Source organism: Triticum urartu, chromosome 5A (assembly GCF_056163025.1).
Source record: "Triticum urartu cultivar PI428250 chromosome 5A, HENAU_Tu73, whole genome shotgun sequence".
Taxonomy (NCBI): Eukaryota; Viridiplantae; Streptophyta; class Magnoliopsida; order Poales; family Poaceae; genus Triticum; species Triticum urartu.
Window position 1 is genome coordinate 127,634,170 of NC_141877.1, and position 72,089 is coordinate 127,706,258.

At 43.2% G+C, this 72,089-nt stretch overlaps 2 protein-coding genes, 1 non-coding gene and 1 pseudogene across 3 annotated transcripts; 1 reads left to right on the plus strand and 3 right to left on the minus strand.

The window, feature by feature from the left end:
* Positions 1–19,137: 19,137 nt before the first annotated feature.
* On the minus strand, positions 19,138–19,781 carry LOC147970552 (F-box protein SKIP19-like). The gene is made up of 2 exons (XM_087522668.1): positions 19,477–19,781; positions 19,138–19,351 (listed from the first exon to the last, which is right to left on the minus strand). Exons 1-2 carry the CDS (start codon positions 19,779–19,781, stop codon positions 19,138–19,140), a joined length of 519 nt encoding a protein of 172 aa, XP_087378794.1.
* A 1,099-nt stretch (positions 19,782–20,880) lies between these two features.
* TRNAS-AGA (transfer RNA serine (anticodon AGA)) lies at positions 20,881–20,964 on the minus strand. The gene has a single exon. It is a non-coding gene; the product is annotated as a tRNA-Ser (tRNA).
* A 12,784-nt stretch (positions 20,965–33,748) lies between these two features.
* LOC125506838 (U-box domain-containing protein 21-like) lies at positions 33,749–37,720 on the minus strand (annotated as a pseudogene).
* A 2,981-nt stretch (positions 37,721–40,701) lies between these two features.
* On the plus strand, positions 40,702–42,957 carry LOC147970553 (uncharacterized; the record flags this gene model as incomplete). Its single annotated transcript, XM_087523485.1, has 4 exons — positions 40,702–41,265; positions 41,376–41,415; positions 41,577–41,634; positions 41,904–42,957. Coding segments are annotated over 4 exons (939 nt in total), but the record flags the coding sequence as incomplete, so codon positions are not given.
* Between the last annotated feature and the right edge of the window lie 29,132 nt (positions 42,958–72,089).

Below are 72,089 nucleotides of genomic sequence, written 5' to 3' on the forward strand. Positions count from 1 at the left end.
AGCCTTTACATCACATGTTCCAAAGTTAAAATAGTTCCATTGACCAAAAGAGGTGGTGGGCCAAACAAATCTAACATAGAATTATAAGAATCAAAAGTATGGCTACCCAAGAAATTCCCTCCGGCAATGGTATCAAGAATATATCTGTTCCAAGGAGTGATGCCTACATAAAAATTGCGAAGAAGAACAGAAGTAGATTGCTTCCTAGTAGATCTATTCTGAGCATTGCAAATTCTACGCCACGTATCTTTTAATTTTCTCCCTCCCTTTGTTTAAAATTAAGAAATTCATGATCGGGATTACTAACAATGATAGAAGGACTAGCCATAACGGCAAAACAAACGATATAACACATGGACAAACAAGAAGCAAGCGAAAAGAGGCGAATGGAAAAATGGCGAATAAAACGACAAAGGTGAAGTGGGAGAGAGGAAAACGAGAGGCAAATGGCAAATAATGTAATGCGAGGGATAAGAGTTTTGATGGGTACTTCGTGTGTCTTGACTTGGCATAGATCTCCCCGGCAACGGCGCCAGAAATCCTTCTTGCTACCTCTTGAGCATGTGTTGGTTTTCCCTTGAAGAGGAAAGGGTGATGCAGCAAAGTAGCATAAGTATTTCCCTCAGTTTTTGAGAACCAAGGTATCAATCCAGTAGGAGACTACACGCAAGTCGCCTAGTACCTGCACAAACAATCAAGAACCTTGCAACCAATGCAATAAAGGGGTTGTAAATCCCTTCACGACCACTTGCAAAAGTGAGATTTGATAAAAATATTAAGATAAATATTTTTGGTATTTTTGTGGTATAGATTGGAAAATAAACATTGCAAAATAAATAGTAAACTAGAATTGTAGATTGGAAACTTATATGATGTAAAGTAGACCCGGGGGCCATAGGTTTCACTAGTGGCTTCTCTTAAGATAACATGTATTACGATGGGTGAACAAATTACTGTCGAGCAATTGATAGAAAAGTGCATAATTATGATGATATCTAAGGCAATGATCATGAATATAGGCATCACGTTCGTGACAAGTAGACCGAAATGATTCTGCATCTACTACTATTACTCCACACATCAACCGCTATCCAGCATGCATCTAGAGTATTAAGTTCATAAGAACGGAGTAACGCATTAGGCAAGATGACATGATGTAGAGGGATAAAATCAAGCAATATGACATAAAACCCATCTTTTTATCCTTGATGGCAACAATACAATACTTGTCATTTCCCTTTCTGTCACCGGGATCGAGCACCGCAAGATTGAACCCAAAGCTAAGCACCTCTCCCATTGCAAGAAAGATCAATCTAGTAGGCCAAACTAAACCGATAATTTGAAGAGACTTGCAAAGATATCAAATCATGCATATAAGAATTCAGAGAAGAATCAAATAATATTCATAGATAATCAAGTTCATAAACCCACAATTCAATGGATCTCGGCAAACACACCGCAAAAGAGTTACATCGAATAGATCTCCAAGAGAATTGAGGAGAACCTTGTATTGAGAACCAAAGAGGGAGAAGAGGCCATCTAGCTAATAACTATGGACCCGAAGGTCTGTGGTAAACTACTCACACATCATCGGAGAGGCTATGGTGTTGATGTAGAAGCCCTCCGTGATCGAATCCCCCTCCGGCGGAGTGCCGGAAAAGGCCCCAAGATGGGATCTAACGGGTACAAAAGGTTGCGGCGGTGGAAAAGGTGTTTCGTGGCTCTCCCCGATGGTTTCAGGGTATAAGAGTATATATAGGCGATAGAAGTAGGTCGGTGGTGCTGCGAGGGGCCCACGAGGGTAGGGGGCGCGCCCTCCTGCCTCGTGGCTTCCTCACTGCTTCCTTGACGTCCACTCCAAGTCTCCTGGATTGCGTTTGTTCCGAAAACGATCCTCGCAAAGGTTTTTTTCCGTTTGGATTCCGTTTGATATTCCTTTTCTACGAAACACTGAAATAGGCAAAAAAACAGCAATTTGCACCGGGCCTTCGGTTAATACGTTAGTCCCAAAAATAATATAAAATGCATAGTAAAGCCCATTAAACATCCAAAACAGATAATATAATAGCATGGAACAATCAAAAATTATAGATACGTTGGAGACATATCAGAGGACCCCAAGTAGGATTCCTCCTACTTGGGGCACCCCCTTGGCTGCCTCTCCTCCCCTCCAACCTATATATATGAGGGGGGCACCGCTAGAACAGACACCAACAATTGTTAGTCGAGTGCGGTGCCCCCTCCATCATACGTCTCCAACGTATCTATAATTTTTGATTGCTCCATGCTATATTATCTACTGTTTTCGACATTATTGGGCTTTATTATCCACTTTTATATTATTTTTGGGACTAACCTATTAACCGGAGGCCCAGCCCAAAATTGTTGTTTTCTTGCCTATTTTAGGGTTTCGAAGAAAAGGAATATCAAACAGAGTCCAAACGGAATGAAACCTTCGGGAACGTGATTTTCTCGTCGAACAAGATCCAGGAGACTTGGACCCTACGTCAAGCAACCAACAGGGAGGCCACGAGGTAGGGGGCGCGCCTACCCTCCCCCCCCCAGGCGCGCCCTCCACCCTCGTGGGCCCCCTGTTGCTCCACTGACATACTTCTTCCTCCTATATATACCTACGTACCCCCAAACGATCAGATACGGAGCCAAAAACCTAATTCCACCGCCGCAACCTTCTGTATCCACGAGATCCCATCTTGGGGCCTGTTCCGGAGCTCCGCCGGAGGGGGCATCCATCACGAAGGGCTTCTACATCAACACCATAGCCTCTCCGATGAAGTGTGAGTAGTTTACCTCAGACCTTCGGGTCCATAGTTATTAGCTAGATGGCTTCTTCTCTCTTTTTGGATCTCAATACAATGTTCTCCCCCTCTCTTGTGGAGATCTATTCGATGTAATCTTCTTTTTGCGGTGTGTTTGTTGAGACCGATGAATTGTGGGTTTATGATCAAGATTATCTATGAACAATATTTGAATCTTCTCTGAATTCTTTTATGTATGATTGGTTATCTTTGCAAGTCTCTTCGAATTATCAGTTTGGTTTGGCCTACTAGATTGATCTTTCTTGCAATGGGAGAAGTGCTTAGCTTTGGGTTCAATCTTGCGGTGTCCTTTCCCAGTGACAGTAGGGGCAGCAAGGCACGTATTGTATTGTTGCCATCGAAGATAACAAGATGTGGTTTTTATCATATTCCATGAATTTATCCCTCTACATCATGTCATCTTGCTTAAGGCGTTACTCTATTTTCATGAACTTAATACTCTAGATGCAAGCTGGATAGCGGTCGATGAGTGGAGTAATAGTAGTAGATGCAGGCAGGAGTTGGTCTACTTGTCTCGGACATGATGCCTATATACATGATCATACCTAGGCATTCTCATAACTATGCTCAATTCTGTCAATTGCTCAACAGTAATTCGTTCACCCACCGTAAAATACTTATGCTCTTGAGAGAAGCCACTAGAGAAACCTATGGCCCCAGGGTCTATCTTCATCATATTAATCTTCCAATACTTAGTTATTTCCTTTGCTTTTTACTTTGCTTTTATTTTACTTTGCATCTTTGTCACAAAAATACCAAAAATATTATCCTATCATATCTATCAGATCTCACTCTCGTAAGTGACCGTGAAGGGATTGACAACCCCTTATCGCGTTGGTTGCGAGGAGTTATTTGTTTTGTGCAGGTACAAGGGACTCGCGCGCAGCCTCCTACTGGATTGATACCTTGGTTCTCAAAAACTGAGGGAAATACTTACGCTACTTTGCTTCATCATCCTTTCCTCTTCAAGGAAATCCAACATGGTGCTCAAGACGTAGCAAGAAGATTTCTGGCGCCGTTGCCGGGGAGGTTCGCACAAGTCGAGATTTGACTCCCGACAACGAGCCATTTCTGGCGCCGTTGCCGGGGAGTCTACGCAAAAGTCAACATACCAAGTACCCATCACAACCCTTATCTCCTGCATTACATTATTTGCCATCTGCCTCTCGTTTTCCTCTCCCCCACTTCACCTTTGCCGTTTTATTCGCCCTCTCTCTCTATCCTCCCTCTCTTTCTCTATTTGCCTCTGTTTGCCCGCTTGCATTTTGTTTGCTTGTGTGTTGGATTGCTTGCTTGTCACGATGGCTCAAGATAACACTAAATTGTGTGACTTTACCAATACCAACAACAATGATTTTATTAGCACTCCGATTGCTCCTCTTACCGATGCTGAATCTTGTGAAATTAATGCCGCTTTGCTGAATCTTGTCATGAAAGATCCGTTTTCCGTCCTTCCTAGTGAAGATGCCGCTACCCATCTAAATAGCTTCATTGATTTGTGTGATATGCAAAATAAGAAAGATGTGGACAAGGATATTGTTAAGTTGAAGCTATTTCCTTCTTCGCTTAGAGATAGTGCTAAAGCTTGGTTTTCGTCTTTTCCTAAAAATAGTATTGATTCTTGGAACAAGCGCAAAGATGCTTTTATCTCTAAGTATTTTCCTCCCACTAAGATCATCTCCTTTGGAAACGATATTATGAATTTTAAGCAACTTGATCAGGAACATGTTGCACAAGCTTGGGAGAGGATGAAATTAATGATACGTAATTGTCCTACTCATGGTTTGAATTTGTGGATGATTATACAAATTTTTTATGCCGGATTGAATTTTTCTTCTAGAAATCTTTTAGATTCGGTCGCGGGAGGCACTTTTATGGAAATCACTTTAGGAGAAGCTACTAAAATCCTAGATAATATTATGGTTAATTATTCTCAATGGCATACTGAAAGATCTAATAAAAAGGTGGATGCGATAGAAGAAATTAATGTTTTGAGTGGAAAGATGGATGAACTTATGAAATTATTTGCTAGTAAGAGTGTTTCTTCTGATCCTAATGATATGCCCTTTTCTACTTTGATTGAGAACAATAATGAATCTATGGATGTGAATTTTGTTGGTAGGAACAATTTTGGGAACAACACGTATAGAGGAAATTTTAATCCTAGGCCTTATCCTAGTAATCCCTCTAATAATTATGGTAATTCCTACAATAATTCTTATGGAAATTATAATAAGATGCCCTCTGATTTTGAATCTAATATTAAAGAATTTATTACTTCGCAAAAGAATTTCAATGCTTTGATTGAAGAAAAATTGCTTAAGATTGATGAGTTGGCTAGGAACGTTGATAGAATTTCTCTTGATGTTGATTCTTTGAAACTTAGATCTATTCCTCCTAAGCATGATATCAATGAGTCTCTCAAAGCCATGAGAATTTCCATTGATGAGTGCAAAGAAAGAACCGCTAGGATGCATGCTAAGAAAGATGCCTTTATAAGAGCGTGTTCTTCTAGTTCCTATGAAAATAAAGATGAAGATCTAAACGTTATTGATGTGTACCCTATTAAATCTTTGTTTTGCAATATGAATCTTGATAATGGTGAGACTGAATATGATCCACCTTTACCTAGAAGGCGTTCCAAAAATTTGGAGTTTTTAGATCTTGATGCTAAATTTGATGAAAGTGGGATCGAAGAAATTAAAACCCTAGATGTTGCTAAACCCACTATTTTGGATTTCAAGGAATTTAATTATGAAAATTGCTCTTTGATTGATTGTATTTCCTTGTTGCAATCCGTGCTAGATTCTCCTCATGCTTATAGTCAAAATAAAGCGTTTACTAAACATATCGTTGATGCCTTGATGCAATCTTATGAAGAAAAACTTGAGTTGGAAGTTTCTATCCCTAGAAAATTTTATGATGAGCGGGAACCAACTATTAAAATTAAGATTAAATATCATGAGTTCTATGCTTTATGTGATTTGGGTGCTAGTGTTTCCACTATTCCAAAGACTTTGTGTGATTTGTTAGGTTTCCGTGATTTTGATGATTGCTCTTTAAACTTGCACCTTGCGGATTCCACTATTAAGAAACCAATGGGAAGAATCAATGATGTTCTTATTGTCGCAAATAGGAATTATGTGCCCGTAGATTTTATTGTTCTTGACATAGATTGCAATCCTTCATGTCCTATTATTCTTGGTAGACCTTTCCTTAGAACGATTGGTGCAATTATTGATATGAAGGAAGGAAATATTAGATTCCAATTTCCGTTAAGGAAAGGCATGGAAAACTTTCCTAGAAATAAAATTAAATTACCTTATGAATCTATTATGAGAGCCACTTATGGATTGCCTACCAAAGATGGCAATACCTAGATCTATCCTTGCTTTTTATGCCTAGCTAGGGGCGTTAAACGATAGCGCTTGTTGGCAGGCAACCCAATTTTATTTTTATTCCTTGATTTTTGCTCCTGTTTAGTAATAAATAATTTACCTAGCCTATGTTTTGGTTGTGTTTTTTGTGTTTAATTAGTGTTTGTGCCAAGTAGAACCGTTGGGAAGACTTGGGGAAAGTCTTGTTATCTTGCTGTAAAAAACAGAAACTTTAGCGCTCACGAGAACTGCTGCCATTTTTATTCGGAAAGTGCTATTTAGTTAATTATTTTTGCAGATGATTAAGAGATAACTTCCTAACTTCAAGCAATTTATTTTAGAATTTTTGGGGTTCCAGATATTGCGCTAGCTACAGATTACTACAGACTGTTCTGTTTTTGACAGATTCTGTTTTTCGTGTTTTTTTGCTTATTTTGATGAATCTATGGCTAGTAAAATAGTTTATAAACCATAGAGAAGTTGGAATACATTAGGTTTAACACCAATATAAATAAATAATGAGTTCATTACAGTACCTTGAAGTGGTCTTTTGTTTTCTTTCGCTAACGGAGCTCACGAGATTTTCTACTTTAAGTTTTGTGTTGTGAAGTTTTCAAGTTTTGGGTAAAGATTTGATGAATTATGAAACAAGGAGTGGAAAGAGTCTAAGCTCGGGGATGCCCATGGAACCCCCAAGATAATCTAAGGACACCTAAAAGCCAAAGCTTGGGGATGCCCCGGAAGGCATCCCCTCTTTCGTCTACTTCTATCGGTAACTTTACTTGGAGCTATATTTTTATTCACCACATGATATGTGTTTTGCTTGGAGAGTCTTGTATGATTTGAGTCTTTGCTTTTTAGTTTACCACAATAATCCTTGTTGTACACACCTTTTGAGAGAGCCATACATGATTTGGAATTTGTTAGAATACTCTATGTGCTTCACTTATATCATTTGAGTTATATAGTTTTGCTCTAGTACTTCACTTATATTTTTTTTAGCACGGTGGTGGAATTTTTTTATAGAAACTATTGATCTCTCATGCTTCACTTAGATTATTTTGAGAGTCGTAAATAGCATGGTAATTTGCTTAAATAATCCTAATATGCTTGGTATTCAAGAATAGTAAAAAACTTTCTTATGAGTGTGTTGAATGCCATGAGAAGTTTGATGCTTGATAATTGTTTTGAGATATGAAGATGGTGTTATTAAAGTTGTGCTAGTTGAGTAGTTGTGAATTTGAGAAATAATTGTGTTAAAGTTTGTGATTCCCATAGCATGCACGTATGGTGAACCGTTATGTGATGAAGTCGGAGCATGATTTATTTTTTGATTGTCTTCCTTATGAGTGGCGGTCGGGGATGAGCGATGGTCTTTTCCTACCAATCTATCCCCCTAGGAGCATGCGCGTAATACTTTGCTTTGATAACTTGTAGATTTTTGCAATAAGTATATGAGTTCTGTATGACTAATGTTGAGTCCATGGATTATACGCACTTTTCTTCCTTCCACCATTGCCAGCCTCTCTAATACCGCCACCCATCATATACCTTCCTCAAAACAGCCACCGTACCTACCTATTATGGCATTTCCATAGCCATTCTGAGATATATTGCCATGCAACTTTCCACCGTTCCATTTATTATGACACACTCCATCATTGTCATATTGCTTAGCATGATCATGTAGTTGACATCGTATATGTGGCAAAGCCACCATTCATAATTCTTTCATACATGTCACTCTTGATTCATTGCATATCCCGGTACACCGCCGGAGGCATTCATATAGAGTCATATTTTGTTCTAAGTATCGAGGTGTAATTGTTGAGTTGTAAGAAAATAAAATTATGATGATCATCATTATTAGAGCATTGTCCCAGTGAGGAAAGGATGATGGAGACTATGATTCCCCCACAAGTCGGGATGAGACTCCGGATGAAAAATAAAAAAAGGAAAGAAAAGAGGCCATAAAAAAAGAGAGAAAAGGCCCAAATAAAAAAAGAGAAAAAGAGAGAAGGGACAATGTTACTATCCTTTACGACACTTGTGCTTCAAAGTAGCATCATGATATTCATGATAGAGAGTCTCTCATTTCGTCACTTTCATATACTAGTGGGAATTTTTCATTATAGAACTTGGCTTGTATATTCCAATGATGGGCTTCCTCAAAATGCCCTAGGTCTTCATGAGCAAGCAAGTTGGATGCACACCCACTTAGTTTCTTTTGTTGAGCTTTCATATACTTATAGCTCTAGTGCATCCATTGCATGGCAATCCCTACTCACTCACATTGATATCTATTGATGGGCATCTCCATAGCCCGTTGATACGCCTAGTTGATGTGAGACTATCTTCTCCCTTTTTGTCTTCTCCACAACCACCATTCTATTCCACATATAGTGCTATATCCATGGCTCACGCTCATGTATTGCGTGAAGATTGAAAAAGTTTGAGAATGTCAAAAGTATGAAACAATTGCTTGGCTTGTCATCGGGAGTGTGCATGATTTAAATACTTTGTGTGGTGAATATAGAGCATAGCCAGACTATATGATTTTGTAGGGATAACTTTCTTTGGCCATGTTATTTTGAGAAGACATGATTGCTTTGTTAGTATGCTTGAAGTATTATTATTTTTATGTCAATATTAAACTTTTATCTCGAATCTTTCGGATCTGAATATTCATACCACAATTAAGAAGAATTACATTAAAATTATGCCAAGTAGCATTCCACATCAAAAATTCTGTTTTTATCATTTACCTACTCGAGGACGAGCAGGAATTAAGCTTGGGGATGCTTGATACGTCTCCAACGTATCTATAATTTTTGATTGCTCCATGCTATATTATCTACTGTATTGGACATTATTTGGCTTTATTATCCACTTTTATATTATTTTTGGGACTAACCTATTAACCGGAGGCCCAGCCCAGAATTGCTGTTTTTTTTGCCTATTTTAGGGTTTCGAAGAAAAGGAATATCAAACGAAGTCCAAACGGAATGAAACCTTCGGGAACGTGATTTTCTCGCCGAACAAGATCCAGGAGACTTGGACCCTACGTCAAGCAACCAACAGGGAGGCCACGAGGTAGGGGGCGCGCCTACCCCCCCCCCTAGGCGCACCCTCCACCCTCGTGGGCCCCATGTTGCTCCACCGACGTACTTCTTCCTCCTATATATACCTACGTACCCCCAAACGATCAGATACGGAGCCAAAAACCTAATTCCACCGCCGCAACCTTCTGTATCCACGAGATCCCATCTTGGGGCCTATTCCGGAGCTCCGCCGGAGGGGGCATCCATCACGGAGGGCTTCTACATCAACACCATAGCCTCTCCGATGAAGTGTGAGTAGTTTACCTCAGACCTTCGGGTCCATAGTTATTAGCTAGATGGCTTCTTCTCTCTTTTTGGATCTCAATACAATCTTCTCCCCCTCTCTTGTGGAGATCTATTCGATGTAGTATTCTTTTTGCGGTGTGTTTGTTGAGACCGATGAATTGTGGGTTTATGATCAAGATTATCTATGAACAATATTTGAATCTTCTCTGAATGCTTTTATGTATGATTGTTTATCTTTGCAAGTCTCTTTGAATTATCAGTTTGGTTTGGCCTACTAGATTGATCTTTCTTGCAATGGGAGAAGTGCTTAGCTTTGGGTTTAATCTTGCGGTGTCCTTTCCCGGTGACAGTAGGGGCAGCAAGGCACGTATTGTATTGTTGCCATCGAGGATAACAAGATGGGTTTTTTATCATATTGCATGAATTTATCCCTCTACATCATGTCATCTTGTTTAAGGCGTTACTCTGTTTTCATGAACTTAATACTCTAGATGCATGCTGGATAGCGGTCGATGAGTGGAGTAATAGTAGTAGATGCAGGAAGGAGTCGGTCTACTTGTCTCGGACGTGATGCCTATATACATGATCATACCTAGATATTCTCATAACTATGCTCAATTCTGTCAATTGCTCAACAGTAATTCGTTCACCCATCATAAAATACTTATGCTCTTGAGAGAAGCCACTAGTGAAACCTATGGCCCCCGGGTCTATCTTCATCATATTAATCTTCCAATACTTAGTTATTTCCTTTGCTTTTTTACTTTGCTTTTATTTTACTTTGCATCTTTATCACAAAAATACCAAAAATATTATCCTATCATATCTATCAGATCTCACTCTCGTAAGTGACCATGAAGGGATTGACAACCCCTTATCGCGTTGGTTGCGAGGAGTTATTTGTTTTGTGCAGGTACAAGGGACTCGCGCGCAGCCTCCTACTGGATTGATACCTTGGTTCTCAAAAACCGAGGGAAATACTTACGCGACTTTGCTGCATCATCCTTTACTCTTCACGGAAATCCAACGCAGTGCTCAAGAGGTAGCACTCCACAGTTTACGCCTCCGGTCATATCTTCGTAGTGCTTAGGGGAAGCCCTACGCGGATCACTTCACCATCACCGTCACCACGTCGTCGCGCTGACGGAACTCTCCCTCGACACTTTGCTGGATCAAGAGTTCGAGGGACGTCATCGAGCTGAACGTGTGCAGAACTCGAAGGTGCCGTACGTTCGGTGCTTGATCAGTCAGAACGAGAAGAAATTCAACTACGTCAACCGCGTTGTCAAACGCTTCCGCTTTCGGTCTACGAGGGTACGTGGACACACTCTCCCCCTCTTGTTGCTATGCATCTCCTAAATAGATCTTGCGTGACCGTAGGATTTTTTTTTGAAATTGCATGCTATGTTTCCCAACAACTAGATCACAAAGGATTTGATTGGATGGTTTGAGTGGAAAGCCCTTTGAAATCAGCACAAGGAGGATGAGTTTTGCCTCGGAAACTATGATGCGAGTGGAGTTTGCTTCAAAAGATACGGGTGAGATAGGTGGGGGAATAGGCTAGACCATTAATCTGACCATTACCAACTTTATTGCACATCTGGGAGGCTCCGACTGGTTTTCTCGGTGCCTCTGATGTGAACAAAGGTAGCAACTTTCAAAAGCATTGGTCAGTTCAACTGCAATCAATCGGTCGGTCCGAGATGAACACTTCGTAGTGGCACACTCTCTATTATCACTTCAGAAGTTCCGACTGGTTTTGCTTGGAATTTTCGACATGGTTGATATCTACTACGCAACTTTATTCTCGTAGACACGTGTTGGGCCTCCAAGCGTAGAGTTTTGTAGGACAGTAGGAATTTTCCCTCAAGTGGATGACCTAAGGTTTATCAATCCATGGGAGGTGTAGGATGAAGATGGTCTCTCTCAAACGACCCTGCAATCAAATATAAGAAATCTCTTGTGTCCCCAACACACCCAATACAATGGCAATTTGTATAGGTGCACTAGTTCGGCGAAGAGATGGTGATACAAGTGTAATATGGATGGTAGAAATATATTTTTATCATCTGAATAAATAAAAAAAGCAATGTAGCAATAGTAAACGGGCACAAAAACAATATTGCAATGCTTAAAAACAAGGCATAGGGTCCTTACTTTCACTAGTGCAATCTCTCAACAGTGCTAATATAATTGGATCGTATAACCGTCCCTCAATGTGCAACGAAGAATCACTCCAAAGTTCCTATCTAACGGATAACATAAGATGGAATTGTTTGTAGGGTACGAAACCACCTCAAAGCTATTCTTTCCGATCATTCTATCCTAGAGTTCGTACTAAAATAACACGAAGCTATTCTTTCTGATTGATCTAACCAAGAGTTCGTACTAAAATAACACCAAAGAAAATTCAGATTCATAATATTCAATCCAACACAAATAACTTCAAAGAGTGCCCCAAGATTTCTACCGGAGAAACAAAGACAAGAACGTGCATCAACCCCTATGCATAGATTACCCCAATGTCACCTCGGGAATCCGCGAGTTGAGTGCCAAAACATATATCAAGTGAATCAATACGATACCCCATTGTCACCATGAGTATTCAATTGCAAGACATATATCAAGTGTTCTCAAATCCATAAAAGTGTTCAATCCGATAACAACGAAATCTCAAAGGGAAAAACTCAATTCATCACAACAAGATAGAGACGGGAAAACACCATATGATATGACTATATTAACAAAGCACGCGATACATCAAGATCGTGACATCTCAAGAACACAAGAGAGAGAGAGAGGGATTAAACACATAGCTACTGGTACAAACCCTCAGCCCCGAGGGTGGACTACTCCCTCGTCATTGTGGTGGCTGCTGGGATGATGAAGATGGCCACCGGAGATGATTCCCCCCTCCGACAGGGTACCAGAATGGGGTCGAGATTAGTTTTCAGTGGCAACAAAGGCCTACGGCAGTGGAACTTATGATCTAGGTTAACCCCGAGGGTTTTTGGAATATTTTTGAATTTATAGGGTAAAGAGGGGTGAGGGAGGCCACCGAGGTGGTCACAACTCACCTGGGCGCGCCTGGGGGCCCAGGCGCGCCCTGGTGGGTTGTGCCCCCCTTGGGGCACCCCCCAGGTGCCGCTCTGGCCCATTGGTGGTCTTCTGGTCCATAAAAAATCCACAAAAAAGTTTTGTGATGTTTGGACTCCTTTTGATATTGATTTCCTGTGATGTAGAAAACATGCAAAAAACAACAAATGGCCCTTGGCACTATGTCGATAGGTTAGTCCCAAAAAATGATATAAAATGACTATAAAATGATTATAAAACATCCAAGAATGATAATATAATAGCATGGAACAATAAAAAATTATAGATACGTTAGAGACGTATCAATGGTTACAGAAGGTTTACCAAGTGATTCAGTGGTTCCAAATGGAATAGTTGGAGTCTCTGACGGGACTAGCGTTTGTAGAATGGCTATATATGGTATGACTCGATGGGTCCGACTGAAGAGCTTCAGCAGGTCCGAGGTGAATGAAACTAGGTAGATATAGTTGAATCTTTGAAGGAATTTGAGGAGTTTTGGACATAGATATTTGAGCACATGGAGCACGAGGCTCATTATCACATCCTCGTCCCCTTTAGATAGTATCGACATGCCTATGGACCTCCCTCCAGTGAATGTGTTTTTCTTGGCTACATGTTGCCTCATCAAGGCCATCGTTGCATGGGCCTCTCTACCTGCCCCATCATTATCTCCTGACACATTGTTTTTTACGAGTGTAGGTTTCCTTTGCTGAGAACAACCCTACTCCCACCAATGGCTCACTTGATTCCTATTTGATCCGGCTATACTACAACCCGTCTTGCATCTAACGCATCCAGCCCAGCCCAACATGCATGTGCCTGTAGCCACATGAGTTAAACCAGCCTCATCTAAACAAGCAACAATCGATCCATGCTCTTCCCCACATGTGCACACACCTACTACACCCTCCATCGAGCACTCCACGCCCGGCTCCTCCAATGTATCATCTCCACCAGTCAACTCACCCAGACCGTCCCTAACTCCGCCTTTGCCTATGCCACGACCACTGCATACTCTTGTGCTTCTCCTCGTGCCACTCCAACCGTTAACACACACACACACACACACACACACACAACCTCTCACTCGTTCAAAGAGGGGCATTATCAAACCCGTCGGCCGTCTTAATCTCCTTGCTATTCATTCATCTATTTCCCCTATCCCTAAAATGTACTGGGCTGCCCCCATGATCTAATTTGACGCGCTGCTATGCCTGATGAGTACAATGCTCTAATCCAGAACCACACATGGACTCTTGTTCCTTATCTGATCGGCTAATATTTTCCAGGTAAATGTATATTCAAGCACAAGTTTGTGGTGGATGGCAGCCTTGATCGCTACAAGGCACGATGGGTTGTATGCGGCTTTCTCACTAATCGAGCATTGAATTTGACGAGACCCTTAACCCGGTTTTCAAGACGTCCACCATTCATGTGGTTCTCAACATCGCCATCTTGCATGCTTGGCCGGTCCACCAACTTGACCTCAAGAATGCCTTCCTCCATGGAATGCTTGACGAGGAGGTGTACTTCAAGCAACCCCCAGGCTTCATCGACCCATCTCGCCCTCGCCATATTTTCCTCCTTTAGAAGTCCTTGTACAGCCTCAAGCAGGCTCCTCGGGCGTGGTGCTAGTGTTTCACCCACTATGCTCATTGGCTTGGCTTCGTCTCATCTCTCTCGGGGGCCTCCTTGTTTTTTACGTAGGAATCAGCTTGTACGTTGACGAGATCATCCTCACCCCCTTTTCATCACGGCTACTCCAACACATCAGTGACCTCCTCCATGACGAGTACTGATGACCCACAAGTATAGGGGATCTATCGTAGTCATTTCGATAAGTGAGAGTGTCGAATCCAATGAGGAGCAGAAGGAAATGACAAGCGATTTTCAGCAAGGTATTCCTTGCAAGCACTGAAATTATCAGTAACAGATGGTTGTGTGATAAGATAATTCGTAATGGGTAACAAGTGACAAGTGTAACTAAGGTGCAGCAAGGTGGCTCAATCTTTTTTGTAGCAAAGAACAAGCCTGGACAAACTCTTATATAAAGCAAAGCGCTCCCGAGGACACATGGGAATTATTGTCAAGTTAGTTTTCATCATGCTCATATGATTCGCGTTCGTTACTTTGATAATTTGATATGTGGGTGGACCGGTGCTTGGTTGCTGTCCTTACTTGGACAAACCTCCCGCTTATGATTAACCCCTCTCGCAAGCATCCGCAACTATGAAAGAAGAATTAAGATAAATCTAACCATAGCATGAAACATGTGGATCTAAATCAGCCCCTTATGAAGCAACGCATAAACTAGGGTTTAAGCTTCTGTCACTTTAGCAACCCATCATCTACTTATTACTTCTCAATGCCTTCCCCTAGGGCCAAATCATGGTGAAGTGTCATGTAGTCGACATTCACATAACACCACTAGAGGAGACACAACATACATCTCAACAAAATATCGAACAAATACCAAATTCACATGATTACTTATAACAAGACTTCTCCCATGTCCTCAGGAACAAACGTAACTACTCACAAAGCATATTCATGTTCATAATCAGAGGGGTAGTAAATAGCATTAAGGATCTGAACATATGATCTTCCACTGAATAAATCAACTAGCATCCACTACAAGGAGTAATCAACACTACTAGCAACCCACAGGTACCAATATGAGGTTTTGAGACAAAGATCGGATACAAGAGATGAACTAGGGTTTGAGAGGAGATGGTGCTGGTGAAGATGTTGATGGAGATTGACCCCATCTTAATGAGAGGATCGTTGGTGATGACGATGGCTTCGATTTCCCCCTCAGGGAGGGAAGTTTCCCCGGCAGAACAGCTCCGCCGCAGCCCTAGATTGCTTCTGCCCAGGTTCCATCTCGAGACGGCGGCGCTTCGTCCCGAAAGCTTCCTTCTGATTTTTTCCAGGTCAAAAGACATCATATAGCAGAAGATGGGCATCGGAGGCCTGCCAGGGGGGCCACAAGCCCTGGGGGCGCGCCCAGGGGGTAGGGTGCGCCCCCAGGCTTGTGGCCTCCTGGTGGGTCCCCTTTGGTATTTTCTTCGCCCAATATTTTTTATATTTCAAAATAATTCTCCGTCAATTTTCAGGACTTTTGGAGTTGTGCAGAATAGGTCTCTCAGATTTGCACCCTTTCCAGACCAGAATTCTAGCTGCCGGCATTCTCCCTCTTTATGTAAACCTTGTAAAATAAGAGAGAAAGGCATAAATATTGTAGCATAATGTGTAATAACATCCCATACTGCAATAAATATCAATATAAAAGCATGATGCAAAATGAACGTATCAGTACTCCATGACAGATGTCGGGAATTTGTCTTACTTCCTCTGGATATTCGTCACTCAGCCGGCCTCTGGGATGTTCCTCTTGAAGTGCCAATATGCATTCGATATTCACCAGTGTGCCGGTATGCTTGACTGCAACCCATGTGCAACACCCATCGACTTACGCTGTAAGCTCTCTACCAAGGAGGGTTCCCTCCTCTCCGACCCCACAAAGTATTGTTGTTTCACCGGTGCAGTACAATACCTTACACAGATGCACCCCGACATTGTCCGTGTCATTCAGCAGGCGGGCCTCTACATGCATGATCCGCGTGAGCCTCAACCTAACCTTGTGAAAAGGATCCTTCGGTATATCAAAGGGGGCCTTGATCTTGGTCTTCAACTTCATGCAACCTCCGCTCTCTCAATCATGGCATACTTAGATGTTGACTGGGCTGGCTGACCGGACACTCGGCACTCCACATCTGGGTATTGCATGTACCTCGGTGACAACCTCGTCTCATGGTATTCTAAGCGCTAAGCTATTGTATCTTGCTCCGGTGCGGAAGTTGAGTATCATGTTATTGTCTATGTCATCGATGAGTGTTGTTGGCTACGCCAACTACTTCACCAGCTCCATCGCCCCTTCACTCTGCAACCATCGTCTTCCGCAATAATGGTAATGTTGTGTACATGGCCTCAAATCCGGTGCAACATCATCGCACCAATCATATCTAGAACAACATCCAGTTTGTGTATGAGAAGGCATCCCTCGGTCAGGTACGAGTTCTTCATGTGTCGTCTGCAATACAGTTCACCGACATCATGACCAAGAGATTATCATCACGATTGTTCCTGGACTTTCAATACAATCCATGTGTTCATCCTCCAAACGTTGTACAGACTGAGGAAGGATGTTAAAGTATATACCACGTATAGTTTCTTAGTCAGTCTTTCAGCCGATCCTATCCATATTTGGTTGGTATGATTGAATATATTCTTGCCTTGCAAGACACCCCGTACATGTGCTATAAATATACATAAGCCGAACGCCCCAATTACTGTGGTGATTCCATGATACCTCTTCCCGTTTATAGAAGCCATCGGTCCCTGGGCTCGCGGAGGGGTTCATGAGCAGAAAGGCGTCTTTGATCTTGGAATTAGAAGGGTTCGTCGAGAAGGAGGGATTTCGTCTGGATAGAAGATGAAAAGGTCAAATCACCAAACATTACGTTTTGCAGATTCGAGGAGATAGTGGTAGAAGTCTCTGAGGATCAAATCTTTTTGGTCGTGGGAGAAGAAGTCTACACCATTGTGCTTCAGATTTGATTTCGATGTTTTATCTATAAAAAGAAGCGAAAGCCTATTTTGTGAGAGATTTAATTTCCGGTAACATCGAGACGCACAAATGTGAAAATATTATGAAAAAAACTTTGGCCCCGCTTTATATATAAAGCACCGTTCAACATCACTTAATACAAACTCACATCCACGTGATACACGCGCACACACACACCCAAAACAAGATACATAGGCGCTGAGCGCGGTAACATCATCCCTAGCACTATGTGAAGAGGTGAAACCACATATGACGAACCGTGAGCTTCAAGGCGGCGCTTTCATGAAGGAGACGACACCAGAGAGCCGCCGCCGCCCGATCCAAGGATCAAAGTTTCCCCCGGAGCAACACGAAGGGCAATGAGAGCCACGATGACGCCTTCAAGAAGGGAACGAGTCCGCCGCCGCCCATCCATCAAAAGAAAAGGCAGGTTTTCACCCCGGCCACCATTCACCGCCGCCGAACGCCACACCCCGGCTACCACGCCGCCCACACGGCCATGGCAACTGGGCAGCACCAAGCCACGGGCTCTGTCCAAGAGCCCTGCGGAGCCACCATCAAGGCCGCCACCCCGACATCCAAGACCTTGACACCTCCTCACACGAGATTAGCCGCTACCCGACCAAAGACACGAGCGGAAAGGACCTGCCTTTCGCACCCGCGGGCTGCCCCAGTGCCGAGACCCAATAGGCTGGCCTCCATCACCCCGTCCTCGGCACCGGGCGCGAGACGAGCTCGGTCCTGCTGCCTGGCACGAGACGAGCATGGTCCTGCTACCGGACGCGAGACGAACTCGGTCCTGCTGCCGGGCGCGAGACAAGGTCGGTCCTGCTGCCGAGCACGAGACAAGCTCAGTCCTGCTACCGGGTGCGAGATGAGTGATGGACCGTCCCTGGGGAAGGGCCAGCCGTCGATGAAGATAGCGGACAGACGCCGAAGAGAAGGGTTGAAGGTCCACACAGGCCGCACACCGACGGGCCGACGCCGGATAAGTCCAGCCGCCGCCGTGAACGACCCGCACCACCGCCATGAGCCACCACCTCGAGGAGGAGACGATCATGGCAGACCACCACCGCGCCGCCGCCACCACCTACCAATGCAGGGCGGCCGCCCGCGGCCCAAGCCGCCCACGGCCCGCGCCGTCACATGGCGGAGCAAGCAGGACAGCCGACCCCTGCCTGCCTGGATGCGCACCAACCGCCGCCACGCCTCCATGGCCCTGCTGGCCACAGCCCTCGCCGCCGGACGAGCCGCCAGCGTCAGATCCGACCGGATCAGACCACGAACCGCCCGAAGGACGAAACTCCGCCTCCACCGCACAGCCGCCGCGGCACCGACGAGCGCCCACGCCACCAGCGTCGCGACCCGCAGCCCCGCTGCCATGCCCTGCACACAGCATCGCGCCCCGCTGGATCCGCAGCACCCCGCGCCGCCGGAGACAGATGGGGAGGAGAGAGCCCCCGCCGCCACCCAGGCCAACCAGGCTTCGCCCGGCGGCCCGCGCGGGTGGCGGCGAGGAGGGCGGAGTCAAGGGGGGCCGGGGAAGACGAGGCCCGCCCGGCCGCCGCGGGGTGGCGGCGCGGACGAGCGGGAGGGCGGAGTCGCGAGACCTGCTCCTTCTCTAATTACAGTGTTGGTCCGAGTGTGAGAGACATGCAATCTCTAATGTGAAAATATTTCATGTTCTTCTCCCCCTCTAAGGCAACTCTGAAGAGAATATTCAGCCACGTCTAGTTTTTTTCTTTTTTTTTGACAAGTATCAGCCACCTCTAGTTAACTTGCTAACATTGACATCTTTAACAAGTAAACAGATAGCGTACGGTGACGGATCTAACCGAACAAATACAATGTCACCATGCTAATCGACAACACTCATAATAAAAGGGGATGAGCGTCAATGCGCTGATCCGGCCACACTTGGCTAGCAGGGCGCCATCTATGATGATATTGCAGCAGTCGCTGACGTAAAGAACTTCCAGATAGGGGCAGCAGTCGAGGAGATCCATCAATACACCATTGGTGATGCTGCAGTCGACCAGCTTGAGCCTCCTCAGAGAGGGCGACCTACATGCATCCAAGCTTAGACCAACCTAATAAAACTCGCTCTGTAAGCAGGAAGAAACCTAGTGGGATGGATCTGATTAGAGAACATTTGGTTAACACATGTCAAGAGGATAAGAGTGGAGCACCTCGACGCGATGTAGCCGAGCAGCTCGTCATTGACGAACCATTCAGCCGTGAATGCCTCGAGCCGCCCGCTGGCGCGGTCCACAGCCTCCTTCACCATCGCGCGCAGGGCTGGTTTGTTCTTCAGGGGCAACTTGTTGTGGAGGCGTTCCATGTCTAGAGATTGCCAGAGGGGATCAGGCAGCTTGGCCGCCTGGAGCCACGAGTGGCACACCAGGCCGGCACCCGTGAGGACCTCCACGGCGCCGAGCTTGACGAAGACCAGACAGAGCGCGTCATGGGCCAGCTTCGACCAGTCTGTCTCCATTTCCGCGTCCATGCACGGGAGATACTGTGTTCTTATGCAGGTGAGCCGTATAATTTCTTCGTAGGCTCTTCTTCTGCTTGGATGTAATTTATACTAGACTAGAAGGGTTAGCTAACTGATCCCCGCAAAAAAAATGTTAACCAGGTTTACACGTTAATATTGTGTTCCATGTCACATTGCATGGAATTAATGTGGCGGGAGATTTTGAAGATAAAATTAGGCAGACACATAAAATTTACAAGATCCAATAGAATATTTAGGATTATTATTCAAAATTTTGATGCGGTGTGTGAGTGACATAATGTATGATCATGCAATTACGACGAGAGCCGAGTTTGGTCCTAGCCATGTTTTGGCAAGCCAGCTCGGCTCGGCTCATTCGTGCTAAATACCCAGGGTGCAATGGGACAATTTTGTTCTGGTGGTTTGACATGGAATTTTTTTAATTATGTTGAGATTGAGATATGTCATAAGGACGGAATCCATAGAAAAATGCAAGAAAAAGTATAATGGGATTGAGATTGTGTATGTGCAACTACATGAGTTGATTTTTGTTGTTTACTTGTACATGAGTTAATTTTTTGTTGTTTACTTGTAAGGGATCTCTTGTTATTGATGATTTATTTGATAGTGAAGCCAACAGAGTAGAGATAATAAGATAGTGTGCTCGTGAAATTCGTTGGAGGAAGATTCGAAATTTTAACAACAAAAGTAAGATTCAAAATTACAACAAGTAGAAATTTTTTTGTGTGTGAATACAACAAATAGAAACTTGGTAATGTTGCTAGTGAAACCAACAAACTAGTGATAATAAGATAGTGTTGCTAATGAAATTCGTTGGAGCAAGATCCAAAATTTTACAGTAAAACAAAAGGTATAACGTGAAGCCAACAGACTAGAGATAATAAGATAGTGTGCTAGTGAAATTCGTTGTATGAAGATTCAAAATTTTAACAACAAAAGTAAGATTCAAGATTACAAAATAGAAACTTGGTAATGTTGCTAGTGAAACCAACAAACTAGTGATAATAAGATAGTGTTGCTAATGAAATTCGTTGCAGCAAGATCCAAAACTTTACAATAAAAACAAAAGGTACAACGTAGTCGGCAGGATTCAAACCTGCGCGGGCGCAAAGCCCACATGATTTCTAGTCATGCCCGGTAACCACTCCGGCACGACCACTTTGTTTAACGAAGTGGACTCTTCGACTATAGATTGCGGCCAATTACTAGTGGTCACAATTTAATGCCAGAAGATTTTTTTTTCTTTGAAAGCGAATGTGAGCAGACTTCGCCACAGCCTTCTCTTCCGATAACTAATATATGCATGGCACTTGATACGCACAAATTTGTTTGACAAAATGAGGCATGGCATCTCATATATGGAGTTCCCTTTGTACTTTTATTTACCAAACACCGCCAAAATCATTCTGGTTTGTGCAGTTGTGCTTGCTCCGTCGATGTGCCTGCCCTGCTTTGCTTGCTCCATCCCTAGTGGCGATTTGAGCCATGGCGTGGTGCCGAGCTGCATGTACGTACTTTGTTATACAGGAGCAATGTCTATTAAGAAGATAATCACGGTAACATAAATAAAACTATAAGCATCTGAGTTTGCTTCATTTTTCAATCTCAGGTTCTATGACTGTACGTACTTGTGTGTTTTTTTCTGTTGTTGAGGGAAACGTACTTGTGTTGATGCCAATAACATCTGCTGCTTAATGGAGTTTTCAAATTGATGCCATCGGGAGTTGTAGGTTGGAATCCCGAGCAATTGTGCTTGATATCCAAGCAACTTGCATCGCATAATACACTTGGAGGTTCACCGTCACGATCAAAACCACTGGCCGCAAAAGCTAAAAAAGCAACTGGACTGAGATTATCAAGACCGCTGGTACTGCATCGGTGAGAGAGAAAATACAGGTGATGTTCGAGGATGGGGAGGTGACAGATTTTGACTTGACTGGCTTCTCCTTGATTTTAACCATTGATGCATGGGAGATGCTCGTCCCAGTGATCCACCGTTTGGAAAACCTAGCTTGCTAGAGCATCTCCAATGGATGACAAAAAAAATTGATACCCCAAAACTAATTTAGGTAAGGAGACTGAAGGTTTTTGGGCACAAGTAAGTGTTTACTTTTCCGGATGCCCTAAAACTGGTGCCTTAAAATTTGGAAAGCAATTGAAACATGGGATTCGACGGTGGAGAGACAGGGATGCCAATCTGACAGTTGTTGGGCGCCGAGCTCGATTTTAGTTGGCAGAGGTTGCCGGGACTGAGACGATCGCCGGACAGCAAGGAATGGCGTATGGGTCTTCCAGGGATGGAGGGGAGCCAGGGATGTGGCCAAATCCTACGTGTCGTGCCAACCGAGTGTCAAGAGCTCGCATGGAGAATCGAAGGTCGTGAGGGTCATGGCGAAGCCGCGAGCAGCGGGGATGAGCATTGAGGTGGCACTTGGGCTGGGGGCGGCCGGGGGAGTCGCGGCGGTGAAAAATCGACCGGAAACGGTGTGTGGTGCCGACGACCGCGACTGCGGAGAAGTTTCAGTGGAGCAGTTGGACTCATGTGGACAACGTTTTTGTTTTTGCGGTAACCACTAAAGGTGTTGTGAACATACAACATTTATAGTAAATTTTTGGATGTGATCTATTTATTTATTTTGGCACCGTAGAGCATTTGTCGAAGACCCTTTATTTTGCATAAATGACCTAAATGATAATTTTTTAGGTACGTTGGCTACTTTACGTTGTCTGTTGATGCTGGATGAGAAAGTAGCAGTCTGCATGAAACGTTTCCTTTTTCTTTCGAGTGAACATGGAACATAATTGTAGGATTCCCAGGAAAAAAAGAACATACATAGGATAATGTTCCCGCAAAAAAAATAGTACGATAGTATTATTTTATTTTATTTTTTGACGGGAAAACAGTAGGGTAGTAGATTACCCACGAATCGAAAAGAAAAAGGGCTATCCCTGTTCGGCGCCTTAAGCGCCTGAATAGAGATGTTCCTGGCGCTGGGCCAGCCCGCTATGCAAAGGTAGCGAACAGAAATCTTTCCCTAATATATATAATCTATCCCTAATCTATTCTTAATTTTTAATAATAAAGCACGGATTAACTCCGTGGGTTCACCGTCACAATACGCTTCTTCCCGTGAATTTACGCTTTCAGTTTAAATTTAAAACATATTCGAGGTGGTACTAAAGGTAATTCAATCGTAGTTGTTTTATTTATTTTGCGTTCTAAAGATTGGCCCGTCGATTGTGTACACAAATACATAATTGGGCTGGGCTTTCCTTCCTTAAAAAAAGCGCAATGTGTGGCCGCATTACACCCGGTCTTTTTCGTCTTCTTGCATCGATCTCTTTCTTCCTCGACAGCAGCTCTGCAGCAAACCTGGACTCCTTCCTCTTCTTTGATCTCACCCGATCTCCTTCTTCAAGGGCACAATTCCTTCTCTTCAACGCGTACCAGATCGAGGAAAAGAAACTATTCGATTCGTTATTAGATCGAGAGGGAGAGGTCACGGGGACCAAGCACAAAGTCGTCAATGTCGTTGCTCCTCACCTCACTGATCCCCTTCGTTACGCCGCCGTTGGTCCTCACGTTGCCACTTGATCGGCATCGAGGTTGTTGGCCAAATCGACAGAAAAATCAGATCGGGATAGAGAGGTCACGAACTCACGGGTACCAAGCATGAAGTCGAGAAAAATCAGATCAAGATCGAGAGGAAAGTGGCGAAGGGCGAAAGACTCGCAGGCATCGATGACTCCTCCACCGGAATCGCCGGCTGGTTCTCCAACGACACGCTTCATATGCGCACACACTCATGTCATTGTCCTGCCGATGACCCCTGTGCTGAAGGAGACAAGGAGAACGACTTCCAGTCGGGATCGAGACAACTCCTCCTCAAAATCAGCTGCTACTTCTCCTCTCTTCCATGGACGGGGACATGGTGCCCTGAGGCTTGGCTGGGTTCGATGGAGCAAGAAGAATTTGATGGGAGGAAATCATTGACATGCTGTAGTGGGTCTTGGAGTCGTTCGGCAAAGGAGCCAGCCTTGAGGCTATTGGACGGGAGTCGACGGGCAGGGGATGGAGCGCGTCATGGCTGTTGGGCTCTGGTGCGGGCATCACGAGCGCATCCCGAGTCCATCCATCAGTCAAGGTGTCCACCCACTACAGTTCGAGATGCCGCTGCCAAGCGTGCTGACCAGAATATACCAGTCGGAACTTACATATTGTTACCATCGGTTGGTGATTCTTTTGCTACTTCGAGGGCCACCAGCAGCCCCGGCTGCGAACTTTGCATTGCTGGTATGTGTCTGTGGGACTGTTTCGCAGATCATGTCAACCAGCCTAGCAAATTGAAGGAACATGGTCTGAAGTTATTAGCGTATACTGTAATGTTGATTCTCCCAGTGAACATATCAGAATAGCAGGTTCCCAGATCTTAAATAAAGTGTAGCAGTTAATTGTTGATAATGTACTATAACCTCATTTGCATCTACCTAGCCTTTCATCGAGCGGCATTTTGGTAAGCATATCTTGGGCCCAGGTAAACAAAGAAGAGTTGAGCTTTCGCTCTCTGGTTGGTTGGCTGAAGATATCTAGAGTTTAACCCTGCCTTGGTGTAAGGAAAGCCATGACCTCAATTCTGAACCAAAAAATCCAAGGATAAGCAGAAATATGCTATGCTTGCAACTCAGTTTGTATCTTCTCCAACGAATATTGCCCTAGTACTGACAGGTTGTTACTACATATCTTGGTGTGGATTTCACCAGCGGTTCAACTTTTCAATCCAGTATATATTTTGGTTGGTTTTTCCCCTCCTGATTAATTACCTGGCGATTAAAATTAAAAGAAAGGGACAATACTTTAAGACCTACATAAGGATTCTCAAGGTATATGTTTTACATGATCGTATCGAATCACAAGAATACTTATGCCCCTGTTGTCGTCATCGCCAAACTGGGCGCTCCACACGCAGATGCTGCTCGCTTCAGTTATGGATTACCTGAAGCTTCTGAACAATTTTGAGTTACTTCTCTCTTATATATTTTCAATTTCAGCACTAATTCATTGCCTAAAGCTTACAGAGTATTATCTAAGTACTTGCTATTCATTATTGCCTGAAGCTTCTGAACAATTTAGTTATTTCTCTGGTAATGGAAAATTATTATATATTTTCTTGTGCTTTCTTTACTGCAGAGACCACTAAGTATTCACCCGAGCCAATATATGGTGTTATAGATGTACACAGGTTCACTGGACCCATGATAGTCACGGTTGACAGAGATCAAACCTTTTGTGGATAACTAGGGAGGAGAAAAATGTTGTACTGTAGTTTAATTGCCACTGGTCGCACATATACAAGTTCACTTACACTTTCGATACTACTCAAATATCCTCTAGATTTCTATGCAAATTCATGAATGATTTGCTTTCATTTATTGCTGTCAGGTTGAATGCGAGGAGCTTGCTTTATTGATAATTTCATGTTTGTGTGTTTACATTGCAATGGAGGAGGCATGTCATATATTCAGGTATGTGTATTGAAAACTATTTTTGTAGTAGGTTTATATGGATGACTACGAGCAATGTTATACAAAATCAAATGTTCTCATGTATCATTTTGGTTGTTATGCATGTATATTGCAGAGTAAGGCAACCCCTATTTTTAACAATTCATACCCGAGAGCTGATGTGTTAGTTACTGCTGTAGTATTTAAATTCTTTAAATTTAAAGGATGATATCTAGCGGAGGAAGGACAAGACCTTGCAGCTGGAGTATATTGTCAGGCCATGACCCATATACCGTGGCATTAGTTGTCGATAGTGAAGTTTGGTATGCAGCTGGAGATGACATGATTTTTTTCTTTATTATTCTATTGAAATCGCCTAGCTGCATTTTACATGTTAACCATGTATGTTTCCGGCTGAATCTGTTAATCGACAAATCATCCGATCAAAATTTGTGAAAAGAAAATGTGAACCGGTATTCCGTCTAGATAGGATTGTAAAATGTTATTCAGTTGAGATTGTTGCCGTAGCAAGGCTGGTTAATCTTCATTGATTTAGTTTCAAATTCTTCAGATCATTTAAATTTGGCATATGTGGATGATGATGGTAACTATATATAGCTGCACTGCATATACAGATGGAGATCATAATGCCAAGGTAATGTACATGTGTCATATGATGAAGTAGTGGGTTGGGGCAAAGAGAAGTGACAACATATAAGTATTTGTTTCTCCCGTTGTAACGCACGGGCACATTTGCTAGTCTATCCCTAATAATAAAGCGCGGATTAACTCCGTGGGTTCATCGTCACAATACGCTTTCTTCTCATGTCATAATACGCTTTTACGATTTGTATAGACAAAATTATAATATAAACGAGGTGGTACTAATAATCTTTTCACTAATAATAAAGAGGCTATCGTGGAAATAACATTTCGTATTTTTTCTTCCTATCGCAGCATGGATCTCTAGCAACACATAGTCGGCCCGCTCGGCCTCATCGCACGCACGTCCCCCCGCGAGCGCTTTTCTTCGCCGCCACCGGCTCCCCCCTCATCATCGCTGCATCCCGACCGCAACCCTACATGGCGCTACCGGCTGGCACGAATCTGCGCCGCCCGCCCGACAACCTTCCTCTAGCAACCGCGCAACATCGGATCGAGCTATCCTCGGGTCTCTAACCTCGGTGGTCGTCACCATCGGGGCAGGTGGTGGACTGGCGGCGTGGACGTGGTGCCTGGCGGGGGAGGGGAGTGCCGCACTGCGAGCCTCGCTCCGGCGGGTTGCGCGCTCGCCTCGCCGGTACAGGAGTGGGCAGGCAGTGGTCGCCATGGCGCGGCCTGGGTGCCCGCTGTTCTCCTTGCGCACATGGTGCCACGGCTGGATCCGCAGCACCACCGCCCGCCGCCCGTGCCGGCGCTCCCACAGCCACGTTCCCGTCCACCGTCGCCCGCACCCGCCTGCGCTCATCCATAGCGGCGTTCTTAATGGCTTCAGTGACCACGCCGCCTCGGCTGCGACCCATGCCTGCTTGGCCGCCGGATGGATGGATACCGGCACTACAGGGCACAGACTTCATGCTCGTGCCGACGGAGTTCATCCTCGATGCCCTGGTTGCGACCCATATTGATTGGCCACCGGCTGGAAGGGGACGTCCTGCTCCTCCCGACTAAGCTTGATCGGTGTGGGGCGGTGGTACAGCCTGGTGTGTGCGGCCTGCGGACACGCATCTTCTCTTGTTGTCCTGATGCTCTCTGCGCTAAATTTGTTATCTTATCTTACTGATTAGCAGGTGTTTAGAAGGACCACATGAGCGGTGACTAGCATCCAGTAGGAGGCAGCAAGAAGCAGCGAAAACTCTGAGCTAGCTGCTAGCAATGCACCCCCTCCGCTCTCATCTAAGTACATGGATTTTCAATGGCCAAACTACTCTCTTGTTTCTTTCTCTAGTGTTTCCAGTTTTCACTAACAATCCGTATTTGGTAAACCGTGAACCATGTTCATGAGTATCCGCCCACAACCTGTTTGATGATATGCATACGAAGGATTGAGATACATTCTAATTTTTAGGTCAAGCTCTTACCTCTATTTAGAAAATCAATATGAAGAAAGAGGTGTATCTGGTGTATGATCTACACTTAGAACAAGTGTATCTGTTGTTCCAAGCTGCCGGCATTGACGGCCAAAGAGTCGGCGAGGGTCCACGGTTCATTTGTTTTCGTGGGGATTATTCAGTACAATGCGATCTACACTGAAGCCAATCCGATCCAGGTGAAATTGGAAGTTGGTAGATTATTCCGACGACGGGGCTTTTACTTGTGCGGCTCTGTATGTATGCTTTGAACTTGAAAATTGCCTGATTTTATCAATTATTGCTTGATGAATGACCAACCAGTTTATGCCTAACATTTACGTCTCTACATTTATGTAGTACCATTCCATAGCTCTCAAGGCATCAGGTCTGCTTTAGAGACAAACTCTCGCTCGGTTTAGTTTCCATGTTGTGTTATATTCCGATGAACTATATTCATTACAAACGGTAAGCTGAAGTAGATTAATTAAAAAGGATAATAAATTTGCTCAATCCATGGTCAGTTGCTGAACTGACCAGGAGCTGCACTTCAAGGAGCTAACTGTTCACTATAAAATAGCCATAAATTTGTTAGTGTTTAGGGTATTCATCCACTCCGTGTCCTGTATTTGAATTTTGTGATCTGGAAAATTTTACCGGTTATTTCATAGTAAAATTATAGAGTTGTTCTCCCTCTATTTTGCTAATCTACTCACTTGCTTACAGTAAATAAATAATCAAATTATCAGGAGTGGTGATTTCAAGGAAAAGAAACAAACACTTTGAGGTCTCTGCTATCGCACCCGTACTGGCAGTACATGGTGACATTTGTTGGTGTTCTATTCAGTTCAGTGGAGATTGCTCCTTCAGTCACCATGCGAATCCATGTCTAGCATGTTTAGTCACATTGAACTCTTCCAACTTTTCTTAAGCTATGTTGTACAGACACACAAGTTTGTTGCTGAATATGAATCAATTTACTGTGATTTTTCATTATCATGTAACGTGTTCTTTTATCTGATGAACAATAATATAATTTCATGCCTAAAATCATAGTTTGGGCATGTATCTCTCTGCCATCTAATTTCGCTTAATTAATTGAAGAGACAGCCGACCACCCCCTTTCTATTGTATAGTTATTCCGTGCACGTGATTACGTGAATGTTTATGTTATATATTTGATATTTTTTATGCACTCAGTTTTTTCCGTGTGTGAACTTTGCATACTCAACACTGGGTAGGAGGAAATATTTGCATTTCTAAAGGGTCAGTGCATTGTTGTAAATGAGTTCCCATCAAAGAGGTTCTCACATTTTCTGTTGAAAGTAGTGGCTCAAGCTATCTCATAAAGCTATATTGTAGATGTCCCTTCGTGCTGATTTTTCATGGTTACTACATGGTAGACACATTTACCAACCATCCTCCGAAAAAGGGAAACTACAATAATTCATATCAAAACATTTCTTACAACCTGAGGCAATATCCATCATTCAATAAACATTCAAGACGAGGACTATATAGTGCCTCGGTCCAAAATCAATTTTGTGTAACATATATCTTGAAGATGCATATTCTATGGTTCAATACCAATTTTGTGTACATCAAGAATCATTGTCGGCCTTTTTTTTACTGTTGAGTTACTCTTTTCCTCCACCCCACATCTCTGCCTCTTTGAGATCACGGAAGAGAGAGTCATTGTAAGATGACTTAACACTCAGAGAGTCAGAGATGTGGGGTGGAGGAAAAGAGTAACTCAACAGTAAAAAAAGGCCGACAATGATGCTTGATGTACAAAAAATTGGTATTGAACCATAGAATATGCATCTTCAAGATATATGTTACACAAAATTGATTTTGGACCATAGATATTTATGCCCCTTGCAACGCACGGGCTCATTTACTTTATATGATAGTTCTAATTTCTTTGATTCTATATATGATGATTTTCCATTGAAACCATCTAAGTATTTTATTTGATGGCCGTTGGTTTCATGTATTTCCCTTTTTGCTTGAGTTTCTTTAGAAAGGGAAAATAATATGCATGGTTTGTTCATGTCGTTTTTTATCATGTGACGAGCTTTTGGCTGTTCCTCTATGTTGGCACGTGGTAGATGCAATGCATCCCTTTAACAACTTTCTAAGACTTGTGTGCTTGAGAGTTCAGATGACTGATTCCGAGATGTCAACATGGAGGAGCGGGGTGAGCGTGGGGCATGTGGTGGTTGAGCTTGGGATTGACCATGTCTAGACGTATTGTGATAGGGTGGACAACACAACCGCTTTCAGCAAGGGCCAGGAGAAAGATAATCGGCAACACAGGTGCATCGCCGAGTTAAAATATGGGACATGGATCAATGGATCATGAGCCATATTTATTGGGCTAACGACAATGTGATTTCTTTTATATGATGAACAATAATATAATTTCATGCCTAAAATCATAGTTTGGGAATGTATCTGTCTGCCATCTAATTTCGCTTAATTAATTGAAGAGATAGCCGACCACCCCCTCTCTATTATATAGTTATTTCGTGCACGTGATTACGTGAATGTTTTGGTTATATATTTGATATTTTTTATGCACTCAATTTTTTCCCATGTGTGAACTTTGTAAAATCAACACTAGGTAGGATGGAAAATGTGCATTTCTATGAGTTCCCATCAAAGAGGTTCTCACATTTTCTGTTGAAAGTAGTGGCTCAAGCTATCTCATAAAGCTATATTGTAGATGTCTCTCGTGCTGATTTTTCATGGTTACTACATGGTAGACACATTTACCAACCATCCTCGAAGAAAAGGAAACTAGAATAATTCACATTAAAACATTTCTTACAACCTGAGGCAACATCCATCATTCAATATCCATTCAAGACGAGGAATATATAGTGCCTCGGTCCATAGCCCTAGGCAACATGAACCTCTTTTCTCGGAAGATCACACAGAAGAGAGAGTCATTGTAAGATGACTTAAGACTCAGAGAGGCAGAGATGTGGGATGGAGGAAAAGGAGTACCTCAACAGTAGAAAAAGACCGACAATGATGCCTGATGTACACAAAATTGGTATTGAACCATAGAATATGCATCTTCAAGATATATGTTAAACAAAAATGATTTTGTACCATAGATATGTATGCCCCCTTGCAACGCACGGGTGCATTTACTTTATATGATAGTTCAAATTTCTTTGATTCTATATATGATGATTGTCCATTGAACCCATCTAAGTATTTTATTTGCTGGCCGTTGGTTTCAGGTATTTTTCTTTTTGCTTGAGTTTCTTTAGAAAGGGAAAATAATATGCATGGTTTGTTCATGTCATTTTTTATCATGTGAAGAGCTTTTGGCTGTTCCTCTATGTTGGCACGTGGTAGATGCAATGCATCCCTTTAACAACTTTCTAAGACTTGTGTGCTTGAGAGTTCAGATGACTGATTCCGAGATGTCAATATGGAGGAGCGGGGTGAGCGCAGGACATGTGGTGGCTGAGCTTGGGATTGACCATGTCCAAACGTATTGTGATAGGGTGGACAACACAACCACTTTTGGCAAGGGCCAAGAGAAAGATAATCGGTAACACAGGTGCATCGCCGTGTTAAAATATGGGACATGGATCAATGGATCATGAGCCATATTTATATATTGGGCTAACGACAATATGATTTCTTCTCCCCCGTTGCAACGCACGGGCTTTGTGCTAGTCTTTCCCTAATAATAAAGTACGGATTGACTCCGTGGGTTCACCGTCACAATACGCTTCTTTCCATGGTTTTACGCTTTTAGTTTGAATTTAAAATATATACACGAGGTTTACCAAGGTGGTACTAATCTATATACGTGCCCATACATGAAAACCATCAGGTTCCATGTGTTCCTACCGACTTGGGCCTCCAGGCTGGGTCGTTGGCCCAGCTTCAGTTGAACGCGAGGACAATGGAGATGTGTAAAAATAAATAAAAATGGAACGTCGTCAATGGGATTCGAACTCTGGTAACTGTGCAAATGCTAACGCAACAGACAAATCAATCCAGGCTTGTGGGTGTCCCAATGTCGGCCTCTAGCACTTTAACATAAAGCAAAGGTGTACTGGGGTCAAGGAAGTTGGGCGCTTGATGGGCACGGGAGTGCTGGGCCGAGACGGCTTCCGCGGCCCACGGGGCAGACAAGGAACAGGCCGGAGGCTTTTTCATATTTGTTTACTTATGAAATAGTCCCACCTTGCTATTTTGCATTAATTTTTACCAATTTATATACGTTCTTAGGTTATCAGGCATCACGGAGCTGCTTCGGAAATTAAGCAAAGAATAAGGCATGAATATCTCATTGAGAAACAAAGAAGGAAGGCCCAAGGAAAGAGAGAGAACGGAAATAGAGGGTAATTACTTGGAAAGTAAGTGGCTGGCAAATGAAATTCATGACATGCTTGATAAAGAGAGAAGAAGGAGAAAGGAAAGAGAGAAGAAGGAAATATGAGGATTGAGGGAGGAACCTACCAAATAGAAGAAGGAAATAGGAGGATTGAGGGAGGATCCTACCAAAATAGATAGGACATGCAGGATTTGTGGGCGCCATACTAATCTTTGTTGGCATGAAATTTAGTATCAATGGCAGGCGTACTGGCCTCATTCATATCTTATATGAATATAAAAATGATGTGGCATTTTTTTCCTACATGCAATCCTTACTAAATTCGCGTCATTTTTTTCTGTTGCAGCAGACAGCATGACATGTTTTACTTCCACTTATGACCCTTACTAAATTTGCACCAATTTTATAACACATTGAATAGTATGTCTGCGCATACAATTCTCACTAAATTTATGTCATTTTTTACCTGTGTAACCCACCGGCATATATGCTACATTTTTTATAAATGAAGGTATAATATTATTTGGCCTCCCATTTAGTATGTCCATGTCGTTTCTCCATACTTAGTTAGGCTATTCTACCGATCGTCTATCCTAAGCCACCAGGCCTCTGCCCCGTTCATCCGCGTTACGTTCCACCAATAAAAAAACTAATAAAAAACAATGCCCTCCCGACCCGTCTGTGCAACCTGGCCCAACAAATCAGACCCACCAGCCTGTTTAGGAGATGAGGCAAAAATAGTAGACCGTGATAGCAATCAAACTTGCAACCTCCACTGTTCTTTGGTGTTGATCATTTTAACCCACAAAAAAAGGTGTTGATCATTTTAAACTAAAGTTGAATTTGGTGTTTGTTTGTGTCCTTTACGGACTGGTACTGAACTACTATAATGTAAAATCTGGATACACAAATACAAGGCGCAAGCATTAGATTGTGCAGATGTGACGGGATCTCAAACATGACCGTTCGCTGGTCTGTACATATAGACGATCTAATTCTTTATTGGTTTCAAGTATAGGTGGAACGTTCCCATGTAGTGGACATTGTGAGAGACAATGTGGACAAAGAAAAAAGTGGTAAGAAGGATGGGACGCTAAGGGTGATAATTTGTTTCTCCCGTTGCAACGCACGGGGCACTTTTATATACTAGTAATAATAAAGCACGGATTGAGTCTCCGGGTTCATCATCACGGCGTTTTTACACAAAGGTCCCTATGGTTTTTATGAATTAAACCCGCCGTCCCTAATTTAGTGAGTCCGAAAAAACGTTTCGTTTTTACAAAAAGGGCCCTGCATTTATTTGTATTCAACCCGTTGAAGCACAGGAGGAAAACGCATCGGGGGCTGACTGAAAACGCAAGGGAGGGGTCCTCCTCGATGTGGCGGCTCGATGCAGAACGGCAGCGCCGACTCGAGCTTGCAAAGGCTGGATCCGTGCGTGTCAGGGGTTGGGGAGGCGGATCCGGAGGCAGGCGGCGCGGGGGGTCGCCGGTGACGGCGAGCAAGGCCGGGGCGAGGCTTACCGGGCGGATCCAGGGCTTCCGCGGCTCCTGGGTAGAGACGAGACAAGGAGGTGAGGGAGAGATGAAGCGACAAAGGAAGTGGGGTGCGGCGACCTAGGCAGGAGCTCACCGGAGCCGGGTGACGGCCAACGGGCGCAGGTGACGGAGGGATACAACACGGCGTCGTCAAATCCTTGCAGGTGCGAGCGGACGACGGCGCCGTGGCTGGGCACGCGATGACGCAGAGGCCCCCGTTGCTACGGCTCCCCATTGAGTGCCCTAAGGCCGCGGATGCTGCTCCTACACCCGCACCACCAGCCCAAGGTGAGTCTCCTCTACCTGCTTCTATAGCTTAGCTCCCACCTCGCACCATGCTACTAAACTTCTGCCCCTCAACCCCATTGTTACTCCTAAATTAGCTCGACAGCCCTGACTCTTCCATAGAGGATGGTGTGGTGTCAGCCAGGCAGCATAACGCTTGACGAGTACATGTTCTGCAGGTGGATTCGTACTCTTCCGCTCTAATTTCTTGGTTAGAGGCAATGCCCTCATGGTGTTTGATGAATTGCTATTTCTCCACCGCCCCTACATCAAGCTGCACACCAGGAAGATGGTTGATATTGGGTACAGCATGTCGCCAAAGTACATGGTTCTCTTTCTCGTTCCTTATTTCTTTCAGAAGTTCATTACTTATTTGTTTGCTAAATTTATGTTCGCAAGAGACTCATTGTGTTTTGGAATTTCACAATCCCTTCTATCTCTCTGTTATGATTTTTTTTTGCCATGTTATGCTAATATAGCTGGCTGACTTAAGTAGTAAAATAAACCATGTCCCTTCCACACAATAGGAATTTTTTAATGTTACATACTCATCAAAGTTACATGGTGTGCAGTTTAGAAATTTGATTACTAGGGGACTTTTACTACATGTCCAGTTATGGTTTCATGATAAAAGGAGCGCGCACCAAACGTTTGTTGAATTGCTACTTGAACAAAATGTATGGAGTTCTTGTTGCGTGCTTCAAGTCATCAACCATGTAAAATAAATCCTATAAGTTGTTCTCACCATACAATCTTTTGAACCAATTTTGTAAAGTTACTATGATATGATTATTGTTTTTGTAAGCTTCCCTATAGATATATTGGAGCTATTAACTCTGCAAAAGCCAGTAAAATATATATGCAGACTTACATAGAAATAACTCATTTTAATTGTTATTTGGTGATTGTGGGTCAGACATTATCCGACGGTCAATGAATTACCTCTTGTGTTTCCTGGGTTTAACATCTAGAAATGGATGGCAAGTTATTTTTTATGGCATTTACTCGCCAATAAATCATGTGTCATTATAGTAATTTTTTGTCTTATTACTAAAAGGTCTAACTGATGTGCATAATTATCATAAGACATAAATGGTGTTGAACCATATAATATTCACCAAGATCATAACTTTATATTTTGTTCACAGAGATCTTAATTTTATGTTTTGTTTTCGGAAAAAACCGTCAGATGATTTTCCATGATTTATATTAACATAACGGCTAGCAGCTAGGCAACCAGTTCAAGCTGAGATTGGCTTAGATAGCTGTAACCATCGAGTTATTAGGGCATCTGGTGTAATTGATGGTGTACTGTGGGGTCATTGTTTTACGCTTCGAAGCTCTTTACGCTTTATGGACCTTGAAAACCTGCAACAAAATTATTCCCGGTTCAATTTTGTCAGAAAATGTACAGTGCCCCCTAGAGTAATTGTCTGGTTGAGCTAATGTGTAACATGTAATATGTACATGATCATTTAATTTCAATCTGCTGCGAAATTGTTGCAACAGGTCGTGTTTGATCACTTTTGAGAAGCATCTAAATTTTGTATTTTTCATCACTTACATTTCAGCAAGCCCATAGTTTGTTTGTGTTGTATGCCTGCTGATTTCAGTGCTCGAGAGTCTAGACTTCAGAGTAATAAATTACTGAAAGCTATTAGTTAACAGTGTTTTTTCTTGTTTTCTACTAAAACTTGACATATTATCACAATTGCTTTGCCTAAGAGGGTCAAGATAGGTATTTCCACTAATTGCTCATATTTGGATCCTACGTCAGGCAACTGTGAAGAAATTACTCTAAACACAAAATAAAATCGGCAACATTATACATTGAAAGGCACAGTAAGTTTCCACTATTTCTGCAGCACCTATGTGACAATTTTTCAGTTTATCTTTGATATAATTCTGTGTACAATCTCTGGGTTTGTTGCCTTATAAGAGACCGAATTCTTTGTGGATTTCTTGATCTGCTTTCGACTACGGCAGTTGATAGCAAAATCTGGCAGTGGCAACCAATTATTGGTCACAAGCTAAGGTAAGATGGGGAACTGCAATGAGGGAGCAGGTAATGTATTCGTCAGGAATGGAAGCTGCACTTGCACGCACGCTTGCTTGCTTGCTTGCCCATTTACTGCTACTAGTCGAATGCCCGTGCGTTGCTACGGAACTTTAAAAAAATGTATAGACACGTTATTGTTCTAACTCGAAAGTGTATGTCAAACATGATGGATATTCATCCATATACGCCAACTATCAATTCTTTCTCCCAGTGCTTTCTGTAATGTGAGGATCACTTCAAAATCGTAAATAACACGAAATAACTTTCAAATTGTGAAGATAAACATGACAGCAATTAGACAAAGTTCAATTCTCTTTTTTGTTGATCATTTTGTATACGAGTATTCAATTATGGTGTAAAAAAAATCTAGCCATTCTGGAGTATGTTTTATCCAGATATCTAGTCTAGCTCCCAAAATAATCTAAACAAGGGTGAAAGCAGACGCTAAAGATTCAACATCTACACCGATCAAAATGGCCTCTTGACTTCTTGAGCCCCTTGAAGTCCATCGTCTCGATGTACTCTACGCTGCCCCTGAAACCATTGAGCAGCTCGCTGGCCCGATCCTCGGTCACGCCGCCTCAGCACACCTGGAGCAGCTTCCGGTAGGAGCCCACACGCAGTGCCTCGTAGCAGCGCGCGCCAGCGCCGGTGTCCGCGGCACAAAAGAGGTGCCAGAGCACGGAGACGGGCAAACTCCTTGGCCATGTCGGACACGCGGAACATCTTCTTGACCAGCACCGGCATGACCAGCGCGTACGCACACGCGGACCTGAGGCCGGTGTCGGCGCACAGGACGCCATCGAGCACGGCCAGTGCCTTCTCGCTTGTCCCCTTGTCAGTGTCCACGACGAGCTCCACAACGACGTCGGCGAAGCAGGCGGTCGCTGCTGGAGATGGGGTAGTAGGCCGTGATGAGCGCGGCCTTGGTGGCCTGCAGGGACACGGCGTTCCTGATGAGGCTGACGAGCGCACTGCACACGCCGGGCGTCCTCGAGATAACGTTGACGGCGTGCCGGTCGGTGGATGAGGCGAGCTCGCGGTGGACAATGGCGGCGCGCTGGCCCGCGCAGCGACCTCACTGTGCGAGAGCACCGAGACAAGGGTCTTGTGACTTGTGAGACGCCTGGGAGGCAATGCAGCGCCGGGCCTCGTCGTCGAGCGGGAAGAACATGGTAAGGGCCGCCAAGATCGTCCCCAGCGCGCTCAATGCTGCGGCGCTGGTGCTCTCCACGGGCTCTCCGGTGAGGCTCTGGAAAGCTGAGGCGAGCTGGCGGGCGGCGCCGGCAGCCACGAGGCACCGGCGGTTGCGGTCGCTCTCCTTCCCAATGGCCCTGGCGGCCCCCTGCCCGCAGGCCGCTGCGTTCCCGCGCACGAAGGCGGCGAGCACCTCGGCGACGGGCACCTGCTCGGCTCGGTTGGCGACGCACCAGTCCTGGATCATGTGGCGCGTGGCGTTGTTGGGGACGAGGTCGGCGAGCCACACGGGGCCGCGGTGATGGGGCACGTGTCGCGCCCCCGTACCAGCCACCTCTCCCGGCCATTGTTGATGCCCGTAGGTGCCTTGACCGGGTCCTTCATGAGCTCAAGCGAGATCGGGCACCGGAAGTGCGCCGGCATCGCCAGCTCCTCATCGTTCCCGGCATCCGCCACCTGCCCTCGTCGTTAGCCATGCGTGGATTGGGAGCGATGGTGCGTAGGTTCGTGGGCGGAGCGGCGGTGACTTTTCACGCGATAGAGATAGGAGCGAGGGGTGACCGAGAGCACGACGTGCGTTAGTGGGCAGTTGTTTCCCTGGTTTGTACGATGGATTATTCCTACGGGGAAGTAGCGATCGCAAGACCCCCGCGTTTTTCGGATCGTACCGGCGTTTACGAAGTGCGATCGCAGAGGGAGAGGGGGTGGTCGAACCATCACGACGACGGCAGATCCCCTTTAATAGTACAGATCTGCTGCTCAAGAGGATGACAAAGTTCACACCGAAGGTGTTTGAAGAAATGACCCAGTGGGTGGGAGTGAATTAAATAGTGGTTGTGGCTTGGTAATTTACTTGTGTTTTCTCCCCTCTTGCCTATGATGACATTGTACTGGAGCATCACCGAAAAGGCTTGCTGACCCGGTGGAAGAAACATATGTGCTCTCTCGCCTTATTTATTTTGCCACTGTACAATTCATGCTTGAACATATGATTGTCCTCTATTTAGTGCATATTTCAGTAGTTAGATATTCGAGTAGGAAATGCACGTTCCTGCTACTGTACTATGCTTGAACACATAAGAAAATATGTCCCTCATCCATCACGTGCCTACGAAAAGGGTAAAAGAAAATGAAATATGTACTATATTATGTAGATGGGAGGTGGCGTCCGATGAATTGAGCATTGTATCGCGTGCTGGCAGTGCTACTACATTGATCTGACGACTATTGTTATCTACGCAACTTCATGCCATGGCAAACTGATTTCCGATAGTGAACTTCTATAAATCATACCGTAGCAACACACGAGCATATTTAATACCACACTAAATATGCTGAAAAACATGCTGAGCGAAACGTTATTCATTTAATCTTGGGTTGTGCGTTGATTACTATAATTCAGAAGCTTTAGTTTATTTGGGATCTGGTTGAAAGAGGAAATGAGATGGCCGAGGTTCTAATGGATTTCCCCCAAATCGACAATGACATTGCCTGACATGATGTGAAGAGTGGAGCCGCTTTACTATAGACTGGGAGCTGGCCACGACCCGATGACCCATGGTATGTAAATGATACACCGGTGAGGCGTTGCAAGGGACCAGGAGGAGCTCACGATTTTCCGAGACATGGAGGAGCTTGCCATTTTCAGGCTAGGCCTGCCCGACCTGCTGAGCATGTGGAGGACGCATGTGGATGACTAGGAGTCTGGTGTTTTCTTTGCAGAGAAGCACAAGAGCCCCCGATGTAACACACACTCTTTTGTTATTGGATATAAAAAATGATGCTTAATGACACATGAAGCAGGTTGTGCGCTTTTTCTTTGCCCGATGCAACGCACGGGCATTTGTCCTAGTTATATATATATTATATATCTCTCCCTAATAATAATAATAATAATAATAATAATAATAATAAAGTACGGATTGACTCTGTGGGTTCACCGTCACAATACCTTCTTCTCGTAAATTTACGCTTTCAGTTTGTATTTAAAACATATTCAAGGTGGTACTAATATTTTCATGTGTTAGCGTTCGTTCGTACATCGCCCAGGTGTCCACGATAAAACTCTCTGGTTCGTCGGTGACATGGGCCTGAAATTTCATAATAACTACGTACAGGCAGCTATCCCAGCCCAGCTAACTGGCCGCAAATAACATGGGCCTTCCCTTATGGGCTGCATGCACGCGAGTGGGCCTCCTTATATTAGATCATACAGAAAGAAAAAAAATACATTACTGTGGAGAATCGAACGTTGGATCTCTTCTATTTCTTTGGGCTACAACAACCAACTGAGACAAACATCCTACTTGATGAATAATCCCACCTCGCGATTTTAAGGACACACATACCGGTTAATATAGCTAAATAATTAACAAACAGATGTGAAAAGAGAAGAGCTAAATAAGCGGATGGGCTAATTAAGGAAAGGAATGTGGCTAAATAGATGCGACTAATTCAAAGGAAGTATTGTGTGGGCTCGACAGAATATTCAAAGGAAGGATTATGGAAGGATTGTGGTGGGTGGGCTCGGCACAATATTTAAATGGATGGGATCCTTAATATAAGGCACGGGAAAACGGAAGGAAGAAATTATGTAAGGCTAATAAGTAAAAGGAAGGATTTAAATGGGCGGAATCAGGATTGTGTGAGGCTAAAAAGGAAGGTTGAGGGTGCACACACGATATTTATGGAGGAACGAAAATGAGCACGGCAAAAATATCAACATACTTTTTAAATTAATGCTGTATTTGTATGGCTAAAATATTAATGATTTTATTTCTTTATAAGATTTTTACTATTGTCGGTTTGAAATATCAATTAATATACTAGGAGCATTAAGTCCACAAAATTATAAGTTGATGGGCTAGAGAGACTCGCCAAGCTTTGTGATACAGTATGATGATCAAACTCATAGTTGTGGGATTAATCATGTTCCACATGAATAGATGGGCAAGAGAGACTACCATCGACAATTGTGATGAAAAGAAGAATTAGCGACAACAATGGGTCTCTAGAAATATACATTTTTTTTCTATAGTTGCAACGATAACCACCGATTTTATCGGCACAAACAACAATTGGTCCTATCAATATCAACAAGCCCAACCACATGGTACGTGTGGTAAGCTACATGAAAACAGAAAAACAAAAAATATCAACAAGCCCAATAATAAAAGCAAATCTCATGCTACCGAGCCCCAAGTATATTCATTATCCTCTTCCATAAATAATATTAATATGTCAATCAATCGCGTGATCTCATTATTTATGTTTTTTTATTAATATTAATTTTATTTATATAGATTAGCCGGTACATCTTCTCCTTAAAAGTTGATGACATCTGTATCATCTTTTCATAATTGAAACACATGTTTTTAGGTCCTCTGGAGCTTGCTACCTACTATTTTTGTTTTGTAGAATTGTTTGTGTAAAATCCCAGCATTTCCATTTTATTATTTTTTTTGTTTTGTTAATATTGTGTGACAACGACATGGATCGATGACAAGTGGTTCTCACCAGGCACCCAACACATGCCGACACCACCTCTACAACCATCATGAAATATATTTCAAGATGTGATCAAAGATAACCAGTTTTATTTTAAATTAGAATATGGTGATGAATTATAGCTCTATATAAATAAATTTGAAATCCATCTGGAATTAGCATATAAATTGTTATTGTGTTGGTCTACGGATTTTGGTGAGCATTAAATTTCACATGAACTATCTTTGTGTTTTCTCATATAATTCTAACTAAATTTAAAGCACAGATTGACTCCGTGGGTTCACCGTCATAATATGTTTTTCTTTATGTGAATTTACGCTTTCGGTTTAAATTTAAAACATATTTAAGGTGGTACTAAATTTAATGTGCGACGAAAAATCGGTTCGCTGGACCAAAAAATACATGTACACATCCGCCTCCTCGCCTCGACCTGGCCAGGCCGAACCAAATCCCCCTAGCCGCCGCCGCACCACTTGCCGCCGCCGCCGACCTCAACCCGCCCGCGGCCACGGCCGCACCTCTGCCCGCTCGCCTCCAGTACGATGGCGTCGGAGGCCAGGTCCGGGGGTGCGCGGCGGATTCCACCTCAGCCGAGGGACGACAACGCGGCGGCCTCCCCGTCAGTCGCCATCGGCGTTGCCAAATCGAAGGCGTAGGCACGGGTGGCTGCGTCTCCGCCGTCAGCGAGGTCCTATGCCAGCCGTGCCGAGGCGGAGAGCACAGCGGCGGCAGTGAGGGAGAAGGAGGTGTGCTGGCGGAGGAGCTGGAGAAGCCGCGGGAGCGGCGGGGCCGGCTGCGGGCCGCGAGGCAGGTCACGGAGAGGGTGCTGGCGGAGGCGGACGAGGCACCGCGGCGGGAGATGCGGGAGTGGGAGTCCAGGGCGGACGAGCAGCGCCGGGTCGTGGCAGACCTGATGCGCCTCACCGGTATGCCGGAGGTACGGTTCCGTTTGTTTCTATTCTGTTTGGTAGATGCTCTGGCGCTTGATTCTAAATGTCTGTGGGGTGCTGATCATGGCGGCGGCTGGTCTATGTTCCACTGGAATAGCTGAGATCCCGGGAGAAGAGAAAGAGGAAACAGGGGACCGGTAAATGCTCTCTACTCATCGCTTTTTGTTTTTCTGGCTGGTTGGCAAAAATGTGTCTGGATCTCACGTTTTCTGCTCAAATTCATCGAGAAATCTAAACTCTGCACTTTGATTAGTCGTTGGACGAAATGCTTGATTTTGATCTGTCCTTCATGTTTCAGGGTCCGGTCACAGTGGCTTCAACACTACTAGAGGAAGAAGCTGGAGCATATCTCACCGGTAAGGAATCCCTGGCGACACCGACAAGAGAAATCATGGCAGCAGCAATCGAAAGCAGCAGCTCTTGATCCCTTTCTTTGCCACATTGGCCTGTTCCAAACTTTTAGGCTTACAAATGAAATCAAATGGCTTGTTTGGTATCTGCTTGCGTCCATACATGATATATGATGGTTTTGAATGTTCAGCATAGACAACTTATTTGAATCGCCGCGTCTAGACATGATTTCCTTTTCTGTTGGGAAGAATTATTGTGTGTCTGCTCGATGCAGAACGGCGACGGCGGGATCCAGCAGGCACGGGAGAAGGAGGGATCCGGCGCGGCGGCGCGAAGGTGGAGGCGGGCCTCTGTGGCTGGCAGGGAGAGCTCCAAGGTCATGGCGGGGCTTCGATTTTTCTGGTAGAAAAGAGAGACAGAGGAGGATCCAGGGAGGAGGAGAGGTAGGAGAAGAAGGACGGGGAAGAAGGAAGGGTGCAGCACGGGTGCAGCAGTGCGAGGACACTGGTCTTGTGCGTGAGGAGCGCCTCTCCTCGGGAGGGAGCGAGTGAAACTCAAATCCACTTCAGAGCAAGGTACTGTTATAGAACTACAAAGAAGCAAGCTGACTAGATGCACTGCAGTTTTGTCATGCGTTAAACTTCTCAATGGTTGACCATGGAAAATCTGTGTAGTTCTTATTTTCCACATATGTTTCTGGTCTCAAGGAGAATTCTTACTCTTTTTGGAATTACCATCTTTAAACATTGTAGATTCCAATCTCTTGCGTATTTACATCAAAGACTGTTTTTCGAATGCTTATCATGTACTCCCTCCGTTCCGAATTACTTGTCGCAGGTATGGATGTATCTAGATGTATTTTAGTTCTAGATACATCCATTTCTATGACGAGTAATTTGGAACGGAAGGAGTACATACTAAACTCCCTGCCCCCTCCTTCTGTCACATGTGTTGTTCCCTTGTCATCAGTGAGCTCCAGAAAACACAACTGCAAGGTACAGAATAGTTGCCACTTAGTTAACATTTTAGTTAAAAGTGTAGACATGTTATTAACACTATAAAGTTGGACAATAAATGAAGTCGACTACATCCGAACGAACTTATCTTGCTTCCAAGAAGAGTAAAATCATCTTTAATAATTTCCCGGGTTTTGCTTATATTCATGTTTCTTAACATGTTTGGAATGTCGTTTCCTCCAAAATGCAGCATTTACCTACCATTTGGAGTACATGATGCATTTTTTATCAGTTGCTGATTGAAAAAAAAACACTTTTCTGATAAAAACGCTACCCTTCAGTTAGAGTTAATTAATTGCCTTCTAGACAAACCTTCAAATATATACAAGTTCTCTGATAAGGTAGTCGTGGGAAGACCATATTTTTGGTTTACATTGTAAATGTTTTCAGGGACCACAAATTTGACTTCCTTTTTTGCTTACTTTCAGCATTTAGGTCCTAAATGAGAAAGTAAGGATGTACTTGAGCAGTATGAGAAGACCCAGTTCCATTATCTCAGAAGCCAGAAGTTTCACATCTAATATCTTTGATTCTAAAATTTGTCTAAGAAAATGGTCATTCTGCTATTAACACCACGATTATGTCTCAATTGTAGATTCTTAATTGCTTAAAATTATTTTATATGTTTGATTCCTTCGGTTCATATTTATTCAAAAACAAAATATTTTCAAGATTGGTAAGTTTGAGGATCAAACTTCGAGCATGCGAATTGATGTGGCATCAAGCTGAGTCTGTTGATACATTGTTGTCCTTTTTCGCTTTGCATAATCAATCTTGTCACTGGAGATGTATGTTAATCCTCTAGCTTTGCTCATTTTATCTTTTGATTTCATCATAGTTGATACAGTATTGCGCCATGCGTTCACAAATACATGGTCATGTGGGTGGATTGTTTCTCCCGTTGCAATGCATGAGCATTTTTTGCTAGCTACTTCTGTTGTAATTGTTTGTTGTCGAAGCATATTGTTTATTCGTTGTTGCATATTGTTGTGATGGAAAGTCAACAATATTTTTGATAATTTCAAAGCAATTTCAGATTGAATAATTTGAACTAGACTTGACTACAACATGCTGATCTCACATGATCGCGCAATTTTTAGTGACTAAAACAGGTGGGCGGGTTACTTTTACTCCCGTTGCAACGCACGGGCTTTTGTGCTAGTTATAATAAAGCACGGATTGACTCCGTGGGTTTACCGTCACAATACGCTTTCTTTCTTGTGAATTTACGCTTTCAGTTTGAATTTAAAACATGTATGCGAGGTGGTACTAATTCGGGGAACCACGTCGAAAAAAATTTGGGCCTTGCCCTGAGATCGTCTCACATAGCGCATATGAGCACACATCAAACCACACGTCTCACACGTTTGTGCCAAAAAAACCTTAACTTCCAAATAGTGATTTGATTTTTTTGACTCATCATATTGTGTTGTTCGACTGTATTGGATCGGTTTGCTTCTAATCGATCCATTAACAAACATAACCAACTATAACACTTTCTCATATGTGAGACCGATTAATTTTAATTTGTTCATTTGTTGGAGACGTACTTTAGGGCTAGAGGGACATCAAGCTTGGAGAAAATGACTTTGATACTTGCAGTGTATAGAGGCTTCCTTTATAGGACAAAAATGACAACCGTGTATGCTTTTATAAAATTAGTACATGTCTATATGTAGTCTATATTAGACTCTTTAAAAAGACATATTTATTTATAAATGAAGGGAGTAGCCATTTTAGTCTTAGTTGCCTTTTAAAAGTCCTTATCTAATTTTAGCATATAATTTCAAAAAAAGGTATCTCTACTACATCTCCATAACTATTCTTCAGTCTTGGACAACATATTCATTTAGTTGGAGGATGCAGCCATGCGGGGATAATAGTTTTTCACCCGTTGCAACGCACGGACGTATTTGCTAGTAATAAATCCCTAATATTCCTAATAATAAAGCATGGATTGACTCCGTGGGTTCACCGTTACAATACGCTTCTTCCCGTGAATTTACGCTTTCAATTTTTTTTACCTATATTATTTTCTATATCCGATGTGGTACTAATTTGCTGATCATCAATAGATTTAAAGGTGACGCGTCTGGCCCTGCTGGGCCAAATTCGACCGCGTCCTGTTCGTAAAAGTGTGGATTTTTTTGTCTATCCTCGAACTCACGGAAGCCTCGGTAGCCCACAAAAGACTCCCGGCTCAAACCGTGTCCCTCTCCCACGTGCCAACATGCTGCCCAATCGTCGTCCTCCGATTGCTGCCTCCGCGTGCGCTCCACGCGATGTCGCCTCCTTCATGCTCCCCTCCGGCCCACGCATCCCGCTCCTCACTCCGGTGAGTACTCCTCAGCCCCCATTCCCCCGCTCACCTCGCCATGTAGGTTTCGGATATCGAGGCGACCGTGGTGTCCCGTGCCGCCAAGTCCGAGTTGATCTCTGACCGGGAGGCGGAGACCTCCGCGCTCCGGGATAAGGTTGCCGCCCTCGAGGCCACGCTCAGCGGCTCTTCCTTGCCGAGCTGCCGGAAGCTTTGACGGATGCTGCAGTTGCTGCCACTGGCTGGTCACGTATCCAACACCGCTGCCGTGGCATATCCTGAGATTCCCGACGAATAGGACTTGGTGAAAGTCCTAGCCTCAGGTCGGTGGTACTTGGCGCAAGGTCGAGGGCCCGTGTCCGTGGAGCAGCAAGGGGGCTTCGACCTTCGATGGACTTGAAGATTTTGCTAGAAGGCACAGCACGCGGGCAGTCGAGGTTGTGGTGATGGCCGAAGCAGCAGCAAGGTGGAGGGAAGCAGCGGGCAGAGGTGGCAGGGGACTCATGGCAGAGGCTGGTCGCAGTGGAGGCCTCTGGCAGGAAGACTCAAGGCGAGCTCGGGCGTGGCAATAGAAAAAGGACCAGCGTCCATGGTGAACACAAGAGCAGGGAGGAAGGAGGAGGCTCATCGGATTGGTGCGAGCCAGGGGGCTCAAGGAGACCGGGGTCGATGGCAAGGTGTAGGCTACGGCGAGGGGCTCGACAGCTGCAGCCATGGTCGACAGCCATGGTCCAGGCTCGGGAGCAAGGGCAGCGACGACGCGTCTGGGTATGGCGCAGGCGAGGAGAGAAGGATGGAGAGGAGCCTTCAGGGTTCATCTGAATCATCTCGGCAGCAAAGCTCACATGGCGACGGCGGTGCACCTGGTGTTTGCATGTTGCTCATCCCATGGCCTCCCTCCACGCATATGCTCTCGTGGCCACATGAGCCCCTGGGCGGCGTACATACACGGCGTGCGTGCATGGAGTATGCACCAAGTACAAGTTTGATGGAGTAGCAGCTCCTTGGCTAATCTTTGTCCAAAGTTTCAAAGCAATGATCGGTACGGCAGGTAAAATTTGAAGCACAATGCTAAAGTTTCAAATTTCAGTGATTGGCATGGTAAGCGGACAGGCTTTAAGAGTGCAAGTGGGCTGGAAAAACACAAAACAGTGTGCTAAATATAGTCCCGTGGAGCAGATGCATATTTTACATCCCATGGTTTGCCTCCTAGCTACATCATGTGCGATGCGTGCTGCTTGCTATGGAGGCTCCCTGACATCTGCCACGTGTGGTAATTTTAAAGTAGTTGATATTTTTCTACTTCATTCTCCCTACACTATTTTTTCCCATATAATCCTCTACTTTTGGTCATGATATAGTAGCATAAAATGAAGCTATTTCGATGTGCTCGGGTTAACATCTTGGTTGGTCATAACATAGACATGCATATTTAATAATTTAATTTATCTAATTTAATTGATGACCTGAAAAATAACTGCAATTTGACAATATATTTGGAGTGGTCTATGATGTCCAATTTGATGTGTTAATGTTTTAATAGGATATTGCAAACAGACCATTCTTGCTAATCAACAAAGAGAGTGCATCTTGGTAGTGGTATGTCTGCACAGCAATTTTGCATTACAATAAAGATATGGAAAGGTAGAAGCATGCGAATTGGAAGCTACAACTCAACAATGCATTATGGAAGATTAACTCTCAAATACCACACAAACCCTTAAATCTATATCTTATACCTGCTGCAGTGTCGGGCCAAGGGCAAGTCCCTCGGGCCGCATGTGCCCTAGGTCGCCTAGCACCATCAGCGATGGTGGCGAAGAAGTGGCGACATGGATGGGTCACCGGGGCATGTGAGGATTATTTCTCCCGTTGCAACGCACGGGCCATTTTGCTAGTATATATAATCTATCCCTAATAATAAAGCACGGATTGACTTTGTGGGTTTACCGTCACAATACGCTTCTTCCCGTGATTTTACGCTTTCAGTTTAAATTTAAAACATATTCGAGGTGGTACTAAATTTTGTCTCTCCAATTGACTCGATTGACCGCTACGTTCTTGGTCGCTTAACTGGGCCGCGATCCAGTTGGCCTTGCCCCGTCTCTCACCGTCGAATAAACGGTTCTCGCTAATTTAACCCGCAGTTATTTTTCTTCGTCAACCCTCTGTGCATGTTTGGCTTTAGATCGAGCGGCGGCGCTCCCGAAGTCCCGATCCAATCGGGACATGTAGGACGACGGCGGCAGGGCTCCGGAAAGTGGGGAACGACGGGGAGGCGGGGAACGGCGGGGAAGCGGCGGACGTCGCGGCGAGGCGGATCAGATCAGGATCCAGCGCGGCGGCCGGTGCTCCATGGCCGTGGCGCCTCGGTCTTGTGGGAAGAAGAGACGTGGGAGAGAGAGGATGTGAGATGGGGAGAAGAGAAGGCAGAGTAAGGACGGCGCGGATTCCGGCGGTGGCTCCGGTCGGCGGATCCAGGTATGTGTCCCGATTCCTCTCCTCCTCGTAAAAAACGTATGTCGCATCGTCGCTAACTGCTAGAGATGCCCTTTATAAGTTCATCATGTGGCCAACAGCAACCCCCAGATCGCGTGAGAGTTCAGTGGCATGGGCATGCTCTCCCCTGATTGATTTTGTATCAAAGATTTTGTTGTGGCGTGTGGGCGGCACCCATGAGTGTTGGAAGTACATGTTCTATATACATAACAACTTCTCTGGTGACTTACTCATCTAATGGTCAGATACAATTTTAGCAACAGTGAATAGCCGCCTGATAGTTTTGTTATCTGCTTCTGAATGTTCATAATGTGTAAAACGAATCAATTTTACTATGATTTTACTTGAGAAGTTGAATCTGCAAAGTCTTGAGAACATTGACTATATACTCCAACATTGCAGGCCAACTCTTGATGGATTTCCAATGTGCTGCTGGCCTCCGAATTTTTTTTGTCGTGTAGCCGCTCCCCATCTCAGCGTGTGCTATCCACGGAAGCCGGCTCCTCCACTCATGCCCTCTTCTGCAACGCCGACGAGGACGCTACTTCGTCTGAACCGATCTTCACGACCACGTGCAGGTATACACATGTGCTCCCCTGCCACCCCTGCACTGATTTAAGGCGAAATCCAATTGGGAGTTATTGATAGGCACCAATGTATTCTTGGTTCAGTTCCCCTGTCTTGAATTACGTTGATCCTTTTGGTAAGATCAAACTGAACATGCTGAACATCACTTGCCCAAACAAGTTGAACGCCTTGCTACATTATTGCCCAATTTTGTAAAATTGATCATAGCACTCCTGCTATCATGTCATGTTTGCTAATACTTATTGAGCCATAAAACAGTGTTTTCTATTTATAAGCTAGCCCTTCTTATTATGTTTCAAAAGATCGATAGTACCCATTACATTACTACAGTACAGTGTAATATGAGAAACCGAGTTTTGGTTGCCAAGCAAATGTTTGTGCTAATTCCCACAAGAAATTTGTGTTTGAAGAATTATTACTTTATCAGGGAAATATCTTTTATATGGCTTCATGAAATCAGGAAATTGATTAAGCGGCATAGGAAATTGATTTAGCACTACCTCATTAAACATGAAGACTTATTCTTGATTTCGTGTTGATGTTCCAGATGGAATTTTTTTCATATGACATCAGGGATGTAGGATGATTGGGTGAACAAGCTTCCTGTGAAACATCCAGATCCCGGTGGCGGTGCCTCCGTTCAGTATCCCACGCGGCGACGTCCTCCGGTATAATGGCAAACACCGGCAGGGGAGAGAGCAGAGCGGGAGGGGTATTGGGTCCATACCATTGTGGGCATTGCCGGTGCCATGATTGTGGTTAATACCCACAGGAGATTCTATTCCTGTGAGCGGATTAAATAGAGTTGAGTAAACATCATCCATAGGAGATACATGTGCTAATTAAGTTTAGAGGAGAAAGTGGTTCTTTATTCTTGTAATTTTGGTGCAGATGTCATACAGGGGGCAGAGAACAATAGTCTTTTGGGAATGCCTGTTAACTTTTTGGAGCTGCCAGGTAAATTTTGGTATGAATTTATGTTAGTTCTACCTTTCCATGATGTTTAATTGCTCGGTTCTTAAGGGTTTGTAAGAGGAGATGGATTTTGGACTACTCTATTTCGGATGCCACGGATCTGCAGATGAAAAATAAAAGAGTGTGCATGGTGTTTTTTTTCTTACAGAATACTTTTATATGCCATGTTCTATTTTGCTTCAGGTTTAGGACTATTTGGTATGCTACAAAATCCATGTTTTCAACTGCAAAATTTTAGTTTTATTATTATCATATTTACTATTTTTCGGTAGTAATATATAACACGGCGCTGGTGAAAAGCCTACTGGAAAGATTAATTAGTCAATAATGTTGTCTTAAGAACAGTAGTATTTGGCTCGAAGTATAGGCACTGTCAATTTTTTTTATGTTCACCACTGTTGCCATCTGCTCCTATTTGTTGGTTTTTCCTATGGCAGTTTGGAGCAAGTGATTGGCCTATAAACTAATTAATATTCAGGCTTTCTGAGAATTTTTTTACTACGAGATAAGTAGATTATCATTTAACCCACAGCGAAGATAAAGTAGATTATGGTGACCGAGCTGAGCACACGCTGATTTAGTGCTTCGACCCTTCATGTTTATGATTCACTAATTCTGGTCCTTCCATTACTATTGAACTAAATTCAAAGTTGTTGCTATGTCAATTCGGTTGCCTGCTTGCCATAGTTTATCTCCCTATTTTGTGCCCTGTTGATTAGCTAATTGGCATGAGAAAGAAACATTATGCATCTACATGTATCTTATCTCTCTGAAGTCATAAAATTGTAGTGAGATGCAGTGCCCACGAAATTGGCATGTTTAAATATAAAATTGTTTCCTTTAATGATGGATGAGACCTTTTAGCTTAGCTGACATGTTTTTTGAATCACACACACACACACACACACACACACACACACACACACACACATATATATATATATATATATATATATATATATATATATATATATATATCATAGCTTTGTGAAACGGACTTACAATGCTTTATGTTTTTAGTCCTAGAGTTATACACGAGCGTTCATTTTGCATCCAGCGATGAATATCATTGTTAGATCAAAGGAGACTTTCTGAACAGAGGCGTTTTTCAGAAAAGAAAAAAGAAAATGACAGACAATCTATTCCAAGAAAAAACTACTCTTTCCATAAAAATAGATGAAGAATGCTAAGGTGGCTTCTTCACGTCTGAACTTCATGCTACGTATAAAGAACTAATCAGTTTAACCTTATTATCGATGTATATTAAAATTAGATACAAAAATGGTGCATAATAATGGGATAAAAAGCAGGTCATGCCCTTTTCCGCCCGGTGCAACGCACGGGCATTTGTACTAGTATAATCTATCCCTAATAATAAAGTACAGATTGACTCCATGGGTTCACCGTCACAATACGCTTCTTTTCATAAATTTACGCTTTCTGTAAATTTTGTAATTTTGTCCGTTTGCATACAATCCACGTTTTCTTCGTTGGTTGGTCCGGTCCGTCGCAAACCTTCCTATGTCAAGTGCTTGGGCTACATCGCCACATTGGGCCTCAGCCCGCTATCAGACTGTTGTGAAACTAAAGGTGGAGAAAAATAATTGCTCACACGGGATCGAGCTCACGACCTCCACTTCAATGTTGAGCGCTGCCACCAATTGAGACAAGTCTTGTTCACATGTAAAGTAGAGAGGATATGTATACATAGCGACCATGCTTCCCAAAAAGAAGGGATTACGGGAGAAGAGGAATTATATATATACGGAGAAATTAAAAAGTAGAATTAAATCGGGCGCTCATATATGAAAGGAATGAAAGGGAAAATTATGGGAAGGGAGATGGTTTGGTGAAATTAATGGGAGAGAGACCAGATCAAATCCCAGCAATCCCGAATTATGGGACAAAGACCCCAATTAAATCTCGCTCATATATGGAATGGAGGAATTAACTAAAGGCGGATTGATGGATTTAATGGAGGCCGATTATTAATTAAACTGACCGATTAAATCGGCATTCATACACAATGCCTGGAATGGGTCCAAAATGTGCCAATATTCCACATGTTTTTTTAAATTACAATATTCCACAAGTTGAACAGAGAAAGATACTACAAGTGGCACGCAGGCCAAGATATCGGTTGTGATCTAGAAAAGTAGGCATGATAAACAGTGTACACATGTTTAATAAAAGAAAAAGGGAAATAGATAACGGGAGATGAATATATTGAAAGTTTTTTTTTCAAAAAAGGAAATATACTTACTCCTTATATGCGACAATCGTTGTGTAGAAAATGGTTTAAGGCGTGACTGGTACGCAATTACTCAGAATATTAACGTTTTCTCTTTTTGTTGGACATTGCTTATCTCCTTTGATTACTAAGCCTTTTAATATCTTTGATTTTTTACTTCCTGTTTTGATGTCAGCTTCACGTTAGCTTCACAAGTAAAACACGAACACGAGGTGCATCATTTTGCTTCTAACCTCAGGGTATTTCTTTTCTTTCTTGAAGTATTAGCGAATTTCCACTCTTTGTGTCAAGAATATGGTCCTTGGTACTTTAATTTACTTCTAATATTGTTATGCTACCTGCAACATTATTTAAATAGTAAATTGTATTTTGAGTTTATAACCATTTTCATTTTGTACCATTGCAACGCACGGGCCTTTTTGCTATAATAATAAAGCACGGGTTGAGTCTCTCGGGTTCACCGTCACAATACGCTTCTTCCCGTGATTTTATGCTTTCAGTTTGAATTTAAAACATATTCGAAGTGGTACTAAATTTTGTTTCTGCAATATTATCGACGTTTGTGTCCAGGATATATATATACCTAAAAAAAGAAGGATTCATCCGCCGCTGGGTTTGTTATCCATATGGGCCTCAGTATGAACGGCCCAACCGAGCCGAGGGAAAAGAGTCTCAGCCGGGACTCTTCTTCACCTCCTCATCCTCTGGGCTCGGAGGAATCCTCCTCCGCATATGATGGCAACTCCTCCGCTCCTCCTTCCAAAATGGAATGATTCATGTCGTCCCGTGGTCACTTAGTGCATGGATGTCCTTTCTGTGCTGGTGGGTGTTCCCATCGTGATAAAAACTCTTCGTCATTAAGGTAACAATAACAAAGTAATACTGTAGATTGATTCTTCACAATATACATCCTTTTTTCTAAACTGAAATAACTAATGCACATCTCCAGACATAAGTTGTGGATCATGGAACCTGTGTTGATGCCCAGATATGTCACAAAACCGTTAGGTTAATTTGCTCTCTTTTTTTGTGGGAAAGTTAATTTGCTCTTATCCATAAAATGTAATTGAGATCTATAGAATGCAGATCAGATGCACCAAGAAAGTAAAGATTGTGTTGTCACAAACTATGATCTGATGTAGTGATATTTTGTTGCTTTTTGGTGAATCTGAACTATATTACGTTTTCATGGAAGCCTTTTCTTTCCCCTCTCTCATCATACTACTGCTCTTATCCTTGCCTCCTATATAAACAAAGGAATATGATGGCTGCCATAGTGATAGTCCTCCTCAGCGAGATACATAATGTTACATCAACAACTTCAGAATATTATGGTGATGCTCGACATTCAACTTTGCACCCACACTGCCTTTTTGTTTTATGTTCAAAATCGACAGATTTTCATGTGTTTTACTATGAACTAATTATTAGAAAATATTTCTTTGTGAATTATGAGATTGGTCCTTCAACATGGCATAGAAAATGCACTTTTCAACACTTCAAATAATATTTTTGCTACTTTCAAAGTTGTTTGAGTTTTTATTTAAAATTTCTAAGAATAAGTTTATTTATTTTGTACCCATTGCAACGCACGTGCATTTGTGCTATAGTAGTAGTAATAGTAATATAAAGCACAGATTGACTTTGTCGGGTTCACCATCACAATGCGCTTTCTTCCTATGTCATAATACGCTTCTTCCTGTCCGTTTTTTCTTGATTTTGATATTTTTCTTAATATCCAAGGTGGTACTATCTATTTCTTCAATGGTGCGTTTCTTTACCTTTAACGATAATGATTGAGTTTACCGTCGCTGGCTTGGGCTGTTTTTATCTATCAATAGCACTGGGCCACGTGAACGCTAGCTTCCCTTATGGGCCGCGAGTTCACCGTGGAACGGCTGCTAGCAACTGGTTCACGTGAAGCCTAGCTTCACTTATGGGCCGAGAGAACACGAGGAGTAAAAACTTACGAACTCGAACGCGAGACCTACAGAATATAGAATACATGGCTTACCATCACACCAACAACGTGTTGTGTTCGAATTCATAGCGTCGGTATTATATACAACTAGGAAACCACCAGTATTCACCTAAAAAAGGAAACCACCGCTATTTTTCTAAAGAAAAGAAAATTGCTACTATAAAACAAATTTGATCCCTCGACCTAACCCGTTGTCGTCAAAGCGTGGTCGCCGAGGATCCTGGCGAGGTAGGCTCACGAGAGGTGCCGGTGAGGTCGAGCGACGGAGTAGAGGAAGATTCGGCCCCACGGCTCCAGCACGTATGCGTGGCTCTCGGCTGCAGGAACAACGAGGTGGTCGTCGTGCAGCGCCATGATGGGTGCTATTGGAGTATTGGTCATATCTCAGGGACGTTTGTGCCTACTCTCTCTTCTGATCCATGGAGGCGAGATCCGGTAGCAGCGTGATGCCATGTGCTTGTACGACCTCCTTCACCGGCAACAGGGGTGCATCAGCGGCTCGATCCTTGATCCTTGCGGCCCCGGTGAGGAGGGGCTGGGGCAGCTGCGGCTTGCGCACTCTCTCTCCACCTCAACCGCTGGCCCTGCCACCACTTTGAAGCCCGTGAGTGGCTTCTAATATGCCCTTTGATTGATCAATACAAACTGCAAACAGAAAGATGACCCAGTGACTAATCAAGTTAGATGTTGATCAGATCGGAAGATAGATACAAGGGAAGAAAACGAGCTTGGCGGCTACAACCTGCTGCAGATGCTCTGGTTCGATGGAACCAAAAAGCTAGCGTTGCATCTTACCATGTTGTTTTCTCCATACAGTGATAAAGCTTTTAAACAATCCTTGCATGCATACCTAATCTTTTAGTGTAATATTTTATTATATGGTTCATCTCTAAGAAGGCCTGTTCTGACTTTGTGATGTCTATATCCAGTATAGAGCACTAACTAAAATCACCGGAGAAAGGATTAGCGGCAGCTAAATTTGCAGCGAAATTGTAGCCTAAATTGGTACGATCTCTCGCGATCTCCCGCAACCCGGCAAATTGTGGGACGACTTCCTAGCAACGAATGAGACGCGATCGCGGCCAAATCGCCCGTGATTTGAAAACATAGTATAAAGTAGTTCGGCTTGACATTCAATATTGAGTGGTCATACATATGATTAACATCATACCATCTGGTTTTGTAAGTATTATATCTTAGGGATGCTTAAAACTGTCACCATCTAGCACTACTTTTCCATGGCTGTAATCATTAGTATTATAGTTCTTTTGTTTTACAGAATTATCTGTTCAATTTCTTCCTGTCACAGAGTAAGGAGGGCCATCTTTTCCAATCGGCAAGTGAGCTTTTACCCTTAACCTATAAACATGGAAGATAAATCACTTCCATGTCGCGAGGAATAAAGTTAATAGTCTCCAAAGGCAAATGATGCTGACATCATATTTGAGCCATGGACCATTTGGCAGAGGTATGTCTACTCCTATGAAAAACAGATATCACTCCATTAGTTTCCTGGCGATGATTAGATTTCTTTTGTTCCCTTCTATAGATTGTGGTCATTAATCAAGTTCACCGTGTTGTATAAGCCTGGACATTACATAGTAAATTTAGCCAGAGTTCATTATTAAGTTTGCAAAAAGAGTACAGATGGTCATGTTCAATATTTAGTTGTACCTTTTCAAATGACTGACACGAGGTTCAGCAAAAGTAACTTTACGATCCAGATATGCACCTTTCTATAGAGGTTGTCGTGCCTTGTTATGACAGTGGAAACATATTTAGATTTCCTAGATTTATTCATTCGTCAGTTGGACGTTTTAGACTCATCCGTTCTGGGGGGTCAGGTTTCTATGTAGGCTTACATGTCATTCTTGACTTATCATGACACCTGACATTTGCCCTATAGCAAAGTACGGATCTTAAGGAGAATATGTGACTACACGGGTGGAGTACTTTCTTAAAATAGAGACTTGTGTGTATGAGAGATGGGGCAGTAGGGAGTTATTAGGGGTGTTGTATTTTTTTTTCTCCCGTTGCAACGCACGGCCATGTTTGCTAGTAAAAAAAGCACAAACATGTGGCTGTTCAGGAACCGAACACAAATCGATAGAGAAGGAAAGGCTTATTCGAGCTTAGACCACCACCACACTGATTGGTCACTTGTGAATTTCATTGCGCTAACTATACGTGAAGTAATATTGCCACGGGATTTATTTATCATTTATTTTATTTTACTTTTATAAAATTGTGAATTTGAAAATGTACATTGGTTTTGAAAAAAAGTTCACAAACCTTAAAAAAGTTCATCGATTTTGAGAAATATTTATTCATTTTTGAAGAAGAGTTCACAAACTTAAAAAAGTTCACCAAATTTGGAAAAAACTTCATAAAAAAGTTTGAAAAGTTCATCATTTCGAAAAAGAGTTCATCATTTTCAAAAAAAAGTTCACCAAATTTGAAAAACGTTCATCAAATTGAAATATTAGTTCACTGAATTTGAAAAAAAATTGAATTTGAAAAAATTTAACTGAATTTAAGAAAAGTTCACCCATTTTGAAAAAATATTCATCAAATTTGAATTTTTTTTATCAAATTAGAATTTAGAAAATAATCCGCGTATTTAAGGAAAAAAAGGAAAAACAAAGAAAAAGAACAAGAAAAAAAGAAAAAAGAAAAAGGAAAAAAGAAAAAGAATAGAAATGTGATGAAGATAATAATAAAAGTAAGGAAAAAGCAAGCAGCACAATTAAGAGTTGCTGGCGTAGTGGTTCCTTCTGTTACCTAGGAGCGCAGAGATCCTGAATTCGACTCCTTCCGGAGTGCCAAATAGGATTCGTAAAAGAAAACGTACTCATGTGTGTCACTTGTGGCAACTTGCATCCTGCAAAAGCATAACCGTGACTCTTGCGGAAGGCAAAAAAATATATAACATGTTTTTTTTTTCGTTCCCGAAAGGCACGGTCGTGACTCTCGCGAGAGCACAACCGTATTTTTCACGAAAGCAAAACCGTGATAATCATGAAAGAAAAAAAACATGTTTTTTCACAAAAAATATTAAAATATTTCTTGACCCAAAAGCTAAGGAAGACCGATGGACAACCGAAACGTCAAAACCCCCGGAAAAAACCGTTTAAAAAACCGAAAACGTGTGTGCAAAAATAAAATATAAAAACAAAATTCGAAGGGAGCGCCCAGAGCGCGACACCTGGCGAGCGGCTGAGAGTGCGCCAAGTGGCGCTGATCGTTGCGAGGCTCCTACAGGAGCGCTCGTCAATTAGTTGCTTTCGGAGCATGCCGTATGTATCTTTCTAGCTCGCTTCATATACTTAGGCCGACTGTCGGGAAACGTAGCATGCAATTTCAAAAAAATTCTTACGCTCACGCAAGATCTATCTAAAAGATGCATAGCAACGACAGGACGAGTGTGTGTCCACTTACCCTCATAGACCGAAAGCGAAAGCGTTTGACAACACGGTTGATGTAGTTGAATTTTTTCTAGATCCGACTGATCAAGCACCGAACGTACGATACTTTCGAGTTCTGCACACGTTCAGTTCGATGACGTCCCTCGTCCTCTTGATCCAGCAAAGGTGTCGAGAAAGAAGGTGAGTTTCGTTAGCACGACGATATGGTGACGGTGATGGTGAAGTGATCTGTGTAGGGCTTCGCCTAAGCACTACGAAGATATGACCGAAGGCGTAAACTATGGAGGGGGCGCCGTACTCATGTGCGTCACCTGTCGCAACATGGGAGTTTTCCTTTTTTTAGATCCATTTATTCAAAACGTTTTATCTCTTAAACCGTGCGTTCAAATCTTGAACCGTTTTCATTGTTGGATTTCTCGCATCGAGATCTTCAAAACTAGATCCCATGTTGATAGATTTTGATAAACTTTTTTTTCACCAAAAAACGGACGAAAAAACTGAATTGGGAGCACGGGTTTCTTCCTTTTCTGAAAGACGCACGCCCGTATCTCTCGCAAAAGCATAACCATGCCTCTCGTGGAAGGCAAAAAAAAACAGAAAACGTGTTTTTTTCGTTTTCAAGAGGCACAACCGTGCTTCTCGCGGAAGCAAAACTGTGTCTCTCGCGGAAGGAAAAAAAACAGAAAACGCGTTTTTTCGTGTCCGAAAGGCACGGCCGTGACTCTTGCGAAAGCACAAACCATACCTCTCATGGATGGAAAAAAACAGAGAACACATTTTTTTCCGTTTCCGAAAGGCATAGCCGTGACTCACGAAAACACAACCATGTTTTTCGCGGAAGCAAAACAAAGAAAAAAATGTGTTTTTTCATGAAAAAAATGATTTTTTTCACCCAAAAACTAAGGAAGACCGATGAAAAACCGAAACGTAAAAACCTGGAAAAAAACGTTCAAAAAGCCGAAAACGTGTGCGGAAAAATAAAAAATAAAAACAAAATTCAAAGGGAACGTCCAGAGCGCGACACGTGGCGGACGGCTGAGATTGCGCCAAGTTGCGCTGATCGTTGCGAGGCTCCCAAAGGAGCGCTCGTTAATTAGTTGCTCTCGGAGCATGCCGTGTGTATCTTTCTAGCCCGCTCTTGGGCCGACTGTTGGGAAACGTAGCATGCAATTTTAAAAAAATCCTACGCTCAGGCAAGATCTATCTAGGAGATACATAGCAACAAGAGGGGGAGAGTGTGTCCACGTACCCTCGTAGACCGAACGTGGAAGCATTTGACAACGCGGTTGATGTAGTCGAACTTCTTCTAGATCCGACTGATCAAGCACCGAACGTACGACACCTCCGAGTTATGTACATGTTCAGCTCGATGACGTCCCTCGTCCTCTTGATCCAGCGAAGGTGTCGAGGAAGAAGATGAGTTTCGTCAGCACGATGACGTGGTGACGGTGATGATGAAGTGATCCACGCAGGGGGATTCGCCTAAGCACTACGAAGATATGACCGGAGGCGTAAACTATGAAGGAGGGTGCCGCACACGGCTAACAATTCTTGATGTGTGTTCTAGATGCCCCTTCCCCACAATATATATGTATATGTATATGTGTATATATATATGTATATATATATATATATATATATATATGGTCGCGCTATTCGTCACCCTGATTGAGGAATAGTTATTCTTCACCCCCCTCTATTTTACCATCAATGCACCGTAATTTTACGTTCCGTAAGTTTTGTCTTATTTCCGACGTAAAAAGAGACCGTAAGAAAATATATAATCACCGTAAAAAATATTTTATGTTATGTAAAATTACAAACGTAAAAACATAGTCTAAAATACACATAAACTATAAATTTTCTTGTCTTATGACCTATATTTTTATTTTTTATGTCAAATTTTACGTAGTGAATCAATAGGAATGTAACTATTTGAATTCTAAATGTAATTTAATTATGAAATGATCGTAAGATTACCTTGGGTGAAGAAATACTTATTCTGCACCCCGGATGATGAATAATAACACTATATATATATAGGTGGGAGGGGGAGGAGAGGCAGCCAGGGGCGCCCTAGGGTTGGCCGCCCCCCCTAGAGGCCCTGCCTTTCCCTGTGCCCCCCTTTCCATGTATGCATGAAGGGGAAGGAAAGAGGGGGGGGGGGGTGAGGGAAGGAAGTGTGAATCCTAATCCACGCTTTCATTTCCCTTCCCCCTTTCCTTCTCCTCCTCCTATAGCCTTATAGGGCTCACGAGCCCCTTGTGGGCTGGTGTGTTCCTTCACAAGGCCCATGTGGCCCATAGGATTGCCGGGGGGGGGGGGGGGGGTACCCGAAACACCTTTCGGTGACCCGATAAGTACCCGATACCATTCGGAACACTTTCGGTGTTCGAATACCATCGTCATATATATAAATATTGACCTCTCGACCATTTCGAGACTCCTCATCATGTCCGTGATCTCATCTGGGACTCCAAACAACATTCGGTCACCAAATCACAAAACTCATATAATACTATATCATCATCGAACGTTAAGCGTGCGGACCCTACGGGGTCGAGAAACTATGTAGACATGACCGAGACATTTCTCCGGTTAATAACCAATAGCGGAACCTGGATGCTCATATTGGCTCCTACGTATTCTACAAAGATCTTTATTGGTTGAACCATTATGACAACATACGTTATTCCCTTTGTCCATCGGTATGTTACTTGCCCGAGATTCGATCGTCGGTATCCACATAACTAGTTTAATCTCGTTACCAGCAAGTCTCTTTACTCATTCCGTAATATATCATCTTGTAACTAACTCATTAGTCACTTTGCTCGCAAGGCTTCTTATGATGTGCATTACCGAGAGGGCCCAGAGATACCTCTCTGATACTCGGAGTGACAAATCCTAATCTCGATCTATGCCAACCCAACAAACACCTTCAGAGATACCTGTAGAGCATCTTTATAATCACCCAGTTACGTTGTGACATTTGGTAGCAGTTACGTTGTGACATTTGGTAGCACACAAGGCATTCCTCCGGCATCCGAGAGTTGCATAATCTCATAGTCGAAGGAATATGTATTTGACATTAAGAAAGTAATTGCAATAAAACTGAACGATCAATATGCTAAGCTAACAGGTGGGTCTTGTCCATCACACCATTCTCCTAATGATGTGATCCCGTTCATCAAATGACAACACATTTCTATGGTTAGAAAACTTAACCATCTTTGATTAACGAGCTAGTCTAGTAGAGACTTACTAGGGACATAGTGTTTTCTCTATATATCCACACATGTATCAAGTTTCCTGTTAATACAATTCTAGCATGAATAATAAACATTTATCATGATATAAGTAAATATAAAATAACAACTTTATTATTGCCTCTAGGGCACATTTCCTTCAGTCTCCCACTTGCACTAGAGTCAATAATCTAGTTCACATTACCATGTGATTAACACCAATAGTTCTCATCTTTATGTGATTAACACCCATAGTTCACATCACCATGTGAGAAACAACCAAAGGGTTTACTAGAGTCAATAATCTAGTTCACATCGCTATGTGATTAACACCCAAAGACTACTAAGGTGTGATCATGTTTTACTTGTGAGAGAAGTTTAGTGAACGGGTCTGTCACATCCAGATCCGTATGTATTTTGCAAATTTCTATGTCTACAATGCTCTGCATGGAGCTACTCTAGCTAATTGCTCCCACTTTCAATATGTATCCATATCGAGACTTAGAGTCATCCGGATCGGTGTGAAAGCTTGCATCGATGAAACTCTTTACGACGAGCTCTTTGTCACCTCCATAAACAAGAAACATATCCTTAGTCCTTTTCAGGTACTTTAGGATGTTCTTGACCGCTGTCCAGTGATCCACTCCTGGATTACTTTGGTACCTCCCTGCTAAACTTATAGCAAAGCACACATCAGGTCTGGTACACAGCATAGCATACATGATAGAACCTATGGCTGAGGCATAGGGAATGACTTTCATTTTCTCTCTATCTTCTGCAGTGGTCGGGCATTGAGTCTGACTCAATTTCACACCTTGTAACACAGGCAAGAACCCTTTCTTTGACTGACCATTTTGAACTTCTTCAAAACTTTATCAAGGTATGTGTTTTGTGAAAGTCCAATTAAGCGTCTTGATCTATCTCTATAGATCTTAATGCCCAATATATAAACAGCTTCACCGAGGTCTTCAATTGAAAAACTTTTATTCAAGTATCCTTTTATGCTATTCAGAAATTCTACATCATTTCCAATCAACAATATGCCATTCACATATAGTATTAGAAATGCAATAGAGCTTCCACTCACTTTTTGTAAATATAGGCTTCACCATAAGTCTGTATAAAACCATATGCTTTGATCACCTCATCTAAGCATATATACCAACTTTGAGATGCTTGCACCAGTCCATAGATGGATTGCTGGAGCTTACACACTTTGTTAGCACCTTTAGGATCGACAAAACCTTCTAGTTGCATCATATACAACTCTTCTTTAAGAAATCCACTAAGGAATGCAGTTTTGACATCCATTTGCCAGATTTCAGAATCATAAAATGTGGCAATTGCTAATATGATTCAGATAGACTTAAGCATCGCTACGGGTGAGAAAGTCTAATCGTAGTCAACTCCTTGAACTTGTCAAAAACACTTTTGTGACAAGTCTAGCTTTGTAGATAGTGACATTACCATCAGCATCAGTCTTCTTCTTGAAGATCCATTTATTCTCAATGGCTTGCCGATCATCAGGCAAGTCCACAAAAGTCCATACTTTGTTCTCATACATGGATCCTATCTCAGATTTCATGGCCATACACCATCTATTGGAATCTGGGCTCATCATAGCTTCTTCATAGTTTGTAGGTTTGTCATGGTCCAGTAACATGACTTCCAGAATAGGATTACCGTACCACTCTGGTGCAGAACGTGCTCTATTCGACCTATGATGTCCAGTAGTAACTTGAGCTGAAGTTTCATGATCATCATCATTAGCTTCCTCTCTAGTTGGTGTAGGCATCACGGGAATGGATTTCTCTGATGAGCTACTTTCCAATGCAAGAGAAAGTACAATTACCTCATCAAGTTCTACTTTCCTCCCACTCACTTCTTTCGAGAGAAACTCCTTCTCTAGAAAGGATCCATCCTTAGCAACAAAGATCTTGCCTTCGGATCTGTGGTAGAAGCTGTACCCAGTAGTTTCTTTTGGGTATCCTATGAAGACGCGCTTCTCCGATTTGGGTTCGAGCTTATCAGGTTGAAGCTTTTTCACATAAGCATCGCAACCCCAAACTTTAAGAAATGACGGCTTTGGTTTCTTGCCAAACCATAGTTCATACGGTGTCATCTCAACGGATTTAGACGGTGCCCTGTTTAACGTGAATGCAGCTGTCTCTAATGCATAACCCCAAAACGATAGTGGTAAATCGGTAAGAGACATCATAGATCGCACCATATATAATAAAGTAAGGTTACGATGGACACACCAATATGCTATGGTAATCCAGGTGGCGTGAGTTGTGAAACTATTCCACATTGCGAAGGCCAAAACTCGTTACTCAAATATTCGCCTCCGTGATCAGATCGTAGAAACTTTATTTTCTTGTTACCGTGATTCTCCACTTCACTCTGAAATTCTTTGAACTTTTCAAATGTTTCAGACTTGTGTTTCATTAAGTAAATATACCCATATCTGCTCAAATCATCTATGAAGGTCAGCAAATAACGATACCCGCTGCAAACCTCAACACTCATCGGACCGCATACATCGGTATGTATTATTTCCAATAAGCCAGTAGCTCGCTCCATTGTTCCGGAGAACGGAGTTTTAGTCATCTTGCCCATAAGGCATGGTTCTCAAGTATCAAATGATTCATAATCAAGTGATCCCAAAAGTCCATCCGCATGGAGTTTCTTCATGCGCTTTACACCAATATGACCTAAACGGCAATGCCACAAGTATGTTGCACTATCATTATCAACTTTGCATCTTTTGGCATCAATATTATGAATATGTGTATCACTATGATCGAGATTCAATAAACCATTTACAGTGGGCGTATGACCATAGAAGGTTTTATTCATGTAAACATAACAACAATTATTCTCTGACTTAAATGAATAACCATATCATAATAAACATGATCCAATCATATTCATGCTCAACGCAAACACCAAATAACATTTATTTAGGTCCAACACTAATCCTGAAGGTAGAGGGAGTGTGCGATGGTGATCTTATCAACCTTGGAATCACTTCCAACACATATCGTCACCTCGCCCTTAACTAATCTCTGTTCATTTTGCAACTCCTGTTTCGAGTTACTAATCTTAGCAACTGAACCGGTATCAAATACCCTAAGGTTACTATGAACACTAGTAAAGTACGGAAGCAGCGTTATGGGTCATACGGGCATATGATCCCATTGTCTGAACCACACAGCGACTATATGGATCCGTGCCAACATCAATTAATGCTTCTGACCCGAGCCATAGATATTTCTGTATTGTTGGTATTTTTAGGGAGGATTGCAGGTATATAGTAGACAGTATACTAATGTGATATCTCAACTGGAGCACAGCGCCGTTGGACTAGTTGACGTTTGTCAGTGCATTGTACATGGACCGACCGAACAAGAGTTGTGGAAAGGTGTGGAGGGAGAGTACAGAGCTTAATTAGTGCGCAAGGAGAGGAGGAACAATGAAGTTGACTAGAATTTGTTTCAGTGAGAACTAACAAAGGTGCCCGGCTGAAATTCCTGCTGCAGCTGAGAGTTTAAGGAGAAGTGAAGTTGATCAAAATTTTGTGGGAGTACATATTGCGAACTCTAGTGTGTTATTAATTGCCTAAATGACACATCCATCTTCAATAGGTTTGTGAAGAACCAAAACGTAGGAAACGTCAAAAGACATTCGTCAGAAACAGTTGAAATAAACAAATCACTCCATTTCTTTTTCCATTTGGAGGACCTAGTTTTTGAATTGTACAACATATATAATTCGAGGAAACACTTGAAAATAAATTGTCGACTAACACGGCTTGGGAGGCGTCACTGTCGATGAGCTTGGTATAAAGATATCAATTGCCACATACAATTGATCCAACTTGCTTCCTTTGGGTTTCCATAACCCCGACGAGCAAAACAAGTGATATGCATTTCAAATGAATGGGTTATTGTGTGTATACCTGATCCATACAAAGAACGAGCGAATCACTTGTCCCTTTACAAACTATTTTCCTTGTTCTACTAAAGTCTGCAGATCCTAGGAAGCTCTGCTTCTTTGAAAAGTTTGGCACGAAATGCTTTTCATATGGAACACAATCAATTGTAATAAGAAGGGAAATAAAACTGACTGAAAATCCTATTAAAAAGGTTAATATGAAAAAGGGCGAATATCTGTTTTCTGAAAAATGATTGTTTATTTACCTCTCAACCACAAAATCCTTGAAAAGATGAAGCACCAGTTCCGAAAATAACTCATTCGTAACTGTATCAGGTTATCGAGTACAAATCAGTATTAATCATTTGAAATAAAGGGAAAGCTGAAATCATTAAAAGTGCATGTATTGTGCAAAGTACGACATTAGTCATGAATGGTCCAAGATCTGGGCCATACAAGATCGAAAGGTTGTTCAAGCAATAAGTGCGCGACAATAGTGGGGTAGATGCACAGTGGACAAAGAGAAAGAAAATCAGAATACAAGTTAGAATACAGTTGTGAGGCCAGATCCCAAGGAAGAGAAACGGTTCAGATAATAAGAGCATATGAAGGTACAAGCCAGATCGAATTTCCGGTGAAGTACACATCAATAACATGTATATCAAATATACCTTTGTTCACTCTGCCATCCTTCTTATCCGCCAAGTATTTGGGGTAGTTCTGCTTCCAGTGACCATTCCCTTTGTAGTAGAAGCACTCAGTTTCAGGCTTGGGTCCAGATTTCGGCTTCTTCCCAGGAGTGGCAACCTGCTTGCCATTCTTCTTGAAGTTCCCCTTCTTTCCCTTGCCCTTTTTCTTGAAACTAGTGGTCTTGTTAACCATCAACACTTGATGCTCTTTATTGATTTCTACCTTCGCCGATTTCAGCATCACGAAGAGCTCGGGAATATTTTCTGTTATCCCTTGCACATTATAGTTCATCATGAAGTTCTAGTAGCTTGGTGATAGTGACTAGAGAACTCTGTCAATCACTATCTTATCTTGAAGATTAACTTCCACTTGATTCAAGAGATTGTAGTGCCCAGACATTTTGAGCACATGCTCACTAGCTGAGTTATTGTCCTCCATCTTGTAGGCAAAGTACTTGTCAGAGGTCTCATACATCTTGACACAAGCATTAGTCTGAAATACCAATTTCAGCTCTTGGAACATCTCATATGCTTTGTGGCGTTCAAAACATTTTTGAAGTCCCGGTTCTAAGCCATAAAGCATGGTGCACCAAACTATTAAGTAGTCATCATATCGAGCTTGCCAAATGTTCATAATGTCTGCATCTGCTCCTGCAATAGGTCTATCACCCAGCGGTGCATCAAGGACATAATTCTTCTGTGCAGCAATGAGGATAATCCTCAGATCATGGACCCAGTGTGCATCATTGCTACTATCATCTTTCAACTTAGTTTTCTCTAGGAACATATGAAAAATAGGGGATCTACAACGCGAGCTATTGGTCTAACATAATTTGAAAATACTATCATGACTAAGTTCATGATAAATTAAAGTTCAATTAATCAAATTACTTAAGAACTCCCACTTAAATAGACATCCCTCGAGTCATCTAAGTGATACTTGATCCAAATCAACTAAACCATGTCCGATCATCACGTGAGATGGAGTAGTCATCAATGGTGAACATCTCTATGTTGATCATATCTACTATATGATTCACGTTCGACCTTTTGGTCTCCAGTGTTCCGAGGCCATGTATGTACATGCCAGGATCGTCAAGTTAAACCCGAGTATTCCGCATGTGCAAAACTGTCTTGCACCCGTTGTATGTGAACGTGGCGTTTAGCACGCCCGATCATCACGTGGTGTCTCAACACGATAAACTTCCGCAATGGTGCATACTCGGGGAGAACACTTATACCTTGAAATTTTAGTGAGGGGTCATTTTATAATGCTACCATCGTACAAATCAAAATAATATGCATAAAATATAAACATCACATGCAATCAAAATATGTGACATGATATGGCCATCATCTTCTTGTGCTTTTGATCTCCATCTCCAAAGCATCATCATGATCTCCATCGTCACTGGCTTGACACCTTGATCTCCATCGTAGCGTCGTGGTCGTCTCGCCAACTATTGCTTCTACAACTATCGCTAACGCATGGTGATAAAGTAAAGCAATTACATGGCGTTTGTGATGGGAAACGTAGCATGCAATTTCAAAAAAATCCTACACTCACGCAAGATCTATCTAGGAGATGCATATCAACGAGAGGGGGAGAGTGTGTCCACGTACCCTCATAGACCAAAAGTGAAAGCGTTAGCTTAACGCGGTTGATGTAGTCGAACGTCTTCTCAATTAAACCGATCAAGCACCGAACGTACGACACCTCCGAGTTCTACACACATTCAGCTCGATGACGTCCCTTGAACTCTTGAACCAGCAAAGTGTCGAGGGAGAGTTTCGTCAGCACGATGGCGTGGTGACGGCGATGGTGAAGTGATCCACGCAGGGCTTCGCCTAAGCACTACGACAATATGACCGGAGGAGTAAACTGTGGAGGGGGGCGCCACACACGGCTTGGAACAATTGATGTGTGTTAGAGGCCCCCACCCCTGTATATAAAGGAGGGAGAAGCAAGGAGGCCGGCCCTAGGCGCGCCCCAAGTGGGAGGAGTCCCACTTGGGCTCCTAGTAGGATTCGCCCCCTTCCTTTTATCAGAGGGGTAAAGAGGGAAGGAGAGAGAGGAGGAAAGGAAAGGGGGGCGCCGCCCCCTCTCCTTGTCCAATTTGGACTCCTCCCTTGGCGGGGGGGGGGGGGGGGGGGCACCCCTTGTGGGCTGGCTTGCCTCCCTCCTATGGCCCATATGGCCCATATATTTGAAGGAAATACACCCTAGAGGCAATAATAAAGTTATTATTTTATATTTCCTTATATCATGATAAATGTTTATTATTCATGCTAGAATTGTATTAACCGGACACTTGATACATGTGTGTATACATAGACAAAACACCGTGTCCCTAGTAAGCCTCTACTAGACTAGCTCGTTAATCAAAGATGGTTAAGTTTCCTAACCATAGACATGTGTTGCCATTTGATAAACGGGATCACATCATTAGGAGAATGATGTGATGGACAAGACCCATCCTTTAGCTTAGCATTATGATCGTTCAGTTTTATTGCTATTACTTTCTTCATGACTTATACATATTCCTTTGACTATGAGATTATGCAACTCCCGGATACCGGAGGAATACCTTGTGTGCTATCAAACGTCACAACGTAACTGGGTGATTATAAAGATGCTCTACAGGTATCTCCGAAGGTGTTTGTTGAGTTGGCATAGATCGAGATTAGGATTTGTCACTCCGAGTATCAGAGAGGTATCTCCGGGGCCCTCTCGGTAATGCACATCATGATAAGCCTTGCAAGCAATGTGACTAATGAGTTAGTTGCGGGATGATGGATTACAGAACAAGTAAAGAGACTTGCTGATAATGAGATTGAACTAGGTATGAAGATACCGACAATCAAATCTCGGGCAAGTAACATACTGATGATAAAGGGAATAACTTATGTTGTCATTACGGTTTGATCGATAAAGATCTTCGTAGAATATGTAGGAACCAATGTGAGCATCCAGGTTCCACTATTGGTTATTGACTGGAGAGGTGTCTCGGTCATGTCTATGAAGGAAATATGCCCTAGATGCAATAATAAAGTTGTTGTTTATATTTCCTTATATCATGATAAATGTTTATTATTCATACTAGAATTGTACTAGCCGGAAACTTAGTACCTGTGTGAATACATAGACAAAACAGAGTGTCCCTAGTATGCCTCTACTTGACTAGCTCGTTAATCAAAGATGGTTAAGTTTCCTGACCATAGACATGTGTTGTCATTTGATGAACGGGATCACATCATTAGAGAATGATGTGATGGACAAGACCCATCCGTTAGCTTAGCATAATGATCATTTAGTTTTATTGCTATTGCTTTCTTCATGACTTATACATATTCCTCTGACTATGAGATTATGCAACTCCCGAATACCGAAGGAACACCTTGTGTGCTATCAAACGTCACAACGTAACTTGGTGATTATAAAGATGCTCTACATGTGTCTCTGAAGGTGTTTGTTGAGTTGGATAGATCAAGATTAGGATTTGTCACTCCGAGTATCGGAGAGGTATCTCTGGGCCCTCTCGGTAATGCACATCACTATAAGCCTTGCAAGCAATGTGACTAATGAGTTAGTTACGATATGATGCATTACGGAACGAGTAAAGAGACTTGCCGGTAACGAGATTGAACTAGGTATGATGATACCGATGATCGAATCTCGGGCAAGTAACATACCGATGACAAAGGGGATAACGTATGATGTTATGTTGTTTGACCGATAAAGATCTTCGTAGAATATGTAGGAACCTATATGAGCATCCAGGTTCCGCTATTGGTTATTGACCGGAGATGTGTCTCGGTCATGTCTACAAAGTTCTCGAACCCGTAGGGTTCGCATGCTTAACGTTCGATGACGATTTGTATTATGAGTTATGTGTTTTGATAACCGAAGTTTTTTTGGAGTCCCAGATGAGATCACGGAGATGACGAGGAGTCTCGAAATGGTCAAGAGGTAAATATTCATATATTGTAAGGTTGTATACGGACACCGGAATTGTTTCGAAGAGGTTCGGGGATTTATCGGAGTACCGGGAGGCTATCGGAACCCCCCGGGAAAGTTAATGGGCCTAATGGGCCATAGTGGAGAGGAGGAGGCAGCCATAGGAGGTGGTGCGCCCCCACCCCCAAGCCCAATCCGAATTGGACAAGGGGTGGGGGGCGTGGCCCCCCTTTCCTTCTCTCTCCCCCTCTTTCCCCTTTCCCCTCTTCGTTGGAAGGAAGGGGGGAGCCGACTAGGACTAGGAGTCCTAGTGGGACTCCCCCCACTTGGCGCGCCCTGATACGTCTCCAACGTATCTATAATTTTTGATTGCTGCATGCTATATTATCTACTGTTTTGGACTATATTGGGCTTTATTTTCCACTTTTATATTACTTTTGGGACTAACCTATTAACCGGAGGCCCAACCCAGAATTGCTGTTTTTTTTGCCTATTTCAGTTTTTGGAAGAAACGGAATATCAAACGGAGTCCAAACGGAATAAAACCTTCGGGAACGTGATTTTCTCACCGAACGTGATCCAGGAGACTTGGACCCTACACCAAGGAACAAAAGAGGCGGTCACGAGGGTGGGGGGCGCTCCCCTAGGGCGCGCCCCCTGCCTCGTGGGCCCCTTGGAGCTCCACCGACGTACTTCTTCCTCCTATATATACCTACGTACCCCCAAACGAACAGATACGGAGCCAAAAACCTAATTCCACCGCCGCAACTTTCTGTATCCACGAGATCCCATCTTGGGGCCTGTTCCGGAGCTCCGCCGGAGGAGGGCCGTCATCACGGAGGGCTTCTACATCATCATAGCCTCTCCGATGAAGTGTGAGTAGTTTACCTCAGACCTTCGGGTCCATAGTTAGTAGCTAGATGGCTTCTTCTCTCTCTTTGAATCTCAATACAAAGTTCTCCCCCTCTCTTGTGGAAATCTATTCGATGTAATCTTGTTTTTGCGGTGTGTTTGTTGAGACCGATGAATTGTGGGTTTATGATCAAGTCTATCAATGAATAATATTTGAATCTTCTCTGAACTCTTTTATGTATGATTGGTTATCTTTGCAAGTCTCTTCGAATTATCCGTTTGGTTTGGCCAACTAGATTGATAGTTCTTGCCATGGGAGAAGTGCTTAGCTTTGGGTTCGATCTTGAGGTGTCCTTTCCCAGTAACAGAAGGGGCAACAAGGCACGTATTGCATCGTTGCCATCGAGGATAACAAGATGGTGTTTATTTCATATTGCATGAATTTATCTCTCTACATCATGTCATCTTGCTTAAGGCGTTACTCTGTTTTTAACTTAATACTCTAGATGCATGCTGGATAGCGGTCGATGAGTGGAGTAATAGTAGTAGATGCAGAATCGTTTCGGTCTACTTGTCACGGACGTGATGCCTATATACATGCTCATGCATAGATATTCTCATAACTATGCTCAATTCCGTCAATTTCTCAACAGTATTTGTTCACCCACCGTAGAATACTTATGCTCTTGAGAGAAGCCACTAGTGAAACCTATGGCCCCCGGGTCTATTCTCATCATATCAATCTCCATTACTTTAATCTTGCTTTGCTTTTTTACTTTTCCTTTACTTTTACTTTGCATTTTTATACCAAAAATACCAAAAATATTATATCTATCAGATCTCACTCTCGTAAGTGATTGTGAAGGGATTGACAACCCCTAATCGCGTTGGTTGCGAGTAGCTATCGTTTTGTGCAGGTACGAGGGACTTGAGCGTGGCCTCCTACTGGATTGATACCTGTTGGGGAACGTTGCAGAAAACAAAAATTTTCCTACTCGTTTCACCAAGATCCATCTAGGAGTTCATCTAGCAACGAGTCATCGGATGCATCTACATACCTTTGTAGATGGCGCACGGAAGCGTTCAAAGAACAGTGATGATGTAGTCGAACACGACGTGATCCAAATCACCGATGACCAAGCGCCGAACGGACGGCACCTCCGCGTTCAACACACGTACGGGACGGGAGACGTCTCCTTCTTCTTGATCCAGCAAGGGGGAAGGAGAGGTTGATGAAGATCCAGCAGCACGACGGCGTTGTGGTGGATGCAGGGCGTCACAGTAGCAGGGCTTCGCCTATGCTACGAGAGAGAGACGTAACGGGGAGAGAGGGAGGCACCAGGGGCTGAGGTATGAAGTCCCTCCTCTCCCCCACTATATATAGGGGTGCCAAGGGGGGGGCGCCGGCCCTAGTAGATGGATCTACTAGGGGGGGGCGGCCAAGGGTGGGGGGCTTGCCCCCCAAGCAAGGGGGCGCCCCCTCTAGGGTTTCCCCTCAACCCTAGCCGCATGGGCCCTAGGGGAGTGGCGCCCCAGCCCACTTTGGGCTGGGTTCCCTCCTACTTCAGCCCATGGGGCCCCTCGGGATAGGTGGCCCCACCCGGTGGACCCCCGGGACCCTTCCGGTGGTCCCGGTACAATACCGGTGACCCCGAAACTTGTCCCGATGGCCGAAACAGCACTTCCTATATATAATTCTTTACCTCCGGTCCATTCCGTAACTCCTCGTGACGTCCAGGATCTCATCCGGGACTCCGAACAACATTCGGGTTACTGCATATACGTATCTTCACAACCCTAGCGTCACCGAACCTTAAGTGTGTAGACCCTACGGGTTCGGGAGACAAGCAGACATGACCGAGACGACTCTCCGGTCAATAACCAACAGCGGGATCTGGATACCCATGTTGGCTCCCACATGCTCCACGATAATCTCATCGGATGAACCACGATGTCGAGGATTCAATCAACCCCGTATGCAATTCCCTTTGTCAATCGATATGTTACTTGCCCGAGATTCGATCGTCGGTATCCCAATACCTCGTTCAATCTCGTTACCGGCAAGTCACTTTACTCGTACCGTAATGCATGATCCCGTGACCAGACACTTGGTCACTTTGAGCTCATTATGATGATGCATTACCGAGTGGGCCCAGTGATACCTCTCCGTCATACGGAGTGACAAATCCCAGTCTTGATCCATGTCAACCCAACAGACACTTTCAGAGATACCCGTAGTCTACCTTTATAGTCACCCAGTTACGTTGTGACGTTTGGTATACCCAAAGCACTCCTACGGTATCCGGGAGTTACACGATCTCATGGTCTAAGGAAAAGATACTTTGACATTGGAAAACTCTAGCAAACGAACTATACGATCTTGTGCTATGTTTAGGATTGGGTCTTGTCCATCACATCATTCTCCTAATGATGTGATCTCGTTATCAATGACATCCAATGTCCATAGTCAGGAAACCATGACTATCTGTTGATCAACGAGCTAGTCAACTAGAGGCATACTAGGGACATGTTGGTGTCTGTTATTCACACATGTATTACGATTTCCGAATAACACAATTATAGCATGAATAAAGACAATTATCATGAACAAGGAAATATAATAATAATGCTTTTATTATTGCCTCTAGGGCATATTTCCAACAGTCTCCCACTTGCACTAGAGTCAATAATCTAGTTACATTGTGATGAATCGAACACCCATGGAATT

What these genes read in the sequence shown, in the direction of transcription:
- LOC147970552 (XM_087522668.1), bottom strand. Translation starts at nt 19,781, where the DNA reads ATGGAGACAGACTGGTCGAAGCTGGCCCATGACGCGCTCTGTCTGGTC. An exon ending in CTCGGCTACATCGCGTCGAG is followed by an intron (nt 19,352 to 19,476) that starts GTGCTCCACTCT and finishes GGATGCATGTAG; the next exon opens with GTCGCCCTCTCTGAGGAGGC.